The sequence below is a fragment of the Eurytemora carolleeae genome, unplaced genomic scaffold, assembly GCF_000591075.1.
Source record: "Eurytemora carolleeae unplaced genomic scaffold, Eaff_2.0 scaffold264, whole genome shotgun sequence".
Lineage (NCBI taxonomy): Eukaryota > Metazoa > Arthropoda > Copepoda > Calanoida > Temoridae > Eurytemora > Eurytemora carolleeae.
In genome coordinates this window covers 135,588-207,345 of record NW_019396670.1, presented here as the reverse complement: position 1 = coordinate 207,345, position 71,758 = coordinate 135,588, and the positions used below count along the sequence as shown (strand labels likewise).

At 33.8% G+C, this 71,758-nt stretch overlaps 3 protein-coding genes and 1 pseudogene across 3 annotated transcripts; 3 read left to right on the top strand and 1 right to left on the bottom strand.

Moving 5' to 3' along the window:
• Positions 1–13,942: 13,942 nt before the first annotated feature.
• Positions 13,943–15,169, top strand: LOC111707181 (protein odd-skipped-related 2 pseudogene; annotated as a pseudogene).
• Positions 15,170–28,701: 13,532 nt separating this feature from the next.
• On the top strand, positions 28,702–29,539 carry LOC111707182 (protein sister of odd and bowel). The gene has a single exon (XM_023480234.1). It carries the CDS (start codon positions 28,726–28,728, stop codon positions 29,455–29,457), a length of 732 nt encoding a protein of 243 aa, XP_023336002.1. The 5' UTR covers positions 28,702–28,725; the 3' UTR covers positions 29,458–29,539.
• A 15,918-nt stretch (positions 29,540–45,457) lies between these two features.
• On the top strand, positions 45,458–46,309 carry LOC111707183 (protein odd-skipped). Its single transcript, XM_023480235.1, has one exon. The coding sequence runs from the start codon at positions 45,539–45,541 to the stop codon at positions 46,247–46,249; it is 711 nt and encodes a 236-aa protein (XP_023336003.1). The 5' UTR covers positions 45,458–45,538; the 3' UTR covers positions 46,250–46,309.
• Positions 46,310–51,385: 5,076 nt separating this feature from the next.
• Positions 51,386–51,730, bottom strand: LOC111707171 (stress protein DDR48-like). The gene has a single exon (XM_023480224.1). The coding sequence runs from the start codon at positions 51,728–51,730 to the stop codon at positions 51,386–51,388; it is 345 nt and encodes a 114-aa protein (XP_023335992.1).
• Positions 51,731–71,758: the final 20,028 nt, after the last annotated feature.

Below are 71,758 nucleotides of genomic sequence, written 5' to 3'. Positions count from 1 at the left end.
CCCCCCCCCCTCCCCCTGACATCCTTTCCCTATGAACCAAGTACTAAAAGGTTTATTGGTTTAATCTTGCAGTTGAACCAACATTAACTAGGTTTATATCCATACAATTCATGTTCTTATTTGTACCTATTCTTATACTAACCAACATTCATATATTGAGATCAGATCAAGGACGAATTTACAACCTGGATTGGAGTATGTGTTAACTTGAGGGATGGGGGGGGGGAGGAAGGGGGTAATGTAAGAGAGGGCTAAGAGATAACAGGTAACAAACTGAAGATGAAAGGTAACTAAATAACGAACAGAATGTATTCACCAAGAGGTGACGTTGATAGGTAACTGGTGACAAATGACGATGAACGTTAAATTGGAGCTGCTAAAATATAACATTAAACATGTAAGATGTAACGAGAAAAAAGTATGAAACATATTAGTTAACAGAAAATAAGAATTAATTTGTTACATAAAACAGGAAATTGGTAGAAATTATAAAATGATGAAAACTTTTTAAAAAAATATTTTTGATGGCTAAATTGAGCTGAATTGAGCTAAATTGAAAATACTGAAAATATATTCACTTGTTGATCATCTTCTTTTTAGTCGACTATTCGATAATACTCCACTTCTTCTCATTTTTTCTCAACTCCATGAAACGTTGGTTTTTTGGAGAGGGCAGTAGGAATAGGGTTAACCCTCGATATTCACGATATTAACGATATTCTGATATAATCCCTGCTGCTTGACTAAAGGAAGCGTAAAGTCTAAAATCAGATAAAAATGTGTAAAATTCCCGCACAGTGGGGGAAACCAGGATAAAGGGACCGCACAGGAGGTTGATACACAACCTTAGGACACTTCAACAACAATAATATCAGGAAATAGATAGATAGACAGATAGATAGATAGATAGATAGATAGATAGATAGATAGATAGATAGATAGATAGATAAATAGATAGATAGATAGATAGATAGATGGATGGATAGATAGATAGATAGATAGATAGATAGATAGATAGATAGATAGATAGTTAGATAGTTGTAAGATTACATGCTTAACTTATGCCTCAAATCATTTTTACTGGACATGAAAGATCACGAAACCTCTAACATACAATTTTCTGCTTTTATCATTTGTTTTAGACTTTTGTTCTCAATGTGTTCTCCTTATATTCCAATCAATACGAAATCATCGTTTTATTCATTCATCATGGTTAATTTCTTCGGCTAAGTTTTGAGTTAAATTTGACCTGTGATTTTTATCCGTTTAATCAAACTAAACTTGAGTGTATGAGTGTACGACGTAGGTCTGTGTATTACCAAAAGAAACCAAGCTATAATGGATAAGCTCTCGACCTTCGTGAATTAAACCAATCCAAGTAAGTTTGTTTTTAAAATAGAATTCTAAATTAAGACGATATTAAAGCTAAAAATAGAGATTTTTTTCAACACACTGGAAGATTGAAAAAAAAACAAATTTCTAATGAATGACTGTTTTTAAAGTAGTAAATGGTTAGAAAGCAAGTGAACAAGTGATGAAGTGAACAAGTGAACAAGTGAACAAGTGAACAAGTGAACAAGTGAACAAGTGAACAAGTGAACAAGTGAACAAGTGAACAAGTGAACACGTTAACAAGTAAAGAAGTGAACAGTTGAACAAGTGAACAAGTGAACGAGTGAACAAGCGAACAAGTGAACAAGCAAACAAGTGAACAAGTGAACAAGTTAGCAAGTTAACAAGTGAACAAGTGAACAAGTTAACAAGTGAACAAGTGAACAAGTGAACAAGTGAACAAGTGAACAAGTGAACAAGTGAACAAGTGAACAAGTGAACAATTGAACAAGTGAACAAGTGAACAAATGAACAAGTGAACAAGTTAACAAGTGAACAAGTGAACAAGTGAGCAAGTTAGCCAGTGAGCCAGTAAGCCAGGGAATGAGTGAACAAGTGAGCAAGTGAGCTAGTGAGGAAATGAGCCGGGGAGTGAGTGAACAAGTGAGCTACCTGTATTAAAACAATAGAAGAATGTGTAGTCTAGGTAGATTGAGAGTATATAATATAATATTTCAACTATAGAGAAACAATATACAGGGTCAATTCTTATATTCAAAGAGGGTTGAGCGGATAATGAAGGTTCCGCAATTTTTGTAAAAACGATTTTGTTCTCAAACGTGACATTTTATATTGGGTGACCTATCATAAACACGTTGTTTTTTTTGAGTATACTTCTCTCCTCTTTATATTTCTATATACTCCAAGATTGCACTATATATCTCGTGATAGCTAAAGAACGGTTAGAATTTGGCACGCTTGAACCTAGATCCTAGGTCTTTCTAGTTCTCACGGTATACCCAGATATATACGGGTCAAGGGAGCAAATCAGATCCATATTGGTCAAACAGGGGGAGTATCTGTGGAAGGGGGGGGGGAGGGGTTGATCTCATCTTTTTCTAATAAACTGATAACAGATAAAAATGTTGTTAATTTTTTGATTTTGAAAGATATTTCAAACATTTAAAAAAAATGATATTTTGAACTTATCATGCTTGCAACATATTCATTATTTATTAGGTTTTCAATTGAAAGGAACTGAGTTTTGGCCACAAATTCTGATTTTAAAGAGCTATATCTTTGCAATCTGGTGGTGTAAACCTTTGATATTTCAAACTATCATAATTTGATCTAAAATGATTGATAGTTCGAAATATCTAAGGTCTCCGACATCAAAATGCAAAGATATAGGGATAAGAAAATCAGAGTTTGTGACAAAAACTCAATTCATTTACCCAACTGCCCATCAGTTGGCTTTAAAAAATCTCGCTAAAGTAAAAGTTTCATAAAGAAAGAGGATGATTTTTAGAATTAATTTTGCTATGATAAAAAACACAATGTTTTGGATTGTATTTTAGCCGGACTCATTTCCCTTGAAAACTGAATCTGAGTGGTATAAGTGTACGCCATTAATGTGTTTTAATCTGTACCTTCTAAATCTCAGCAAAAACCAAATCTTTTGAGATCATAAACTGCCATAACACAGTTGCCTAATTTGAAATATATTACTCGAAAAATCATCATTAAAATTTATTTATTCGTTTTTTCCCGTCATCTCCGTTTTTCCATTGAAAAGTGTAGGATGACGGTTAAGCTATAAATACCAATGATAAAAGAAGAAGAAGTGCCGCCGACCTTTTTATATAAATATATTCAAAGGTTTTTAACAAGGTATAAAGTAGAAGAAGGTTGGAATGTATATGGAACACACATTTATACAATATTCAATATTACGAGAGATGTAGTGTAGTCACGTATATGTTGATCATATTAGGTGTTTACTCTAGACATTTTCTCAATCTGAAGTTTCCAGTTCCAACCCTACTATTAACAACAAGAATACTTACCAAGAGTTTCAACACTAGCATTTTCCAAAAAGAACTTTCTCACGAATAATTTTTTTGAAGTGCATTTTCTAAGAAAACATCTACCAAAAGTAAGTATCTAAGTATTTCAAAAGTAATTAAGTATCTAAGTTTAAATACTTTTTACCAAATAGGACTGTCTCCAAGTACCCCCCCCCTAACCCTCTTAGCATATTTGCCATGGAACTTGTATTTTCCTTTTATCCCGCATCATGCATCAACTATCATAATTCAATCTCTTTCAAACTAAACTAAAGCGAAGGTATCTGCAAGAAAATTTTAATTTATAGATGAAATAAGAAAGTATTATTTGAAATAAAATACAGAGATTTCAACAATAAACAATAAATGTTCCGATTATTACGAATGTATATTTAAATTTCCAAATTTGTTACCAATAAATCATATTTCAATATTTAACAATGCATTAAACCTAAGTCAGTGAGTCACCAAATGAATTGTTTCATATGAAAATATCAGATCTATTAGATAAGATATTAGATGAAGAACGCAAATAATTTCATTTATTCCTGAAATTACTCGTGTCCTTTTTCAACACAATAATTAAGACAATATTTCCAAAAAAGTTATATTTCTTAACTTTTACAGAATATTTTTTCATCAATCTTTCTCAATATCAAATTATTTTGTGACCCCCCCTCCCTTGGCCTTCCTCCGGTGATAATTGTTTCAAAATATTTATTACATGACTGATGCCATCAATAAAACAATATAAAACGAAATAAAACAATTAAATTTACTAATAAACAGCCTTCAATCAACCTGCTACTGCACTCATGCAAGTAAGAATATAATAAAACATACAAAATAGTGTGAATACGTATATACTATATATATACAGTAATAACCAAAATAAAGCGGCAAAAAATTGTCTTAGTTTAATTTTTAATTTTAAACATCTCTAAGAGATTTTGCATTTTTAAAATCTGAAATGTACAATGAATGAGATGAATAAGATAAATAAGATGAATAAAATGAATAAGATGAATGAGATGAATAAGCTAAGATAAATAAGATAAATATAATGAATAAAATTAATAAGATGAATAAAATGAATAAGGAAATTAAATGAATAAGATAAATTAGCTCAGAAAATAAGATGAATAAAATAAATTAAATGAATTATATGAAAACGATGGAAAAGATTTAAAAGATAAATAAGATGAATAAGATGAATAAAATAAATAAGATGAATAAGATAAATAAGATGAATAAGATGAATAAGATGAATAAGATGAATAAGATGAATAAGATGAATAAGATGAATAAGATGATGATGAATAAGATGAATAAGATGAATAAGATGAATGAGATGAATAAGATGAATAAGATGAATAAGATGAATAAGATGAATAAGATGAATAAGATGAATAAGATGAATAAGATGAATAAGATGAATAAGATGAATATGATGAATATGATGAATAAGATGAATAAGATGAATAAGATGAATGAGATGAATAAGATGAATGAGATGAATAAGATAAATAAGTTGAATAAGATGAATAAGATGAATATGATGAATAAGATGAATAAGATGAATCACCAGTGTATCAGATTAGGAATGTTTATAAGGTGCAGTATGGTGTACGGACCCTGCCTACCTATCGACTAATGAATCTCTTAAAAAGGGATTGTTTAGCTTTTAGGCATGAAGTCACATGTAAAACTTGCACGTAAGATTGAAATATCATTTTTTTACTTTTTAATCATAACTCTTTATATGGAATAGGTATTGAGAAGAACAAAAATGTTATGCAGGAGTTGAGTCCTTGAAACAATCTCAAATTTTCTAATCCTCAAATCTTTGCAACTTGATTGTATAAGCCTTTGATATTTCAAACTTATATTATTCAGACTAACAGAATTTTTAGTTTAAAATATCTAAGGCCTACGACATTGGGTTGCAAAGATTTAATGATTACAAAGTCAGGGTTTGTGGCAAAGATTCAATTCCTTTCGACACAGTTTAATAGTTTTGAAAACATTTTGATGGCTGTATTATTCAAAGAAATACAGCCAAGCACATTCTTCAAAACTTTCAAGCCGATGTTGACATTAGTCTGTGGGCTCGTTGTTCACAATAATCATGGATTACAAGATAGGTTTTAAAGGTAAGTACAGAGAAGGAAAGTAAGTTTGTCTAATGTTATCCTGGTTAGATTTTAGGAGGAACAATGTCCAATGTCCATGCATAAATGGGGGGGGGACAAATGCCGTTTTAACCTTAACCTACATATTTTATTGATAAACGTAAATTGCGTATGCATTCTGCCACCCCTAGATCCTCGTGGTTAATGCGTATATAACGCTCCCCCACTGTTTAAACGGTGTGGGGAAGCTAGGAGTGGCAACTATGCATAAATGCAGTATGCATATATATAAATATACATATACATACACCCTTATATATATTTCAGTTTTTAACTTCACATTAAAAAAGAATTATACGAAACATAATGTTTCACGTCTATCATGACGATCCTCTGTAGTTAAAATTCTTTGAACAACCGTAGAAACCGTTTAAACATAGAAAAATGTGCAACGGGAATTCCGAAGATTAATGTACATGTACTGGTACATAAACTAAACAAATACAAACAAATAGAGTATTGGAGGTTTTAACATTTCAAGCGCACATTTTTACCAATGCAGTTGGTCCTTTCACCACAGTTTCAGTAGAAGTAAATAATTCCATTTACTGATAGCGCCGATTGAAGGATTCATAACTCTGAATGGATAATGAGATAGATAGAAAGATAGATGTTACCGCCATACTATTTCTATTGGTTCAGAATAGACAACAAACACATGACTGAACCCTGATTGGACTCGGCATACTTACTAAACTTGTATAATATTAAACACAAGATACAAAAAGAATTGTATTACAGCGGTAGCTAAAAATGGAATACAAGATTAGAAAAAAATTGAGAAAATATTTGCTGTTTTTGACTTTGTTTAGTTCTTGCTAGAGTTAAAATATTTGGAAATTTTAAATTTTTAAAGTCACAATTGATTTTTGGTTTTAATGAAGATATAATCTTCAGTTTAAAATTATGGTATTAGAAACAAAACCATGATCAACAATTTAAAAATGTCCCTGAGGGTCCAAATGGGTTAATTAAATTGATCCAATCATTTCTGTCAAAATAAGCGTCACCTGTTAAGTTTGAAAAAAGGAATTTTTGTGGAGTATAGAAGGTTTGTCCATACATAGAACTGTAAAATATAATATTACTAGATGGTAATCTTATAAAGCGAGTAATCCCTTTGCTGCAGGTTTCATGTTTAACCTGATAAAAATGTGTAACTTGCTTGGACTGCAATAGTACAGTCATAAATGTGCAAATAAAGAAAAGTAAATACTAGAATCGCACTGCAAAGTTTTACATGTATATGCAAACACTGAGAGAGTAGCTTCTGAACTCATTTTTATTGCAAGGTTACAAGAACACCGCAGGATTAGTCTGTTAATGCTCACAAGAAACCGACAATTTTTATTTTGATAGTTTCTAGTATTGCATTAGTCATCAAGAATGTGGTTTAAATATGATAAGTTTGGCTCAGAGATGTTTTTTATGCACACATGCCAGAACATGGCATGTACGTACATGTCAGGGTTTTTAATTCTTGTACATTTTACACACTTGCACACGTAGAAAGTACATAGAAGCGTTGTAAAGTATTGATATAAGTATATATATATATTTCACCATGGTGGTATGTAAACACGTGTCAAAGTATGATGTAAGCTCTGTATATGATGGATGACTGTTGAAACTAAGATCAAGGCCTGTATTGTTAAATTCTTAAACTCATAGTTCAACCTGAGATAAAATCTGGAACAGATTAGGAACTAGAAACTAGGCAGTTAGGCTCGTGGCATCCAGGCAGGCAAGTATATTCCAACCAGGCACTATTGTAGTCAAAATGCAATGTGGCCCTTAGCAGTTTTAGGTACAAAGCAGTTCAGCGCTGGATATATATTTATATAGTTAGTCTCTAGACATTTAGACACAAAGCAGTTCAGCGCTGGATATACATTTATATAGTTAGTCTCTAGACATTTAGGTACAAAGCAGTTCAGCGCTGGATATATATTCATATAGTATAGTCTCTAGACATTTAGGTACAAAGCAGTTCAGCGCTGGATATATATTTATATAGTTAGTCTCTAGACATTTGACACAAAGCGATGAGCATAGAGTTATTAAACACCATGTAGACTGTAGAGTTAAGCAAGAAGTTTTTAGGTACCTTATAGTTGTTAGGAACCGTGTATATAAGCACGGTGTTCGTATAGTTCGACATGAAGAGTTAGTAGGCACCGTGCACAGACAAACCACACTATAAGGCACTGTGTAGATTAGGCACGAGATGGTTAGGGGCAAAGCAATAGGTCATAAGGCACCTGAAGTATCTCCAGAAAAAAGGTTTTCAGTTTTCGCAAAAAAACTCCATCTATGTTATGTATTAGTTAGTTATTTGTACATTGTGCATTGTATAAAGCACCTTTACTCTCGGAATCAATTTTGTAATTTGTAAGCACAATACAAACATCCATTCAATGGAATGAAGCAAAAAATAGAGGTTTTTAAATTCTTAGGATTCCTTCGATACATTGAATAAAGGTTAAACTTTGTAACAGATATTCAAATATTTAAAGGTTCAGAGATCAAACTTCATGGAGAGAGAGACTTAAATATAGGTTTATAGGGTGGGGCGGGGGGACAATGATATGTGTGTCAAAGAATTGATTCATCGATAGATAGGTAGATAGATAGATAGATAGATAGATAGATAGATAGATAGATAGATAGATAGATAGATAGATAGATAGATAGATAGATAGATAGATAGATAGATAGATAGATAGATAGATAGATAGATAGATAGATAGATAGATAGATAGATAGATAGATAGATAGATAGATAGATAGATAGATAGATAGATANCATATATCAATAGATATATAGTACATACCATATATCAATAGATATAACTGGATAGTCAGGATAGAAAGGAAAACAGGAAGGAAAGGATTTATGGAAGAGATCTAGGAAAGGATAGATAGATGTTAAGTTGGATAGATAGGAAGAGATCTAGGAAAGGATAGATAGATGTTAAGTTGGATAAATAGGAAAAGGGCTAGGAAAAGATAGATAGATGTTAAGTTTGATAAATAGGAAGAGAGCTAGGAAAGGATAGATAGATGTTAAGTGGGATAGATAGGAAGAGATCTAGGAAAGGATAGATAGATGTTAAGTTGGATAAATAGGAAGAGAGCTAGGAAAAGATAGATAGATGTTAAGTGGGATAGATAGGAAGAAAGCTATGAAAGGATAGATAGATGTTAAGTTGGATAGATAGGAAGAGAGCTAGGAAAGAATAGATAGATGTTAAGTCGAATAGGTGGGAAGAGAGCTAGGAAAAGATAGATAGATGTTAAGTTGAAAAGATAGACAGTAAGATAAGAAATTGAGGAATTTATTGAATAAAACACCAGGATGAATATTTGTCTGAATCAGGTGTGAAAAATCAGGCATTGAATACAATCCAAACCATTAGATATGCATTTATCTAGGTCCAGGTTAATACTTGTAGATCAATCCAGGCTAGATAAATCTTTTAAGATCAATTTTTGAATCAATCCATGTTGGATAAATCTTTCAAGATTAGTTCTTGAATTCATCCATGCTAGATAAATCTGTTAAGATCAATTCGTGAATCAATCCATGCTGGATAAATCTTTCAAGATCAATTCGTGGATCAATCCATGCTAGATAAGTCTGTTAAGATCAATTCGTGAATCAATCCATGCTGGATAAATCTTTCAAGATCAATTCGTGGATCAATCCATGCTAGATAAATCTGTTAAGATCAATTCATGAATCAATCCATGCTGGATAAATCTTTCAAAATCAATTCGTCGATCAATCCATGCTAGATAAATCTTTATAGATCAATTTGTGGATCAATCCATGCTAGATAAATCATTTTAGATCAATTCGTGAATAAATCCATGCTAGATAAATCATTTAAGATCAATTCGTGGATCAATTTATGCCAGATAAATCTTTCAAGATCAATTCTTTGATCAGTCCTTGCTAGATCTAGTAGATCCTCTTAATGATTGATTCTCGTAAATCAATACAAGTTAAAAATATTTCACTCCAGTAGACCGTAGTAGATTATTCCGAATAGAACAATTCAATTATCTATAAATTAATCAATTTGTTTTCTTTACGTTTATAAGCAGGATTTATCTCTAAAGATCAATTTTAACCTTTCTAGAAAAATTATGTTGGATCCACTTAAGCTTTTAGGCTATTTATCTTCACATTCTTGTCTAAATCCATTATTTTTCAATTCTTAAAGTGACCCCTCAACGCAAAGATGACAATGTCTGATTCACATTGAAACCTTAAACTAATTAATAATGTGGAAGATATTGTCGTTTTTCTCAGTGTTTAATTCTGATAATTCTTAATTCTTGGCAATGATTGATTCTCAACGGTACCCTTGAAACCTTAACGTGATTTATAGTGTGTTAGATATTGTCGTTTTTCTAGGTTTAATAGTGTTTAATTCTAGTAATTCCTATATGTTTTCCTGCAGTAGAAATGCGCAAGTCACAGTTGCAGAGAACCCACACTAGAAAATAATCAGTTTTCAAGATTATAAACACTAATGTCTAATTGAGACTTGATCAGAAAAAGGTTAAAAAGGTACCGTTGTGAATCAGACATTGCCATCTTTGCACGAACGGGTCACTTGAAAATACCCTGACAGAGACCATTCAATCAATTCTATTAGTAGTATTTCTTATTCGTAGTGTCAGAGAAGACAAGGAATTCATGATTTAAAACTTGAAATTCCATTCGGAAAATTTAGGTTGAATAAATTCTTGATTGTAAGTTTAACATATATTTTGTCACTATTTGTGATGTTAATATCTGCCCAGTTGTATATATTATACATGAGGCAGGGTATATTACTGCCTGGATCTACTGCCTGAATGTAGGGACCAGGGCCTGTATCAATATACTTGGATTTATTCATAATGTTTATACGCTGTTTATAGTGATAAACTGACAGATAATCAGTCACTACTAGGCACACAGACAAGTAAACAAATAGACAAATAGACAAGTAGACTACTAGACAACTAGACACACATACACCTAACACATGCATCTAAAAAAGTATATATGTAGACAAATAGAAAAGTAGACAAATATACAAATAGACAACTAGACAAGTAGACAACTAGAAAAGAAAACAACTAGACAACTAGACAAACTTACAAATAAACAAGTATATAAGTAAACAACTAGACAAGTAGACAACTATACAAGCAGAAAACTAGACAAGTAGACAATTAGACAAGTAGACAACTAGACAAGTAGACAACTAGACAAGTAGAAAACTATACAAGCAGACAACTAGACAATTAGACAATTAGACAATTAGACAACTAGACAAGTAGACAACTAGGCAAGTAGACAACTATACAAGTATACAACTAGACAAATAAACAACTAAACAAGTAAACAACTAGACAAGTAGACAACTAGAAAAGTAAACAACTAGACACGTAGACAACTAGACATATAAACACACAGAAAAGAAACCAAGAATATAAGTCAAACACCTAGACAAGTGGACAGCTAGACATATAGACACACAGACAACTAAACAAGTAGACAACTAGATATGTAGATTGTGGACACATAGTCAAGTAAACAAGTAGACGAGTAGACATCTCTAGATATGTAGACACACTGAAAAGTGGGCAACTAGACTTGTAGAAACAAAGTCGACTAGACATGTAGACAAACATACAAGTAAACAAGTAAAAAAATATACAAGTAAACAAGTTAACATGTTAAACAAGTAAACAAGTAAACAAGTAAATAAGTAAACAAGGAAACAGGTAAACAAATTGACAAGTAAGCAAGTCGATAAGAAGACAAGTAGACAAGTAGACAAGTAGACAAGGCGACAAGTAGACAAGTAGACAAGTAGACAAGTAGACAGGTAGACAAGTAGACAAGTGGACAAGTAGAGAAGTAGAGAAGTAGACAAGTAGACACGTAGACACGTAGACAAGTAGACAAGTGAACAAGTAGACAAGTAGACAAGTAGACAAGTGGACAAGTAGACAATTAGACAAGTAGACAAGTAGACAAGTAGACAAGTAGACAAGTAGACAAGTAGACAAGTAGACAAGTAAACAAGTAGAAAAGTAGACAAGTAGACGAGTAGATACCTAGACAAGCTATGTTTCAGTAAGTATATAAGTTGACATGAAAAATTGAACACCAAAAAAGACAGTCGCTTGAAATTACGCACACAATCCCTTGAAACCCCTAAATTGTCTCCAAATACATGAACTGAACACTGAACAGACACAACCAGTATTGTCCTGTCATAAATTAAAATTGATTTACTTAAAGTGAATCCATAAGAGAGACCCCCTGTAAACCCTGAACCCCTGGACTCTAGGAGTGCCTTGAGATTCTTCGAGATGCTCCCCCTCCTTCTCCCCCCATCCTTCCCTGTCAACAACACCCTCTTCTCCTCCACATTCTGCTTTATCTTGATGGTATTCCCTTCAAACATGGAGACACACATCATTCAAAATGTGTATCTATCTTTCACTTTATCTCCAATCCTTGGTTTAATTATCTATCTATCATCTATCTGTTTGGTCTGGTATTCTCTCTTCTCTTCATCTAACCGCAGAATTCTTCTCAGATCAGAGAATTTAAACATTCTTTCATTCCTCTAGACTCTAGACTCTTCATACATGCAACTTCAAGATTCAGCAGGATTAGACCAGTGGTAAAGGGATTGTTTTTAGTTTATTAACTATAGATTATGTTTAGTTTGGTGTTCAGATCATAACTTTTATGTCCAAATAGTTCATTGTCTAAGACTAGACTGTATTTTACAGTTAAAAGAAGATCCTGAGATTGAACTTGTTGCCGCAGGATACAACTAGGATGGAATTATGATTAAAGGGATTGTGTTCATTGTCTTAGCATGGTTCCAATGGATTTTATCTGAGTTCGGCTCGAGTTCGGTGTCCATGGGATTGTCTCTGAGTTCGGTGTCCAAAGGAATGTCTCTATTCGAGTTTGGTGTCCAAAGTATTGTCTCTATTCGAATTCGGTGTCCAAAGAATTGTCTCTGATCGATTTCGGTGTCCAAAGGATTGTCTCTGATCGAGTTCGGTGTCCAAAGATATTAACTCCATTTTCAATTTCTGAACGTTGTTCGAAAGCTAATGTTTTATAGTTACTTTATAATGCTGACTAATAATACTGAATGATTCGTAATAATTGTAAAGCTTATCTATGCTAATTCATTAATTATGTGTGAGGAATTAATAGGATGATGACGCATTTTTTCCTGTTTTTGCGTAGACTCTTCTGCTTAATGATCTGCAACGCGGCAGGAGATTATTATTAATGCCTTTTCAATCTTTGTATTAGACAAAAGAAAACACTAATAATGAACCATCAGGCCCTGCATCTCAAGCCTGCTATCAGAAATGTTAATTTTAGAATTCATTTTACGAAATCAGATCTAAATTATATTATTATTTTATATAGTTTATATTATTTTATATATTTAAAACTTCTACTGAGGTAAGTTAAGGAATCCTTTATTTAAAGGGAAAATAGACGTAAGTTCAAATGGCTCACAATTTAAGGGACATTCAAGGGACATGCACGACCTTAATTTAAAGTGTTTACTCCTTATAATTTTTCCATTGTAACTGATACAAGAAATGCAGAAATGCACAAGAAAGTTTTTAAGAGAAGTCACACATAAAAATAAACAGTTAAAAAAATGGATATCTTATTTTCACTCAATCAGACAAAGCTTTTAAGGGTCCCGTTGTAAATCAGATATATTACGTTTACAGTCCCTTTAATCATTTATTAAACTTTAACAAAATCAAATCTAAATTAGATTCTTAGAATTACTTGTTTTAAATCTACTTAATTAAACATTTTTTTGAGAAATTATCGGTTTTATGAGTTAAAAGGTTTAATTCTGAAACATTTGAAATTAATATTTTGCATAAAATAATACATATATTGGTTAAATATGGATATACACTGTAAACATATAATGTTACTGGAACCTGGCAAGCTGTTTAACATTCCATACAACACAACAGGTGGAATACATTCGGCGCTAAACCCAGCTACGTAGAATCTTATTCTCCACGTAGAGTTGAGAACTGGGACGCGTAGATACTAGAACCAGGGGTCGGCTTCTTTACAAACTCATGATGTGAGAGGAGCGCATCCAGGGAATCCAGGGCTACCTGCTCTACACAACCAGGAGAAGGAGGAAGGAGAAGCTACTAAACCCTGCTCTAAACTACTTCCAACCCTACTGAAAGGATGGGAGGAGGCGGATTAAAGTTCTGTCGACCAATGAGAGACGAGAGTGCGATGAGAGCGGGGGTTCAGTGGCGGGTGTACAGTGGCAGAGTAGAAGTTTAGCGGATTTCCTTCAGTAGATGATCTGCTTGAAGTGATGGCCGGTACAAGCTCCCTCACTCCTCCACCTTCACCTTGTAGTTACAGAAACATGGATAAATCTCCATTCTTCCCTTCTCTTTTATTTCCTCATCTACATTATCCTGCTCTTCTAGCTCATCAGGCCAGGATACTCCAGGGGGATAGATCAGCATTCACCCCTGTATCCAGTTCCCCCCCTTCCCCTCCCTCTTCACCTCTGGAGGAAGACGACAAGTCCAGACTAAGAGGTTTGATTGCACAACAGAATGGAAATTATAATAACACCCCAACCTCGTCATCCTTCTCCTCCTTCCTCCCCCAGTTGAACCACAGTATGTTGATGAGGCACTGGATGTCGACCAACTCCCAGGTTCCAACCTATCCTTCCTACGATCCTCGTCTCTTCCGTGGACCAGGGAGATCTGCAAGACCCAAGAAAAGGTTTATCTGTAAGTTCTGTAACCGTGAATTTACTAAATCCTACAATCTTCTGATCCATGAGAGAACTCACACTGATGAAAGACCATATCCTTGTGATATTTGTGGTAAAGCGTTCAGAAGACAAGATCATCTGAGAGATCACAGATACATTCACTCTAAAGAGAAACCGTTCAAATGCTCGGAATGCGGGAAAGGATTTTGTCAATCTCGTACTCTGGCTGTACACAAGATACTTCACATGGAGGAGAGTCCTCAAAGATGTCCGATATGTCAAAGATGCTTTAATCAGAGATCAAATCTTAAAACCCATCTTTTAACCCATACAGACATTAAACCTAAACAATTATTAGAGATTGCAGAACGTCTGGAGGCCGGAGGCTGTCGGCCAACCTGTGGTCGGGAGAATGTAAACAAAGAACAGGTTCTTGACGTTGTTGATGAAGATCTGAAGGTTGACATCAAGCTGACTCCTCTTTCTAAACTTACAGAAAAAATTTCTCTATTGGGAAAACCCCACGATTTAAATAATTCAACCACCAAAACAGTAAAAACCAAAATAGAGAAATCTTTTGGATTTTCGATAGAAGAACTTATGAGGAAATAAATCTATACCCTAATTGTACAATGTACAAACCATTTTGTACAATTCTGTGAATTCTGGAGTGCCATTAAACTAAAATATATTCTAGTAGTCATTTCCCATATAATATATATATGTTTACAAATCATTTTATTCTTTATAAATGTTTAAATAAATATTAAATTTTAAGTTTTATCTTTCTCTTGGAAATGTCAGGCAGTGTATGTTTGTAGTTGAAAGTTTGAAATATTTACACGGCTCGGAAGTTCTGAGTCAACTATTGATACCGGGCCGACATTAAAGTGTTACCAGGAGCATTGATCTATGTTTTTACCCAGAAATCATTCTTATTGCAGTCCATGAGTATTACGATCTCATGCAAAGTGCTTGTTTCAATAACTTAAGATTTAAATGAGTATTTGAAAAAAACTCTATCAGATTTTTGGTTTTGTTATAATGGTCATATATGGTCATATGGTCATATAAAAAGATTGATTAAATGCGAGAGTTGGGGTTGGGGGAAAGGGGAAATAAAATAACCCTTTCTGTAATATTAATATTATGGCAAAACTAAAAACTAAATTACTCAAATATATGCTGTATAGTTTTGTATATCCCACCCCACCTATTTTTATTGCGCCTTTCTTCATTATTTGTGTGCCAGAACTATTAGCTCGGATGATAGATAGATCTGCTATTGTAACTTCTTACAATTATCTGGTTAATGACGGGGATGGTTGCGTAGCCAAGTATTATTTATGAATTGTGTATTTCAAGATGAAATTTTAATCACGAAACCTCTGAGTGGGCCAAATACTTTAATGGATGAATAAGATATCCTTATTTTTGTAGTTTAAACATGACTTTTTCAAGTTCGGATTCTCACGCTGCAGAAAGACTGAAGAAAATACTGGAATAACTTTTTAGAAAAACGATACTATCTTCCTCCCTGGTACTCAGATATAGAATAAAACGATACTATCTTCCTCCCTGGTACTCAGATATAGAATAAAACGGCTCCGTTATGAATCAAACATGCCACTCTTTAATTGAAGGGCCCCTCTACAGTTCCTTTAAAGAACCACACAGGAGTAAACTCACATTTAAGAAACTGCAAAACATTTTAATCAAACCTTATAGTAGTGTTCGCAACAACAAAAAGGGTACACATGGTAAACAATATCTAGAATAAAAATTGATTATCATATCCAATACGTTTTCGTTCAAAGACCTTGATATATCTTATCCTTTAAAGACCTCTAAAAGTATATACTAAAAATAAAACATGTCCAGTGCTATAAAATTTTGAAAATGCAATCATATCTTCAATTCTGAAATAAAAATCGCGAATGCACAAAGACCAATAAAAAGGAAAGAAAACAAGATAAACACTAATAATGCAATAAATAAAAGTGCTCAACATAAGATTTTCTGTACTGTTTCAGTAAATTAAAACGACTAAGATGTAGAAAGTAGAACCACCCATGCAGTCCGTATTAGGCATTTCCTAATTTGACCTTTCTTGCCTTCAGGCAATTTAAAGCAGTTCTTCCGTTGCATAGAATACTTGAAATACTTGAAAATAGAACAGGGCAGCCTACTATTGGCTTATAGCGGACGGATGTATATAATGCTTTAATATCAAGACAAGCTACCGGTCTTTACGTTTATACATAAAACCTTCTATCTATCTATCTACATATATATGTTTGCATTCGGCTACATATTACACCATGATTACATTCACTGTACTATATACATGTACATCATTTACTTTATTATCTGTACATAGCCTTCAACATCCATGATTGTATTCACTGTAGACTCTACATGTAAATCATTTACTTTATAATCTGTACATAATCTTCAACCACGATGATTGTATTCACTGTACACGCTACATGTACATCATTTACTTTAAAATCTGTACAGAACCTTCAACAGATGATTGTATTCACTGTTCACTCTACATGTACATCATTTACTTAACAATCTGTACATAACCTTCAACAACCATGATTGTATTCACCGTACACTCTACATGTACATCATTTACTTTATAATCTGTACATAACCTTCAACAACGATGATTGTATTCACTGTACACTCTACATGTACATCATTTACTTTACAATATGTGCATGACCTTCAACAACAGCTTGTAGTATATAACGTCGAACAATACGTTGTACATACAATACCTTTATCAAAACATTTACACCACCTTGAACAACATCTTTAGTGCACAACCTTGTATACAACATGGCGATTTTTGAATTTTTAAACCAATTTACATCGGAATAAGAAATTTTTCTAAAATCCCAAGATCCGTATCTTAGTTCTCACAATCATTAAATATAGAGTTTCAATTTTCTCTTACATTAATATATTAGTTTAAACATAGTTATATCAGTCAAATCTTTTTTTATTTTCGTAAATATTATATTTTATTACATATCTTGTAATATTACTTTTATCTTTTCATGACATTCTTAGAATACGTTTCAGCGTCGGTTGATTTCTTGAATGATCATGACATTCGTTTTTTTACTTTATCAAACTAATTGTTAACTTAATAATATGCAACTGCGTTTTATCTTGGTGGGGGCAGTCACTTGGGCAGCTATCATATAAGTATAAAAGTATTTAATTGAATACTTAAATCATATTTATTGCACATACAATATGTGGGAGAAGTTACACAATTCGCAGGTTTTCGGCTTAGTTACAATGTAAATCTCATAGTATTTAAGGGACTGGAACTGTAATTTAAAGTAACTCTCTATTAATTGATGAATATGTCCGATTTACATACGGTACCATTGAAACCTTGATCTGACCAAAAATGTGGAAGATATTTTCATTTTTCTGACTCGAAAGATAATTCATTTCTACATCATTTCTTTCAGCAATAAATAAAGTCCCTTTTGCAGGGAAACCACAACAGGAATAAACTGTTTAATTAAACAAAAACATAAATATATAATTTATACTTAATCAGAAAAATCTTTCAAGGGGTTTCTTTTACAATTTTATTTTCTCACAGTTTAATCTTTTATTCTATTTTCTCCTTATTTTCAAAATCCATCTTTATGCATGTTCGACTTTTCAGTTCCCCCCAGCACTCCCTTCCTCCCCTTCTTGTGGAATGTTGTTGGTTTGTTTAAATATATAGTTGTTAACCATTAATTTCAAAACCTCTATAAAATGTCGTCTTATACTGGAATCTCCTGTCGGAGACAGCCAAANATCTATCTATCTATCTATCTATCTATCTATCTATCTATCTATCTATCTATCTATCTATCTATCTATCTATCTATCTATCTATCTATCTATCTATCTATCTATCTATCTATCTATCTATCTATCTATCTATCTATCTATCTATCTATCTATCTATCTATCTATCTATCTATCTATCTATCTATCTATCTATCTATCTATCTATATATTTTGCCTTCCTTTCTTGTTGGTTTGAATAATGGATTCTTGATGAATCTATATACTACTGCCCCCTGAATCTGTATACTTCTGCCCCCTGAATCTGTATACTACTGCTCCCTGAATCTGTATACTACTGCTCCCTGAATCTGTATACTACTGCCCCCTGAATCTGTATACTACTGCTCCCTGAATCTGTATACTACTGCTCCCTGAATCTGTATACTACTGCCCCCTGAATCTGTATACTAATACTGCCTCCTGAATCTGTATACTACAGCCCTCTGAAACCTAAACCTGGGTTCTGTGAAAGGAATGTTCATTACAATGTTATGGGGTTCAACATTGAAATTTCCTTTTTCGTTTTTTTACCTTTTCATTGAACTAATTCATAATATGTCTTAAAGAATTAAAAGTAGCATCAATGTACAATGTACATAATAAATAATTTCAAGTTTTTGACATTTAGTGACATGATGAATAGTAATTTTCTGTGCTTTCTTTACCTTTTAATTTTCAGGATCGAGTGAAAATATTTTCTCAAGTAGCAAGAGATTAATTGAGTTTGAGAGCATGGAAGAGGAAAACTAGTAAGGAATTATGGAAAAGGCAAGATGAAAAGAATATAGGAGCAAAATGGAGTGATTAGAAACAAATAGGAAATCCGAAGAAAAGGGAGAAAAAATAAGGAGAACAAGGGAACAAAAAAAGCAGGAGAACAAGGGAACAAAATGGAATATAAAATCAGAACAAGGGAGCATACAAGCAGAAAAAGGGAACAGAAAAGCAGGAGAGCAATTGAGCAAAGTGGGGAAACAAATGTGAAGAAATAAGGAGAAAAGGGAAGAATAGAGGCAAAGGGGTTGTGAGTAGGAGGGAAGGAAAAGAGGAAAAGGGGGAGAAAATATGCAAAGGGGCTGCAGAGTATGAGAAAGAAAAAAGTGGAGAAGGGGAGGAAAGGTGCAAAGGGGTTGTGAGTAGGAGAGACGAAGAAAAGAGGAGACGGGGGAGGAAAGGTTTAAAAGAGTTGTGAGTAGGAGAGAAAAGGAACAGAGGAGAATGGGGATGAAAGGTGCAAAGGGGTCACAAACCGTCTGACTAAAACTTGATGCTGCAAAATATTTCTGAAGTTTTTTATAAATATTTACAATTGATCTTGTTACATCAGATCTTATTACACACCAGTCTGGGCAGACAGACGAGAATTATTAAAATTCTTAAATACAGACAAAATTAAGATCAATTTATTAAAATATATTAGATTGTTAAGAATGGGTTGTGAAATGATAAATTTTAATATACAGACCCGAATATCTAAACCAATTTCTGCAATTAAGTCTAAATAGATGCTGTATAGTCGTCATTAATAATTTATTTTAATTAAGCTTTACAATATTTTTTAATCTTCTCTGAAGTTTTTAACTTTAATAATTTATTTTAATTAAGCTTTACAATATTTTCAAATCGTCTCGAAGTTTTTAACTTTAATAATTTATTTTAATTCTTATTTTAAAACCCAAAGGAAGGCAAGATGGGACTAGAAGGGACTAGACTGAACGGAATGGAACGGATAAAAAAATTGTTAAATTAAACTGTTGCTGAGAAGCTGAATGAGCTGATAGGACTACAGTAGAAATAATATCTAGTTTGGCTAGGTGGGCTCAACCTCCTCAACCAAACCATTTCAAGTATTTATTGGTTAAGATTGGAGAGATATTCAGATATTCAGCTATTCAGGTGGATAGAGGATACTCACTACCCATTGACAGATTGGAGTGAGAAGATAGAAAACTATATATATAGATGTATATGAAGATAGATGGATAGTTTGGGTAGGTATATGACCTATTTGTGACCAAAGTGTCTGCTTGAAAGACAAGTATACCACCCTTGTAAATCTAAACTGTAGGTGGTCCCAGTTTAAACTCATCTACAGGGTGTCTTAGAATAGTTTGAACCACATAAACATAGATTTGGCGGCCTAAAAATAGTTGATTGCAGAAAATATGACAAGCATATTTGCCATGGACTCTATAAACATATTGGCCATTAGGTTTAAAGATATGATATAACTCAGGCAGGGGTCAACATTGTCACTTGACACCCTATATATATATATACATAGGTAGCTAGTCAGCAGTTAGTCTGCTCTTAGAACACGACTGGGTTCAATACCAATCCAAATACTAAGATGGTTTATGAAACATCTCATGATCTATCTTGAACATGAAGGGTATGAAGGGGATGAAGGGGATGAATGGGATGAAGGGGATGAAGGGGATGAAGGGAATGAAGTGATGAAGGGATAAAGGTATGGATGAAGGGGATAAACGATATGAAGGAGAATGTAGGAGATGAAGGAGATGAAGGAAATTAAGGAGATAAAGGAGATGAAGAAGATGAAGGAGATGAAGGATATAAAGGAGATGAAGGAGATGAAGAAGATGAGGGAACGAAGGAGATGAATGAGATTAAGGAGATGAAAGAGATGAAGAAGATGAAGGAGATGAAGGAGATGAAGGAGATGAAGGAGACATGAAGGAGATGAAGGAGATGAAGGAGATGAAGGAGATGAAGGAGATGAAGGAGATGAAGGAGATGTAGGAGATGAAAGGGATAAAGGAGGTGAAGGAGATGAGGGAGATGAAAGATATGTAGGTGATGAAAGAGATGAAGGAGATGAAAGAGATGTAAAAGATGAAGGGGGTTGAAGGAGATGAGGGAGATGAAGGATATGAGGGAGATGAAGGAGATGAAGGAGATGAAGGAGATGAAGGAGATAAAGGAGATGAAGTAGATAAACGAGATGTAGGAGATGAAGGGGGATGAAGTAGATGAAATGATAAAGGGATGAAGGGGTGGATGAATGGGATGAAGGAGATGAAGGAAATAAAAGGGATGAAGAGGATAAAGGGATAATGGAGAAAATATAAAGATAAAAGAAAGATGAAGAGGATTAAAGTAAATGCATGAGTGTGTGGGCGGATCAAATCTTGGGATAATTGCAAGTGCAAAATTCTGCAGTGTATAGCGCCATAGCGGTGTCTGTGAGCTTTGCACTTTTAAGGTTAGAAATCTAGAGTTCTTTGCAGATACTGTTTTATTCTTGATAGATGAATAGACGGCCTAGATTCTAGTTAATGGATTAAATATATGATTTATTGTATTTCGTATTAATCTGTAGGCATCAATTTATTCAGTATTAAGCAAAGGAAAAAACGAAACCAGAGGTCACAGGTGGGAACTTTATTTGTGGAGTAAAGTTAATCTTTCACGTTGGATCTCGATATCCAACACCCTTTTAAATTTGAGAATCAATAATTGATCTATCAATTAAACTTATCCTTAGAGAATGCCCACCACAGTACATTGAAGAGGTATTAAGTTAATCCACAATTCTGAAAAGATGGAAATCAATGCTTGATCCGAGATTTACAACAAAAGTTCAGACAGAAATATATGTAAAAGAGTTATTTTTTAGAAAAATGATATGATATAAAAACTTAATGTTATAGCTATTAAAAACTTAAACTCTATGCTGTACAGTGAATGGATTAAGATATGGATTAACAGAGACAGATTTGTTTTGTCCCTTCTTCAGTTCTCAGGTAACTGAAAAGAAAGCAACATGTAGATTAGGAGACGAACAAGTACAATAAGAAGAATATTTGAGCGTGGGAACATTTAATTAAGATGTTATTTTCCCCCTCCCCCCCCCCCTTTGGTGGCAGATATCAGGGGACAGGGTGTGTGTAAGGAAGGTGCCGGCGCCTAGAGCATCCTGGAGGCGCCTACCTTAACCCATAAGCGCCGTTTGACATAAATTAACCCTAGTCGGCTTGCACAAGGACTGACAATCAATTGCCACGGGTGTCGGACGGAGAGAAGGTATATAAGATTGGGCGGACAGAGAAAAGGCAATGTTGAGTGTGATATACATCGGAAAGGCATATAAGGTAGGGCGGAAAGATAGAACTAAGCTATATAAGCTAGGGTGGACAGAGAAAATATATATCAAGTGGGGTGGACAGGCAGAATGTATATAAAGATGGGCGGCCAGAGCCAAGCTATAAAAGGTGGGGCGGACAGGGCCAAGCTTTATAATGTGGGCGGACAGAGCCAATCTATATAAGGTGGGGTGGATTAAGCCATGCTATGCAAGGTAAGGCGAAGAGAGCCAAGCTATATAACTTGGGGATGGCATATACAAGCTATATAATGTGGGGCGGAGAGAGCCAAGCTTTATAATGTGGGCGGACAGAGCCAATCTATATAAGGTGGGGTGGATTGACCCATGCTATACAAGGTGAGGCGGAGAGAGCCAAGCTTTATAACTTGGGGATGACAGATACAAGCTATATAAGGTGGGGCGGACAGAGCCAAGCTATATAAAGTGGGGCGGACAGAGCCAAGCTATATAAGTTGGGGCGGACAATCTATATAAGCCAATCTATATAAGGTGGTGAAGATATAGAGAAGATATGCATATAATTCGGGGCGGATAGAGGAAGGTTTATAAGGTAGGATGGACAGAAAGAAGCCATATCAGACAGGGCGGACAGAGGGAAGGTATATAACGTGGGGCAGATAGAGAGAAGGGATAAAAGTTTAGGTGGACAGAGGGAAGGTATATAACGTAGGGCAGATAGAGAGAAGGGATAAAAGTTGAGGCGGACAGAGGGAAGGTATATAACGTGGGGAAGATAGAGAGCAGGGACAAAAGTTGATATGGACAGAGGGAAGGTATATACCGTGGGAAAGATAGAGAGAAGGGATAAATGTTGAGGCAGACAGAGTGGAGGTTTATAATATGGGGCGGATAGAGAGAAGGGATAAAAGTTGAGGCGGACAGAGGGAAGGTATATAACGTTGGGCAGATAGAGAGAAGGGATAAAAGTTGAGGCGGAAAGAGTGGAGGTTTATAATGTGGGGCGGATAGAGAGAAGGGATAAAAGTTGAGGCGGACAGAGTGGAGGTTTATAATGTGGGGCGGATAGAGAGAAGGTATATAACGTTGGGCAGATAGAGAGAAGGGATAAAAGTTGAGGCGGAAAGAGTGGAGGTTTATAATGTGGGGCGGATAGAGAGAAGGGATAAAAGTTGAGGCGGACAGAGTGGAGGTTTATAATGTGGGGCGGATAGAGAGAAGGGATAAAAGTGGAGGCGGACAGAGTGGAGGTTTATAATATGGGCGGATAGAGAGAAAGGATAAAATTTGAGGTGGACAGAGTGGAGGTTTATAATGTGGGGCGGATATAGAGAAGGGATAAAAGTTGAGGCGGACAGAGTGTAGGTTTATAATGTGGACTGGATGATCTGTGGTGTGGAGTGTGGAGGAAAAGACGAGGGTTTAATTATGGGGAGAAGGCTTGAATTAAGTTATAGCTTTAAAAATCCTTGCAGTGTATTATTATTAAGGATTAAGAAGTTAATAGTTGAATATTAAATGAATAAATTGGAACGTATAAAACCCAGAGTTTACAACCATAAGGAGGATATATAGCTAGATATTAAAATATATGCCACATGTGAGGTTATAATATATGTGCAGGGGGAGGAGTAGGGGGGGGGGTTAGTAGCAAATTAGATGTTACTGTGTTCACAGTTCAATGTTTTCTATTCATATTTGATTGTTTTTGTTCGTATCGTAAATATTTTGTGTAACTTGAAGGACATTTCTTGGAGAGACGTGAAATGTATTTATCCAACTGTGTGATTAACTTTAAATGTTGTGTGAAAACCACACACAACGATTCCCCCCGTAATCTACACACAACGACCCCCTCCCTCCCACACACCCGCACCCTGGTCTAGTTCTCACACAAGTTCTCAACATATTTAACTGTCCCTCTGTAATCAAACCGTGAAATGAAACCCTTAGAAAATTTTACTTCTGTGCAACCAAATAGTATACATAAAACTCCTTCTTACACCGCACCGCCTACCCCCCCCCCCCCCCCGCCCCTTCTTCTCATATTACATCTCCATCCATCTCCATTTGCCTCCATTATCCAGAAGAAATCATCACTACTTCATTTCTAAATATCTTCTCTTTTCTCCATTTGAAAAAAAAATCCCATTTATCATTTTTCATATTATCATTTAAAACTTAATTTTCTTTCTTTTTCCTCCTTCTAGGAAACATGAACTTACCTATTTTTTCTTAATATGTAATCCCTCTTTTGATATTTTTATTGCCTTCTTTATACGACCTAGACCTTCCATTTACATTAAAAACTATTAATATACCAGATGAGATTTGATTTAATTAACAGTGAGAAATACAGCTGAACTAGAAATGGAGGTTTAAATTCTTCTCTAGTGCCCAATCTGAGCAAAGTAGATCAACTATCTTTTCGTATAACGTAGTTCAACTACTTCTTACTTTTCATTGCTTCTATAGGTAGATTTCCTCATTTTCCTTCCCCTTCTTCCTGTTCTTGTGTGCTGTAATTATGTTTACACTGTTTGCGTATGTCTGTGTACACAGTAACCCTGACAAATTTATATAGGGGGATTGTCAAACAACTATTTATTACGATTGTACACAATACTAGATAGGATACGTTTTATATCAAATACATTCAAACAATATAAATATGTGCAGATATAAATAGATAGATATTGGAACATCATATTTACAATATAAATACATTGGTTGACCTTCCTTTGGTTTATACATGAAATAATTATTTAAATAAATAGCTAATTGTAATGATGCAATGCACAAATTAATTTTTATTATGAATTATGAAACTACAGAACTAAACTAAGTTAAATACCAAAAACAAATATTTATAAAATCGATTAAANTAAATACCTCGCACAATATGTACGTATATCCATCCAATATCCATATTAAATACCTCGCACAATATGTATATATTTCCATCCAATGTCCATATTTCCCATACTGTAAAATTTCCCTCAATTTCCCCCAAAACGACGTTAAAATCACTTTTTAATTATCTTATAATGGGTCTTCGGTAATTATGAAGTTAATGATTGCACGCCTGAATACAACCTAGGCATTCTAATAGGTGGAACCTAGCTTGTATAATATTCATCATTTATGCTTCAAATATTTGAACTCATCCAGAATACAATGTTTCTAAGTTTCAACTTTTAAGTGTCAAAATGTCTTGGCCTTTGATTTCATTTCACCTACTCACAAATTCTTTTTTTATCCCTAGACATTGAGAAGTAATTTATGTGATAGAGTTTTCAACTTTTTGATTACTTTGCACTTTTCTTTTCTTAAGATCTAAATATTTATTCATGGTTTTATAAACTCAAATATTCCTCACAAAACATCTTATAGCTATTTACTTCAATTAAGTTGTAGCTTGGTAGACATAGGATATTTTGGAATGTGAGTGTAGAATTTGACAACTATCAATGGAGATATCCTTTTCAGGAAGCAAGTAACAAGTTCAGCAGTTTTGCCGGTTGTTTTATGGGAATCACGAGACAGCTTCTATCCTGGTAAATATAATAAATATTAGATTGTTCAAACTATGATGGCGGATGGGATGGGAAGGAGGGGGGTTCAGAATCTCGGTATAGGGTCTAGTTCATTTCAAAACAACCAGCTAGGTCGTTAAAAAGCAACAAAGATGAATTCAATACGGTTTCTTAAAAAAATCTTTTTATGAAATTAGTCCAATACGATTCTTTCCGATTTAAATGTTCGTAAATCTTCACCGAAAGGTGAAAACCCTGTTTTTTCAGGTCAATAATACTTCTCAAAGCAGATTAAATGTAATGTTTCTCACTTTAGTTTCCATCTGATTAAAGTCATTATATCTCTTTTTTTAAATAAAATGATGCTGCGACCTATCGTCTTCATTCATCTTAACCAACTTTTTATGTATGTGATATCAACTGGTACGAGGTGAGATTAAAAATGCAGGTTTTCAATACAACTACTTCACGTTTTAGTTTTGCAACGCTACAGGATACTTTTTTATGTTTATAAATTAAAGTTTAATCGGCTCAATATCGATACTTCTTTCTCAAGCTCCCGATAACCCACCCCCCCTCCCCCCNCCACATATACGCAATTAAGGCTGCACGCCCCCTGCATTCCTCAACTTTGGTCTCTCTGCAGAAATATTAAAAAAGATAAATATTGCAAATCAGAGATTCTAAATTTTCTTGTTAAAAAAATCGTTTTTTTTGCTCACAATCAAAAAAGTTAATTGACAAATTGACGTCTTTTTTTAGATGTTGCAGGATGGTTTGACCTAAGGTGGGTCGGGATGGTTGAGGATGGTTGAAGAATATGGTTTATCTGGGTATACACTCTATACAGATTCCCACGCTCAAGCTTAACACGAGCCAGCTACATACGCAAACTTTAAGCATTTACGCAATCCATAAACATTTACGCAAACACTAAATATTTGCTAAAAATCTAACAAAGTTCCAAAGTCTAAACATTGAAGCAAAATTGACTTTCGCATTGTGCAAAATCGTTAAGAAAAAAAACACCTGCACATTTATAAATGCAAACCGAAAATATAGAGCGATAATCGATTAATGAGTGATTCCATTGATTAATAGATAAATAGATAGAAAGCCGAGCGATGCGGTTAGGATGGGTAAGGGGGCCGAGTGGCCGCTTGGGAAATTGCACATTTGGGAGGTTGCCACTTTACTTACTCAAATTATAATATATTTTTCTTTAAAAAAAGTTCAAAACATCTCAAGTCGGTTTTACTAAATATTAAGATAAATACAAAAAAGTGTATAGCCATGTTGCAACACATTTGCAAAAATATTAAAAACTTTAAAATCTAACGGTGTTAACTGTATAAGCATAAATTTTTACAGGATGGTTCAATAATATACGTCTCATCTGAACCAACAAGTTTGTTATTACATCATAAGATTACATGTTTGTATACATTTAAATATAAGCCGGGATACTTTAATTTTATCCCAGGAAAGTATAGTTAACATATATATATTTATACCGAGCTCAAATTTAACGGGTTGATTTTAAACCCCGGGATTCCAAGCCGGCCGCCGGTGATTTGGGGGCAAAGGAATTTTTATATCCGTCATATCCTCATATTTATATCATAATGCTAGCTGTAAAATTACATGGTGAACTATGATTGAAATTCATATATCTTGATACATAGCTAGATAGATAGATATTTGGATGGATAATAGATAGATAGATAGATAGATAGAGATATAGACATAAAAATAGATAGGTAGATAGATAGAAAGATAGATATATAGATAGATAAATAGATAGATAGATAGATAGATAGATAGATAGATAGATAGATAGGTAGATAGATAGATAGATAGATAGAGATAGATAGATAGATAGATAGATAGATAGATAGATAGATAGATAGATAGATAGATAGATAGATAGATAGATAGATAGATAGATAGATAGATAGAGATAGATAGGTAGATAGATAGAAAGCCAAGCGCTGCGGTTAGGATGGGCTAGGGGGCCGAGTGCATGGTTGCTTGGGAAATTGCACATTTGGGAAGTTGCCACTAGCTTGGTAAAATACCCTTGGGAAGTTGCCACTAGCTTGGTAAAATACCCTTGGGAAGTTGAAGCTTGGGAAAGTACCAAAAAATGATAAATAGATGGAACAAAACCAAGTTTTTTTGTAACATAATTTACTGTACAGCAAAATAGAACATATTACTATTTTTGTGAATGAGTTTTAAAAATCTTACTTGAACCCCGAAATGTAAAAAGAAAAAGAAAAAATGAAAAATAGAATATATTAGACAGGTCCATGAGTGAAATAGATTTGAATTGCCTTGTAAACATTGTACAATGCATATATAGATATAAGTATATTTTTACATCTAATTGCACAGTTATTTTGGTGCACTTACTAAAAATATTTTCTGAAAACGTTCATTCTTGATTCTTTATCTTAACTTTCTATTGTTAGTTGACAAACAGTTGGATATCATGACCCCCCTCCTCCCTCCTCCCTCTAGCTTTGTTATTTCGGACCCCCTGTGTCCCCTTCCCCTTATAGCAAAAAACGGTTTCCAACAAATATTTAATCCAGATTCCTGGCTCCGCTACAAAATCCGCGTAGAGTTTTCTCTACTCTGATTGGTCGGAAGTATCTAAGTGCGGTCTGATTGGTCGAACGTTTTTCTACTCATCTCTGATTGGCCGAAACAAGGGAAGAATGTTGGGGCCACTCGCATGCATCAGATGTAGCCTTTAGATCTAAATCAGTTGCTTTTCTGCGTTCAACTAGAGCAGTCGTGAATAGGATGGATCTTACGCCACCACATAGTCCGATAGAGTTTATCAATCAAACCTACATGAAATCCAAATTCAGTATGTACAACCAACCTGATATGTACAGTTTATCCCCACCCTCACCTCCCATGGACCTGAGGGTGTCCAACACAACCCCTGTCCTACCGTACCTCTCCCCGGCCCTGCTCTTCAGGCATTGGTTGGACACTCCCCAGAACTTGAACAGTTTGTATCCTAGAACATCCAGACCCAAGAAAAGGTTTATCTGTAAGTTCTGTAACCGTGAATTTACTAAATCCTACAATCTCATGATCCATGAGAGAACTCACACCGACGAACGACCATTTCCCTGTGATATGTGCGGAAAGGCATTCCGACGACAAGATCATTTGAGAGATCACAAATATATTCACACCAAGAACAAACCGTTTCAGTGTTCAGATTGTGGTAAGGGGTTTAGTCAAGCCCGTAGCTTCTATGCGCATAAAATCATCAATTCTGCTAATATTGTTCTATCCTGTCCAATCTGTAACACACATTTTGATCAGAAGTCGACAGTTAAACCCCACATATTATCACATACAGACGTGAAGCCGAGACAACTAGCAGAGATTGCAGACAGACTTTGTGGGTCACGAGCACTAGCCTGCAGGGTTGAGAAGGAAAATGTCGCAAACAATCTAGAAAAATCCACGAAGAAAGAATTGACGCCGTTTAGTATCCTAGACATTCTTGCGTCATAAATGAGCGTCAAATTACAATATTTATCTTCTGCTGTGATATTTAATGTATTCTATCTTATCTTTAAATAAATATTTAATTCAATTAGTTTTTCTTATGTTTGAAGTCTCGTGTTCAAAGGGGAAAGAAGATAGAGCTAGGAGATAAAACTGAAAGAAAACATAATTCTATTGTAAACTCATTAAACTTTAGATTCAGGAATAAGAACTTTGTATACAAAGCACAAAGGAAAAGGTTATAGTTAAATTGGTGTTGGTATGACCGTATGACTGGATGAATGGATTTAGGAAAACTGCTAGATTAAAAAAATGTTAGATTTGTAATACTTAAGAATAAAAGAAAACTAGGAAAAAGGAAAATTATGACGAATTCGAATTTTTTTTGTTTCGTTTTCAAGGATGCATAGACTTTTCACAGGAATATAGCTTTACTTAGTATCAGAAAGATAAAACAACGGGATATTTTATAGCGAGAGAGAGATAAAGACTAATAGTCTAATGTAACAAAAAGACGGATTAGGGATTGGGTACTATGTAAATACATTGGGGTTGGAGTAAATAGAAGGATTGGTTTGGAAATTATAAGAAGGATTGGTTTGGCAGTTAAATAACTATATGGATTGGTTTGGAAGAAAAGAGAAGGATTGGTTTGCTAGTAAAGTGACTATAAGGATTGATTTGCCAGTAAAATAACTGTAAGGATTGGTTTGCCAGTAAAGTATCTAAAAGGATTGGTTTGCCAGTAAAGTAACTATAAGGATTGGTTTGGAAGAAAAGAGAAAAATTGGTTTCCTGAGCTAAGAGTTTAAGTAAAGTAAAGACTAGGACTGGTTTGGGAGTAAAGGGTAGGATTGTTTTTGGAATAAAGAAGGATTAGTTTCGGAGCAAAGAGAAGGTTTAGGATGAAAGTAAACACTAAGGTTGGTTTTAAATCAAAGAGAAGGATTGGGATTGGTTACGAAGCAAAGAGAAGGATTGGGATTGGTTTCGAAGTAAAGAGAAGGATTGGGTTGGAAGTAAAGAACAGACTAGGACTGGTTTGGAAGTAAAGAGAAGGATCGATTTAGGAATAAAGAAGGATTGGTTTCGGAGCAAAGAGAAGGATTGGGTTGGAAGTAGTAAAGACTAGGACTGGTTTAAGTAAAGAGAAGGATTGATTTGAAAATAAACAAGTATTGTTTTCGGAGCAAAGAGAATTATGGGGTTGAAAGTAAAGATAAGGACTAGGACTGGTTTAGGAGTAGATATTAAAGTTGATTTGGAATAAAAAAAGTAGGATTGGGTTGGGAGTAAATACTAAGGTTGATTTGGAATTAAAGAAAAAGATTGGGTTGGAAGTAAATAATAAGGTTAGTTTGGAATTAAAAAGAAGGATAGGGTTGGGAGTAAAGTAAAGACTAGGACTGGTTTGGAAGTAAAGAAATGGATTGATTAGAAATAACCAAGGATTGGTTTCGGAGCAAAGAGAAGGATTAGGTTGAAAGCTAAAAAAGGTTTTGCTTAAGAGAAGAGAGTAAGATTGGGTTGAAAGTAAATACTACTAGTGTTAGTTTGGAATTGGTTTGGGAGTAAAGAAACGGATTGGTTTAGGAGTAAATACTAAAGTTGGTTTGCAAGCAAAGAAAGGATTTGGTTGGTTTTAAGAAAATGCAATGGTTAATTTAGTAGAAAAGAGAAGGATTGTTTTAAGAGTAAAGAAAAGAATTGGTTTGGTTAAGACCAAGAGTAAGGTTCCTGAATCCTGATGCGCCCAGAGCAACACAGATTCCGACCTTTGACTTGTAAAGAATTCTCCAACCGTTTCCCGAGACTATGGTACAGAAGGATAGATGGATAGATGGATAGATAGATAAAAGAATAGATAGAAAGACTGAGATGTAAGGTGTAACCAAACAAAGATATTCTGCAGATAATTGAACTTGAGACATACATGTTTAATTGAAACAAAATAAAGACTCACGTTTAAATACTTGGTTTGGTTTGGAGACAGCATGCTAAACAAGATAGTAAAATTTATGCAACAATACTAGTACGACTTTGTAACCTCTTAGTTCCTCCAGTTTTAATTTGACCAACCAGTTGAGTTGAAGCTGAACATCTTTGATATTTCAAATACAACGAGACTTAGAGTTTGAGGGAAAAGCTCAGTTTCATTTTACTATCTTCGTAATTTTAAAGATATAATTGTGGAAATGTAGAAAACCAAGAATACTCTTCAAACGAAATGTAAATAAATGGGGTCTGTCCTTGGGGGGGGCAGGGGGGGGGTCCAAAAATCGTATACTAGGAATATACCAATAAATGAATATAATCGAACCCAGGGATTAACAAACCGAGATCATTTGCCATCATTAAACTAAGTCTATTTATTCTATAATACAAAATATATAAAGATATTACAGTAAGAAGTAAGTAAGTAAGTAATTATTTATTCATGAAATATAACAAAAACAAACAAAATTAAGTGTTACAGGAGAAAATATTCAAAAACCTCCAAAAATAATAATTATATATTATTATTATCATTTTTATCTTCAATCAGTTTCATTTATTTATTATTTATTACTAATTCATCACATAAATTCCATCTAAATATATTAGTATTTCAATATGATTTAATAGATATTAAACATGGAAGAAGACGACTTAGGTAACAAAGGAAATTAGTTTTTGCCACAAAATCAAATATTATGATGCCTAGATTTTTGCATCCTGATGGTGTACACCTGTGATATTTCAAAACTTAGACTATTTGATATAACAGAATTCCTAGTTTGAAATATCTAAAGTCTATAACATTAGGTTGCTCAGCAATAGGGAGTACAAAATTCGAGTTTGTGGCAAAGACTCCATTTCTTTTTAAAGGACTGGACCGATTTATTTCTTGACGGACGGCCGGATGGACTGTGAAAGATTTGCTCCATATGCACAAAAAGTTCTTGTTTCATGGATTCGATTAATATGACGGAATAAGAAAAGTTTAAGAACTGGCAAACATCCAACTTCTGTCCAACACTACTCAGAGAAATCTAGACAAGCGCATAAACTTGCCCAGTTTAGTTTTTAGGCCGGTTGGATTAGTCTAGTTGATCACTTGTTGTAAAGAAATCTCTATGGTTCCCTGGATAGTTCTATTGTTATCTATGAATCCTCTCTATGGTTTACCTTGATAGTTCTATTGTTATCTATGAATCCTCCCTATGGTTTACCTTGATAGTTCTATTGTTATCTATGAATCCTATCTATGGTTATCTTGATACCTCTATTGTTATCTCGATGCATGGTTTCTGTAAAATTACTGTTTTTGATCTTTGCTCCCGGATTCGCCAAATCTTGCATATATGCTGTTTAATGTTTAATGAACCCGGATCCTGTAAATTCTACAACTTAAACTATTTGTAAACAATACACCCCCCCCCCCTTACATCTTGATCTTTGTTTCTTTTATTCTTCTTCCTTCTTCATCTTCTTCATCCTCTTCTTTTCTGTTAGTTTTCTCGCTCTGCAATGCCCGATTGACGATGGTACCCTTAAAAGCTTTGCCTGATCAAGTATAAAATTTGAGAACAATGTCTATAATTTTGAAAACTGATTATTTTCTGTTGTGGTTTCTCTTCAAAAGTGACTTACGCATTTCTACTTACAGGAAAACATATAGGAATTACCAGAACTAAACACTTTTAAACCTAGAAAAACGACAATATCTAACACACTAATAATCACATAAAGGTTTCAAGGGTACTGTTGAGTATCAATCATTGCCATCTTTACATGGAGAGTCCATTAAAATTAAGCTCACAGTCAATTTAACATCTTTTACCCTTTTTCGCATTTGCGACATGACTATACTTTACTCTAAACTGCAATTAGCTCGAACCTAATACAGAGAAGTATACAAGTCAGTTTTTATATTTTAATCTTTGTAAAATATAAACTGTATAATCTTCCTCTACCCTCTCTATACCAGGAGTAAGTGAAGAAAATTCGGTTAGTAAAGGATTTAACCTCTAAACCCTGGTAAAACATGACCCAATAATGCTTCCAGATTGTGTTAAGATGCAAACCTGGAGTGTTTATTAAACCTAGACCTCCCAGACCGGGAAGGGGGGTATAGGAGTAGTACTGTAAACCTGAAGTTTTTATTAAACCTAGACCTCCCAGACAGGGAGGGAGGTATAGGAGTAGTACTGTAAACCTGAAGTTGTAAACCTCAGGAGTAAAGTAGTTCAGATATATACCTTGTAAACTTTATATTGGTCCTTTCAAGCCTACCAGGGGCAACAGAATTGATTCAATAAAAGGGGGGAGAGGGGTTTGGGAGGTTTGAGGTCGGCCGGAAGGGTGAATTTTTGATGAATACAAAAAACTGGAATCAAAAGAAATTCTTTAAAAAATCAAAATTTGTTTTTTACCCTCTTGATATATTTGCCCCTTGTGAGCAATAGATCTAAAACGTTGAGTAATTCACCGAGGCATCTAAATACCAATTGGTCATTGGTTTAAAACCAGTTTTACTCTGGTTTTTCTGCCTCCTAAACAGATTCAACAGATTAGACGTATATTCAAACAGACCTGGAGACTTGAAACTGCATGGAGACGAAGTGGTTGGATCCCAACATAGGTTTCTAAGAGAATAAGACCTATTTAGGACTTTGAAGCTTAAAGATTAAACATAGATGCAGGAACTATATTTCATAATTAAAAGGTTGTACTTGTCTGCAAACTACATCAAAGTGTCATTTTTGGTTTATTTAACTTCGAAGATTTAAAATGTACTTCTAAAAGATTGCTTTTTTTCTGATTTATTTCTCTGAACTTACTTAAAGCCAACTCCCGTAAATTGGTTTATTCATCCATAAACTGATACCCGTTTTGTCATTTGCCTAATCCCAGTTCCTGACTTCTTAGTTCTACTACCCTCCCCCCCATTATATTTCTCTTGTAAGTCCTAGCCGCACTGTCGAACCAGCTTGTCTTTGACGCGGTGCTCGGCCCCTTGTCTGTTCTGACCGCGTCGCTTGGCCCAAAATTTATTGTCAATCCAGCCTAACCTATGGTATCATAGGTATACATTATTTAATTTTGGAAGGCCTTTTTTTGTTATCAAGAAGTAAAAAGAAAAAATATTGATTATGAATGTGTAAGTAGCTTATTAAAGAAACTGTAAGCTTAATTTCAAGTACCCTTAAAAGGTTTGTCTGATCAAGTGCACATACTAAATAGATATCAACGTTTATAATTTTGAAAACTAATTATTTTCAATTGGGGTTTCTCACAAAAGTGACTTGCGTATTTAAAGCAGGGAATCATATAGAAATTTTCAGAACTAAGCACTTTTCAGGCTAGTGGGTTCCTTGATATTACGCTTACAGTCCCTTTTAAGTTCCATGTCCTACTGTCTAGTGCCTACCTATATCTGTGGGGTGGGTCTAGAACCTCATAAATTCCTTTTTTCTCACTAATTTGTCCTTCAGGGTTATACTTTATACTTTATAGTATACGCAGGAACATTTTTCTCTTTATGGGTTTACAGTGCTCTACACTGTCCAGTTAAACTGGGGATTAAACCCCAGCTAGGCTTATCCAACAAACACTTTTTTCGATTAGAAAATTTTTACTAATTTGATTAGATTTCGTTTTGAGAAATATTACATTTCTTAAATTTTTAATTCGTCGAAAATTATTTTCTGTAAAACCCTAATCTTAACTTCACTCTAAAATGAATAGGTAGTCCTATAAAAGGACCTCCCGAATTTTATCATTTTTGTTAAAATGCACAAAAGTTTTTTATTGCGACAATGATGTGCAATTACACTCACCTTACAAAACAAAAGATTAGAACTAGAACTCCATGTTGCCAACCTTGAAATATTTAGAAACACTGTCTATCCATACCTTAGAATTCATATTTGATTAGTCTGCATCTGATACTGATGAAATAAAAAAAAGTTATATAAAAGTAAACAGGTGTGCAGGATAAGTACCTGTAAGGAACTGATTGAGGCGAGTAATCAGTTACTGTAAAAACGTAATGCTTAAAATTACCTAATTTACCATTTTTTTGGGTGGCCCCAAATTTAAGTGGAAGCAGAACACTAATTATAAAAGTACAATATGAATTAATATAGATTTTTCTAATAATTATGAAGAATGAAGTCTGCAAAATTGAAATTTATGAAACCAAATCTTCTGTCTTTGCACATTTACAGAAAACAAGAAAAGGAACTGAGTTCTTAACTTCTTGCCACAAATTATGATATTCAAATCCATATATCTTTGTATCCTGATGGTGTAAACCTTTGATGTTTCAAACTTTTTCATCTTACTAAATTCATAGTTTGAAAAAGTAAAGTTCACCGACATCGGATTTCTAAGATGTAGTGATTAGAAAATCAGAGTTTGTTGCAAGAACTCAGTTCCTTTGACAATTTTCTGGGTCAGGTTAGATTTGGACAATGTCAGGGCCTAGCTTAGCTAACAAATTATCTAAATCATAGACTACAAATTAGGAAGATGCTGCAAAGTGCAATCAAGATCATTTCTGGAAACAACATTTTCTAGATGATAAAAAAACGGACTAAATGTAAAAAAATACATAGACATTAGATATTTATATGTCGAGACTCGAGAACTTTGAAAGGTCAAAATAATCATCTCATAAATTTGTCCATCTCCACCTATTCTGTTTTTCTGGCATATTTTTAGTCCATGACCCTTCGTAGAAAAGGTAGGTACGGGGGGGATAGTTGGGTATATACTTAATGTTAGCTCTGCGTAACGCGTCAGCAGCTCAGTAACCGTTTTTCTCACACCAACCTCAGGTTTATAATGTACCATCATCAGTTTCAGGGTTTATATACTTTCCCTCCGTTCCATATTTTTAAGTACTCCAATCCTTTCATTTTATTTTAAAGATTTATTTAGTCTTTCAAATTGCGCATTTCACATTCTGCAATTTGCTAATCCAATTTCCGGCATTTTCTCAGTTTTGCCAAGTTCCCGGCCCATTTCCAGTCCTCACATCTTTGGACACATTTTCCATCGCCTTCATTTTCTTTTTGGGTATTTCAAACACTTCTTTTTGCACAATTCTTTTACTTTTTCTTTCACCCAGAGTCTTTCAATTCTTTTCCATTCTTTACCATCCTTTTCCATCCTTTTCCATCCTTTTCCATCCTTTTCCATCCTTTCCTTTTCCATCCCTTTCCATCCTTTTCCATCCTTTTCCATCCTTGTCCATCCTTTTTCATCCTTTTCAATCCTTTTCCATCATTTTCTATCCACTTCCATCCTTTTCCATCCTTTTCCATCATTTTCCATCCTTTTCCATCCATTTCCATCCTTTTCCATCCTTTACCATCCTTTTCCATCCTTTTGCATCCTTTCCATCTAGTTCACTGTGATCTTGCCAGTGTACAACTGTTGCATAAAACGTGCTGGGTCGACTCTACACTGGATAGTACTACTGAATGCATATACACTATACAGTATGTGTTGTACAGGCACGGATCATGCAACTTTTAGACTTGGGTGTTTTCCATTCTTTTCCATTAACATTTATTTGATGTTAGGTGCTTTCTTAAAGAATTTTTCTCATATGAAAACTTCCCAAATGTGCAATTTTCCAAATGGCAACTTCCCAAGTCTGTCCTAGCTTTAGCGCTCGGCCCTCAGCCTGTTCTAGCCGCAGAGCTCGGCCCCTTAGCCCATCATAGCCGCAGAGCTTGGCACCCCATTGCAGCCTGCAGCGCATTAGAGAGCCTAACCTAACTTTTAGGAAGTTGCTGATTGGGAAATTAAACATTTGGTAAGTTCCCACTTGGGACAATGCCTTTGGAAAAGTGCCTAACACCATTTTTATACCTTTTCATTTTACTTTATTTCCAATCACGATACTTATCGTGCAATGTCAACTAAATACTTTTTTCAAAATGCATAATTTTTAGTATTTCTACACGATAAAAAATGTTTTGAAACCTTGAAACCAAAAAATGTCTAGCTAATTAACCTAAAGGTAAAAAAACTGCAGGTTTTGATAAAATGTTTGGATAATCATACACCTATAAATGTATAGTTATTTAACCCCCCGAGGTAGCATCAGTAACATCTATAAACTGTCTTGAATTCCTTTTCTTCAAGTTAATATTTATATAATTGCAACCTCAGATCAATATATCCAAACATTATGGATCAGAGAACCAATAAAAAAAATTCTCTTACATTATCCTTAATTGCAATTTTGTATTTTTGCTAAGTGACCTTAAAAAATATCATTTCTTTAATTTAATTATAGATTTTGTATTTTTTCCGTAGTCTCCCTGAAACTACTAGTTTTCTTGGGTTCAGAACACAACATTATGATTTCTTGCATTCCATCCTAAACGATACCACGCCATAGTTCAAATCTGGGCGGGGTAGGGGAAAGGGTCAGGGGGGGTGCTTAACATTAGAGAAGAAAATATGAAAAGTTGGATCCTAAAATTGGATTCTAAATTGCGTAAGGGGGGTACAAAGTATGGTACATCGTACAGTTTTCTAAAGTTCAAAGATGCCGTCGACGATCATGGCAGGGTCAAAAATGATTGAAAGATTGATGCATAGAAAGTTACTATTCCAGAAGCAAAAAATATAAAGAAGACAATTAATAGTAAAAGACTCAATTATTCAGAAAGAAAATTTAAAATAAACATTTAAAATACTTAATAATTGATAAGGACATTTTAGGATTCTTAAAGGGACTGACAACGTAATTTCAAGGGACCCACCAATGAAAGAAGGCATGTCCGATTCACAACGGTTCTTTTTTCATCTTAGTAAAAATTACGAAGATATCCTTGAATTTCTACCGAAAAATTGATTATTTTGGTTTCTCTTTGAAAGTGAAAGGGATTTATGAAGCAGCGACACTTTTTAACAATTTTCCAACTAAAGATATCTTACTCAAATATGATCTTATAAAGGTTTAAAAGATACTGGTGTGATTCAAGCATGCAATTCTTAAATTGGGCTCACTTGTGTCGCTTGTGTCACTTGTGTCACTTGTGTCACTTGTGTCGCTTGTGTCACTTGTGTCACTTGTGAAAACGTCGATAACCCCTTTAAGAATAAAGAAGAATAACAGCTGTATTTTAGAACTGAATATTAATTTCATCGAAGAAACTAATTTAAAAAGATAATTATTAGAGCTGATATCGTGGTCGTTGGGGAAGGGGGGGCTGACAGGAATGGTAATGAGATGGGGTGGGGGCGCAATGTGGGGGGGGGTAGACCTGTAATTGTTTCATTACAAGGGGTATGACTGGTCAGTGGTAAACTATGCCGAGGAATGGTATTCTGAATATTCCTTGGTTTAATACACCACAATTACACAACAGTATCTTACACTGTAATTACACACAACACATGCTTATACTACAAGAATTTATAATCAATCATTTAGCAAATATTTTAGTTCTGCTAGAATTTATGATTTTCCATAGATAAACTTGTGAAATAGAACAACCACTTCCCATAACTTAAATGTGGAGAAAATTATTGTGTGCGTAAAAATAAGATAAAAAATTTGTACGCATTGTTTCTGATTAAAGTATTTTTAAATTTCACAAATATTCAAGAATTTACTAAATATCCGGGGTAAAAGGGACTTTCAGCGTAATTTCAAGTGACCCTTCATGTAATAATGGTAATGCCCAGTTCAGAACAGTACAATTGCAACCATTATCTGATATTGGGAAAGTAATTGTCATTTTTCTAAAGGAAGTGTTTAATTCTGACAATTCCCATATTATACCGAATTCTGACTATTTGATTTTAAGGGTACCGTTGTAAATCGGGCATTGACATCTTAGCATGGAGGGTCACTTGAATTAACGCTCACAGTCCCCTTATAGAAAACATTTTTTTATCGTGGATAGTCTAGGTTAATTTTGTTTTGGTAGAATAGAAGAATGAGTTCTGAGAACGTAAAAACGTCATGTTAATAGAATGATAGAACACTTTCTTTTTAATTATTGAATCATAGAATTCTAGGGAAATGTTTACAATAAACATTATGTTTAGGTTGCAATTTTCTTAAAACTATAAACAAAGGATTTGCAGGGATATTTATTTTATCAAATTTCTCCCTCACAGGGGAGGAGACATGGTTTTGGTAGATTTTGGGGGGAAATGAAATATTGGACAAAATCTGATAGGTTTCTTCCGTTCTTTTGGACTTATTACCCAAAAGAAATATTTGTTTTACTAACTCTTTTTCCGCGCTATAACATAACTAATGTACAAAAAGTGCTTAAAAAATATAATTTTTTAAAGTAGAATATAAGTGAGGGGGAGGGGGGGGGGAGATTTCTAAATAAAAAAATCTTGTATGATATATATATATATATTAATATCTTTTTTTTTACTTGTAGTTTTTTATTTGTAATTTTTTAGACAGATTTTATAATGTTGCTATAGTGATGAAAGGGTGTTTGTGATTAATAAGTGTTTCTGAATATTTGTGATAAATAAATGTTTGAATATTTGTGATTAATAAGTGTTGTGAATACTTGTGATTATTGAGTGTTTGTGAATATTTGAGATTAATGAGTGTTTGTGTATGTTTGTTCGAGTGTTTGTGATTGGTAAGCACAAAATTTGTTTGATGAGTGATTATTTGTTTTTCTGTTTGATCTAGTAGGCCAGTCAAAGGAAACGAAAGGAAGCTGGGAAAAAAGTAATTATACTAAAAAAAGTTGATTTGTAAAAAATTAATTCGATAAATTTGAGTAAATTTAGGTTTTATTTTTAAGGAGATTTTTGTTATACATTTTGAAGTTCTCCTATTTATCATGGCTGCCGATAGATTGATCAAATATTTGTATTTTTCTTTTCAACAATTTTATATCTATTTTACTCAAGTCAAAGCTTTAATCTATTTTTTTAAGTTCTTATCTTTCTTTGAAGAACCTTTATATGTCAGAAGATTAATGATTAAGTAAGAAGGAAAGCCAGTACTAAAGTACTAAAGGAAAATATAGAAATAATCAACTTTTTATTTTTTTCTCTCGTTTTTTTCTGAAGTCAATCTTTAAGTCATTCCGAGATGTTTGTTATCGATGAAAGATCTGGTTTAGGCTGGGAATAAATACAAAACTATGTTTAGGTTTAAGAGTTGGTAAATGTGTGTGAAAATATATATTTTCAATGAAAAATCGTTTATTTAAAACAGATCCTTCTAAGATAGATTATGGCGGGGAAAGAAAGCCTAGAAAGCTTTTAATGAATTCAGTATGGAACATTATATCTAGGTTCTCATGGACCTAACCAACCTTTTCTCAAAGGGTATTTTTATACCTATAATTATATATTTAATCAGTGCAATATATTTGTTCCCTTAAAATTTAAATGTTTTATAAAAAGATTTAAAAATATTTTTGGGATAAAAATATAAAATTGGAATAAAATTTTTTTAAAGTAATATTTTCCCTGATTTAATAAAATATAAGGGTTGGGTGGAAATAAGCCCGGTAGCGGGGGAATAATTTTATTTAATTTTCTATAATTACCCGGTATTAATGGCAGCTATAGTGGGTTAAGCATCAAGGCAACATATAAAGTATCGACAGCTGTGTTATTATATTGGCTTGAGAAATAGTAGGGAGGAGGGAGAAGAAAGAAGAGGAGGAACAGTGGTGGTCTAATAATATTGGTAAAATTTGTAAAAAAAAGTTTTTTAACAGTTACAAAATAAAAAATCTATAAATCAAGCCCGAATTAAATTTTAAATATTTTCTTGAAAGAAAGATGAAAAAAACAATAAGATTGAAACAAACAGACTAACTATCTGAAGATAAAAAACAGACCAGGAAACTAAAAAAAAACTGAGCAGGAAAATGAAAAAACAGAGCAGGAAACTAAAAAACAGAGCAGGAAACTAAAAACAGAGCATGAAAATACAAGACAGAGCAGGAAAATTAAAAACAGAGCAGGAAAATAAAAAAAACAGAGCAGGAAACTAAAAAAACAGAGCAGGAAACTAAAAAAACAGAGCAGGAAAATAAAAAACAGAGCAGGAAAATAAAAAAAACAGAGCAGGAAAATAAAAAAAACAGAGCAGGAAAATAAAAAGCAGAGCAGGAAAATAAAAAAACAGAGCAGGAAAATAAAATAAAGAGCAGGAAAATGAATAAACAGAGCAGGAAAATCAAACAGATCAGGAAAATAAAAAACAGAGCAGGAAAATAAAAAACAGGTCAGGAAAATAAAAAAACAAAGCAGGAAAATAAAAACAGGACAGGAAAATAAAAAAAGAGAGGAGGCAAATCACAAACAGAGCAGGCAAATCACAAACAGAGCAGGCAAATCAAAAACAGAGCAGGCAAATCAAAAACAAAACAGAAGAAAAGAAAAAGTAAAAAATAAAAAAAGAGCAGGCAAATAAAAAAAAGGAAAATGCAAAAAAAGACCAACAGACAAACGGAAAAACCAAGAACAAGACAAATCAATACACATGCTAACATCTTACCGACACGTTGCTAACTAAGTAGAAGATGAAAAACATTCTAGAAACTGAAAAATTAAGGAACAAACAATAAAAAGAAAAGAGACCAGCAAGAACAAATTCCAAACTTCAAGAAAAATATGATAACATTTTTTTTAATTAGAAAGCAAAATTTGAAAATCCCGATTACAGTTTCAAGCAAGGTTAGTTGTAGAAATCAAATTATCACATATGGCCTGGGGTCAAGATAACTTTATATTGTGATGTATTAAATCCCATATTACTTGATTCACCCTGTACTGTAGCGAATAATACTATCTAGGTTGATTTGTTTAATGAATGTATATTGTACAGGGTATTTGTCAAGCAATATAAACAGTCATCATAGCAAACAGATTTACAGGAACTAGATAGATGAATAGAAAGATAGATTTAATGGAAGATAGTTAAATATGTAGATATATTTACAGGAACTTGATAAATAGATGGAAAGATTTACTGGAAGATAGTTAGATAGGTAGATAGATTTACAGGAACTCGATAGATATATGGATAGAGTTACATGGAACTAGAGTAGAATTTGATAGATATGTAGATAGATGAATATATAGATTTACAGAAACTTGATAGACAGATAGATAAATTTACAGGTTTTGTAGGAATTTGCTAGATAGATAGATATATATAGATTTACAGGTAAATAGATAGATAGATAGATAGAAGAATATATAGATTTACAGGTAAATAGATAGATAGATAGATAGAAGAATATATAGATTTACAGGAACTTGACAGTCAGATAGATAAGTTTACAGGAATTAGTTAGATAGATAAAGGAACTAGATAGATAGCTAGATAGATATTAAGTTGGGTTGGGTTTATATATAACAGTCAGTAGGGGAGACAGATTAGGTTGGGTTGGGTTTATATATAACAGTAGAGGGGACAGATTCGGTTGGGTTGGATTTATATATAACAGTAGAGGGGACAGATTAGGTTGGGTTGGGTTTATATATAACAGTAGAGGGGACAGATTCGGTTGGGTTGGATTTATATATAACAGTAGAGGGGACAGATTCGGTTAGGTTGGGTTTATATATATAACAGTAGAGGGGACAGATTAGGTTGGGTTGGGTTTATATATATCAGTAGAGGGGACAGATTCGGTTGGGTTGGGTTTTTATATAACAGTAGAGGGGTTAGATTAGGTTAGGTTGGGTTTATATATAACAGTATAACAGTAGAGGGGACAGATTAGGTTGGGTTGGGTTTATATATATCAGTAGAGGGGACAGATTCGGTTGGGTTGGGTTTTTATATAACAGTAGAGGGGTTAGATTAGGTTAGGTTGGGTTTATATATAACAGTGGAGGAGGCAAATTAGGTTAGGTTGGGTTTAAATATATAACAGTAGAGGGGACAGATTCGGTTGGGTTGGGTTTAAATATAAAGCAGTAGAGGGGACAGATTAGGTTGGGTTGGGTTTATATATAAAACAGTAGAGGGGACAGATTAGGTTGGTTTGGGTTTATATATATAACAGTAGAGGGGACAGATTAGGTTGGTTTGGGTTTATATATATAACAGTAGAGGAGACAGATTAGGTTAGGTTGGGTTTATATATATATAACAGTAGAGGGGAGAGATTAGGTTGGGTTGGGTTTATAAATTACAGTAGAGGGGACAGATGGGTTGGGTTTATATATATAACAGTAGAGGGGACAGATTAGGTTGGGTTGGGTTTATATATAACAGTAGAGGGGACAGATTAGGTTGGGTTGGGTTTATATATAACAGTAGAGGGGACAGATTAGGTTGGGTTGGGTTTATATATTACAATAGAGGGGACAGATTAGGTTGGGTTGGGTTTATATATATAACAGTAGAGGGGACAGATTAGGTTGGGTTGGGTTTAAGTTTAGGTTTAAAAGTAGTCAAGACAGTTTACACAAGGGGTATCATTACACTCTTTACTGAAGAGTTAAACATATACTCTTCTTTATAGGCAGGTAGATGGATAGATGAATAGATGGATAGATGGAAGGATGGATAGATAGATGGATAGATAGATAGATGGATAGATGAATAGATGGATATATGGATAGATGAATAGATGGATAGATGGAAGGATGGATAGATGGATGGATAGATAGATAGATAGATAGATAGATGAAAGGATGGATAGATGGATAGATGGATAGATAGATTAATGAATATTGAAGGTACGCGAACTTAAAGACGTTTGAGCTGGGATTAAAAAAACCTTTTCAAACATTGATCAGTCATTCAAAATCAATTCAACTCAATGCTCCTTCTTTCATAAAGAGTTCTGAGGAAAACAGTTTAAAAGTCAATAAAGAATTTATAGACGCTTAAATTTCCTCTTTTAAGTTTTTCTTTTGAAATACTTCAATCCTATAAGATAAGATAAAATATTTTTTTTCATATCAACTTATTTTTAATTAAAAGAACTGAGTTTTCGCCACAAACTCTGGTTTTTTAATCCCTCTATCTTTGCAGCTTGATGTCGTAGACCTTTGATATTTTAAACTATAAAATAGTTGTGATATCAAAGGTTTGCACCATCAGATTAAAAAGAATAGGGTTGAGAAAAATTTAGGTTGTGGCAAGAGTTCCTTTATAATATTATTCTATTGACATTTTAAAATATTAAAATAATAAAAGAAATGTTGATTAAGTCTATTTAGGTTGTGGCAAGAGTTCCTTTATAATATTATTCTATTGAGATTTTAAAATATTAAAATAATAAAAGATATGTTGATCAAGTCTATTGATTTCTATAACACGTGCATCATCAATAAATACTACGCACTTAACTGCAGTTTTTGGTCTTACCAAAGAATTTTTCAACTTTTTTTAAAGAATTCTTGGAAGGTTTAATGTAAAATATCTCTCAGTTTTTTTTTGAGAATTCTTGTTAAGTTTTCTGATGGATCTACGGCTATTTTTTATTCATAACTAGCTTGGGAAGCCAGCTTAAATCTACTACTTTATAAATATAGATAAATACTTTTCATGTATAATTTAAAAAAAACATTCTTAGTTGGTTTGATGGAACTAAGATAAGTCGATTTTTGTTGTAGCATTTTCCTTTATTGTTTTATTGTTGCGTTTACAGTAGTGGTTTAAGATAAACAACTAAAATCGTCTGTGAAAATGCGTAAAGTTCAAAATGTTGTTATTTTCAATTTGAAACCGTGAAATACATGAGATAATGACAGGTTTAATGTTTTCAAAGAGATGATAACCTTTGAGCTGTTTTCCTTTGAAAAGAAGAAATAAAAGAACTGTTGTGTAGGAAAGTGTGTGATGTTAAATAAAATGAAAATGTGATATAATTTCTAAATCAAATAGGTCGCGGAAAAAGAGTTAAAGATGTAATCAAGGCCGGGACAAGAAACTAATTTTGATCTGACCGAACTTGTGTTCCCACATTCTGACTGCTGCGCTGTGATTGGCTGTTTATATTGGTGCTCTGCTCTCATTGGTCGGATGAGCGGAGAGTTGTGACTAGGGAGGTTTACTGGTCAATCCTATCCTTCAGTAGTTTCAGTAGACCTTTGGTCAGCAAACAGATCAGTCATGTACATTCAAGCTCCAATATACTCTCTACCCCCCTCCCCTCCACACTCCCCCTCCTCTCCTCCTACCTCCCCCTCCGGCTTCTCCCCCTACTCCTTCAGCTCTCCCTATTCCCCCACCTCCCTGTCCTCCTACCTCCTGTTGAACTCCATGATGAACACCAGCACTAAGATGACCGGAAAACCTAAGAAAAGGTTTATCTGTAAGTTCTGTAACCGTGAGTTTACTAAATCCTACAATCTTCTGATCCATGAGAGAACTCACACTGATGAAAGACCGTATCCTTGTGATGTTTGTGGTAAAGCGTTCAGAAGACAAGATCATCTGAGAGATCACATGTATACACATACTAAAGAGAAACCACACAGCTGCCATGATTGTGGAAAAGGATTCAGCCAAGCTAGAAGTTTATATATTCATAACATTACAGAGAGAAAAATGAATATTATTTCATGTCCAATCTGTAATTTATCATTTAATCAAAGATCAAACTTGAGAAATCATCTTCAAACCCACACTGAACTAAAACCTAAAGAACTAGCTCTTATTGCTCTGAGATTGAAGAATGATGGATCTGTGTGTATGACGCGGTCTACAATTAGTATCCAAGTATACCCAGATACTAAACCAATTAAACAAGAACTCATAGAGACAGATTATAAAGTTTCAAGATTTACAAGATTTGGTATTGATGATATTCTTGCAAAATAAATTATCAAATGATACATAATTTTCTACTCTTTCTGTGATAGTATTGTATAGATAAATAAATTGTTATAAAAATATGTTGTTTTTTATTTATAGTTAATGAGGCCTACTTAAACTAAAATAGTTATGAATCATAGAAAGTGTAAATTTAAACAAAAAAGGCTGACAAAAATAATTGAAGTTAACAAGAATAAATAGCCTAAAAAGATTTGGAAAAAATTTTCAACTTCTTGGTTGTTATCATTCTGAAGATATGACAGGTTTGGGTTGAAATAGAAATTGACAAGTAATTCGTCACTTCTATTCAACCCTTTTATTCAGTATCTATTCAACCTTACTTTAACTTACAGAAGTGTTTTGTGATTCTTTATTTTTAACTTTATTGGTTACCTAGTTAATGGGTTCTCTAGTTCTTGTTTTTAAAGTTCTCTAGGTTACACCTTCTTTAATTATCAAAGTTCAAGTTCTCCCAAGTTTTAAACTTTTCTGATTTTCCAGATCTCTAGCTTTCTCCAGTGATCTAGTTTTCTAGCTCTTTAGTTCTCCTGTTCTTTAGTTCTTTAGTTCTCCTGTTCTCAAGCTCTTAAGTTCTCTAGTTCTCTAGTTCTTTGGTTATCTTGTTCTCTATTTCTCTAGTTATCTAGTTCTCTAGTTCTCCGGTTCTCCAGTTCTCCAGTTCTCTAGTTCTCTAATTCTCTTGTTTTCTAGTTCTCCAGTTCTCTAGTTTTTAGTTCTCTAGTTATCTAGTTCTCCATTTCTCTAGTTCTCTAGTTCTCTAGTTCTCTAATTCTCCAGTTATCTAGTTATCTAGTTATCTTGTTCTCTAGTTCTCTAGTTCTCTATTTCTTTAGTTCTCTAGTTCTCTAGTTCTCTATTTCTCTAGTTCTCTATTTCTCTAGTTCTCTAGTTCTCTAGTTCAATAGTTATCTAGTTATTTAATTCTCTAGTTCTCCAGTTCTCCAGTTCTCTAGTTCTCTAGTTTTCTAGTTCTCTAGTTCTCTGGTTATCTAGTTCTCTTGTTCTGTAAATCTCAATTTTTCATCTATCTAGCCCGCCCATTCTCCTGCTTTCTAGTTCTTCAGTTCTTCAGTTCTTTATTCTCTGATCCTGGTTGTCTATTAAGTCCCTTTGTCCGTGTTCTGTGGTTGGGGCAGACTTCTATTGTACAATAGTGTAGAGGACCTAGATATTGTCGGAACCTGAACCTAAACCTTGTCGGAACGTCTCTCTATTCTAAGAAAGTATTCTGTGAATATCTGTGTCGGTGTGGTCCTTCCCTAGTTTATTGTCATCTAAATACTTGATACTGATTATACTTCCTTTATATAATTCCTTTAACTTCAACCCTCGCCTGAAGGCTATGAAAATAACTTTTAATTTTAGCATTCAATCTTAAAGACGTGGATAGAAATATTGTGTATTTTTATGCATGAATTTTACCATAGTAATCTTGGTAGTAATAAATATTTCAGGAATCTACTAAAGTGCCAGTTGAAAAAGGACTAGATATCTGTTTAACGATCATCAAGATTTCTGAAACAAGGACTAGTAATTATTAAGAATTTAGATCTAATTCAACTTTCTTGAACAAGGACTATATGCTATCCAGATTTCTAGTACAAGGACTAGATTCTTTGATATTTCTAGTACAAGGACTAGATTCAATCCATATTTCTAGTACAAGGACTAGATGCTTTCCATATTTCTAGTACAAGGACTAGATTCTATCCATATTTCTAGTACATGGACTAGATAATATCCATATTTCTAATACAAGGACTAGATAATATCCATATTTCAAGTACGAGGACTAGATAATATCCATATTTCTAGTACGAGGACTAGATAATATCCATATTTCTAATACGAGGACTAGATAATATCCATATTTCTAGTACGAGGAGTAGCTATTATCCGGATTTCTTAAACAAATATACAAAGGAATTGAGTCTTTGCCACAAACTCTGATTTTCTAATCCCAATATCTTTGGAACCCAATGTCGTAAACCTTTGATATTTCAAACTTCTATTGTTTGATCTAACAAAAGTCATAGTTTGAAATGTCAAAGGTTTACGACGTTGTAATCCAAAGATACAGGGATTAGAAAATCAGAGTTTGTGGCAAAGACTCAATTTCTTTCTTTAATAATTATCCAGGTTTCTAAAACAACCGTACAAATCTAAGGAGCAAGGACTAGATATTATCTAGACTTAACTTTAATCTTGAAAATTGTTTATCCGTCAGCAAAGTTTCAGACCCCTGCAGTTTTTCATCAAATAGTCAAATTTTTGGTTTGGGTCAGTTACCCCCTGCCTGGCACACTCCAGGGGGGTGGGGCTACTTGTCCTTACATAGGGGGGTTGAGGCCCCCTGTAGGGGAGTGTATAGAAGGGGGAGGGGGAATAAAGCACACCGCCTGATGAGATTGTAGTTTCTGTATCAGTGGATCAAGATGGATTGGATAGAAACCATGCTGAGAATCATCACCAAGCATCAAGCCAACCTGAATTCAGGCAGTAGGCTTAAATCAGGCAGTATACACTAAATTAAACCAGATTACAAGCTTATCTCAAAGTTTTAGTTTTCATTCAATTACACAAATTACAAGAAAAATCATCGATGAAAGCTTTTTTGGAATGGCGACGAAATTATAAATTATCTAATTTCAGCTAAAGATGTCAAATTAAATATCGAATAACAATAAAGAATTAAAAATTATCAATTCAATAGTATCTAATGATGATGACAGCCAAGCGTTGAACAAATATCGATTACATTTCTGTGTTCGAAATTCGATTAAGCTTTTGATCGATCGCATTTCGGCGAAAGCCTAGTTTAAACATCTAAAATTGCTCATCCCAACCCAATCTGACTTGTAATTACTTAACTTGAAGAAAATAGGTGAGTTACAAGCTAAACTAACGCGAACAATATATATACTGGGTGTCCCAAAAAAAGCTATTTAAGGTACTGTGGCTCTCATTATGGTTCAATTTGTAAAATTTTGGACATTTTCGAAGTCTAGGAATTCATGACAAATGAAATCCTGCAGACAGACGAATAGATGAACAGGCAAAAATATAGACAAAGAAATAGACAGACACAGACAAAAATATGGACAGACAAAGAAATGGACACACAAAAAGATATACAGGAAAATAGATAGAAAGGCAAATACATAAACAGACAAGTATATAAATAGACAAATAGATAGACAGACAAATTTATAGACCGACAAATTTATAGACAGACAAATATATAGACAGAAAAATAGATAGACAGACTAAAAGATAGACAGGCAAAAAGATAGGTAAACAAAAAGATAAACAGACAAATAAATAGAAAGACAAATAGATAGACAGAAAAGTAGATAGACAGGCAAATAGATAAACAGACAAATATATGACTGACAAATAGATAAACAGACAAACAGATAGACGGACAAATAGATAAACAAAAATAGATAGACAGATAAATAGATCACTCTCTGCTAAAATTAACTGTTCATTTGGTCAGTGCACTGCAGATCCCTGCAGTACGCGACGAATTCTTCGTTTATGGTCAAATAAACAGAGAAAAAGATAGACAGCTAGGCCTAGCATGGCCTGAGAATAGATAGAGAGCTAGGCCTAGCATGGGCTGAGAATAGATAGACAGCTAAGCATAGCATGGCCTGAGAATAGATAGACAGCTAGGCCTAGCATGGGCTGAGAATAGATAGATAGCTAGGCCTAGCATGGCCTGAGAAATGATTGTTTTCATCTATGCCTAGAGTTTATAAAGCATCATTGCGTGTGAGATAAACTTCTTGAGATTTGATTATAACCTTCCTCTCTTCTCCTAACCCTTCCCATCCCTCCCACTCCATACCTACCCTCTTATACCCAGAGCTTATCAAATAAATAATATCAGAAAACTTTATAAATCATAACATACTTTCCTTTCACACAGTAAAAAGATAAGATTTTGTATTTAAAAAAGTTAAATTGTTTTTTTTGTTGTGTTCCATAGTTTTGTTGGGATATTACACACGGCAGTTAACCCTGAGGCAACCGAGCTGCCCAACCCCAGCCTCAGGGGGGTTAAATACATTCCAGGAGCTAGTTCTGAGGATTGGTAGACCTCAGGGTTAAACAATCAAATAGATAGATAGATAGATACATATAATAACTTCAAAAAAACTATTTGGAAAATTTGTTAAGAAGCTGTTTTGTTGGAACTTTCCCTGATTTCACGCAGTTTCCCATGTTGAGACGAAATAAAGTAATAAAATAGTGTAACTAAATCTATTTTGGCCAATTTGGACAATGATCTAAGTAAGATATAATCTAGGTATATAAATCTTGCACTTTTGAATGTTGATATCTTTCATATCTTAAATGCTAAATATACATTCGTTTCGTTTAATTTATGGACATGAATAATTTTGCATTTAATCACAGAAATCGTTTGGGTCGTTATCGTGAAGACACAAAACTGCTGTTTTTGAAATTGTTTTCTCTATGAATTTGCGATTTCTCGAACATTTTTAAGAACTTAGACCACAGACTAAGTTTTACAACTTTTAAAGAAATACTCCAATTTTAAACATTTATGAATTCAGTCTTTTTCGTGTCCAAAGGATCCTTAAATATCCCTGAATACAGATGTTGGCTGATTGGTCGTGTAGAGTACTTGTACACAATAGAACATGCTGTGGAGATATCGTATATTTTAGCTGAAAATCGATCTCTATAACTCTCTTATCTCTGACTTAGACGTTATTTTTGTGTTTAACAATTAAATTTTTTGCAACCTTGAATCTCATGAATCTCATGTAGAAGTGGAAAGTAAAGCGGGATTTTACATTACATTCTAGATAATTGAAATACTAGAAACGTATATGTAGTGTACGGTATACACCGAATACATTAAATCTGTGTGTGTGGGAACTAAAACCGTGAGGAGTTTAAGAATTCTTGGTTTAAATTGAAATTTTCTCCCGGGATTTATGAAGTAATTCTAAGGGTTTACCCGACTAACTAGCTTCTTTTAACCTACACATTATTATTTATTAACTGCGTCATGCGTACCCTTCTACTTATCCATCCTAGATAAACTGTACTCATCCGTACTTGATAAACTGTACTCATCCGTACTTAATAACTGTACACATCCGTACTTGATAAACTGTACTCATCCGTACTTGATAAACTGTACTCATCCGTACTTAATAACTTTACACATCCGTACTTGATAAACTGTACACATCCGTACTTGATAACTGTACGCATCCGTACTTGATAACTGTACGCATCCGTACTTGATAAACTGTACTCATTCATACTTGATAAACTATACTCATCCGTACTTGATAAACTGTACTCATCCGTACTTGATAAACTGTACTCATCCGTACTTGATAAACTGTACGCATCCGTACTTGATAAACTGTACTCATCCATATTTGATAAACTGTACTCATCTGAATCAAGAATCACCATTTCAGTGTTCATGTGAATCCGTGCTTTCTGCTAATATAATATACCTATAGTCTACTGTACCCATTCATACTTAACTGTACGTAACCTACTCTACCGTACTCAATCTTACGCCACGTTTGTGCCAATCTGTATCCTATGTATTTGGGCTAAACCTTTTTAAAATAAAAAAAAGCCGCTTAACCTATTAGTGAACAACCATGTAATCTGTAATTGACAATGTGATCTGTGATTGCTATTCTTATCAGTGATCAACTATTCTATCTGTGATCAACCATATGATCTGTAATCAACTATGCTATCTGTGATTAGTAATGTTATTTGTGATCAACCATATTTTCTGTGATCAACCATATTATCTGTGATCAACCATATTATCTGTGATCAATCATATTATCTGTGATCAACCATATTATCTGTGATCAACCATATTATCTGTGATCAACCATATTATCTGTGAACAACCATATTATCTGTCATCAACCATATTATCTGTGATCAACCATATTATCTGTGATCAACCATATTATCTGTGATCAACCACACTATCTGTGATCAACCATATTATCTGTGATCAACCATATTATCTATTATGAACCATATATCTGTGATTAACCATATTATCTGTGATCAACCATATATCTGTGATTAACCTTACCCATTTGTAATGATTTGTTCTTATCTGTGACCAACAACGCTCGTTTGTGATTGAAAGTGCCTATCTGTGATAATCTGTGCTAATCTTTGATCAACTGATCCCATCTGCAATCAACCATAACCCATTTGTTATCAACCATTGTCCGTCTCTGCTCAACCTAGCTATGTTCCTTAACAATCGGTGCTTAACCTGAACCATCAGTAATCGACCTAATCTATCTGTGATTAACGTTCACCTATTTGTGATCAACCTTAACATTCAGTAATTAACATAGTCTATCTGTAATTAACCTTAACCCATTTTTGATCAACCTTAACCTTTAGTAATCGACCTAGTCTATCTGTGATTAATCTTCTTCACCCATTTATGATCAACCTTAACCTTCAGTAATCGACCTAGTCTATCTGCGATTAAACTTAACCCATTTGTGATCAACCTAAACCATCAATATTCAAGCATAGTACATCGGCGATCAACCTGAACCTACTTGTGATCAACCTTAACCATCAGTAATCAACCTCGCCAATCATGATCAACCTTAACCACCTGTTCTCAACCTTTAATCAACTATGATCAACCTTAACCTGTGATCAACCTTAACCCATTTGTGATCAACCTTAACCCATTTGTGATCAACCTTAACCCATTTGTGATCAACCTTAACCCATCTGTGAAACCCATTTTTGGTCAACCTTAACCCATTTGTGATCAACCTTAACCCATCTGTGATCAACCTTATTAACCTATTTGTGTCAACCTTAACCCATTTGTGATCAACCTTAACCCATCTGTGATCAACCTTAACCAATCTGTGATCAACCTTAACCCAATTGTGATCAACCTTAACTCATTTGTGATCAACCTTAACCCAATTGTGATCAACCTAAATCCATTTGTGATCAGCCTTAACCCGTTTGTGATCAACCTTAACCCATTTGTGATCAACCAGAACCCATCTGTGATCAACCTTAACCCATTTGTGATCAACCTTAACCGATCTGTAATCAGCCTTAACCCATCTGTGATCAATCTTAACCCAAGTGTGATCAACCTTAACCTATCTGTGATCAACCTTAACCCATCTGTAATTAGCCTTAACCCATCTGTGATCAGCCTTAACCCATATGTGATCAACCTTAATCCATCTGTGAGCAACCTTAACCCATCTGTGATCAACCTTAACCCATCTGTGATCAACTTTAACCCATTTGTGATCAACCTTAACCCATCTGTGATCAGCCTTAACCCATCTGTGATCAACCTTAACCCATCTGTGATCAACCTTAACCCATTTGTGATCTACCTTAACCCATCTGTGATCAACCTTAACCCATTGTGATCAACCTTAACCTATTTGTGATCAACCTTAATCCATCTGTGATCAACCTTAACCCATCTGTGATCAACCTTAACCCATCTGTGATCAACCTTAACCCATCTGTGATCAACCTGAACCATATGTGATCACCGCTGTCCATTTTTGCAGATCCTTACTATCTCTGCAGAACCTTCCTAATAAGATCAACCTTCCTATCTCTGCAGAACCTTTCTATCTATGATCAACCTTCCTATCTTTGCAGAACCTTCCTAATCTGTGATCAACCTTTTGTCTTTTCTCAACCGTTCCCATCCGTACTCATGCGTGCATCATTTTTATTTTATCATGCATAAACGGTAAATATGCACCTAATAATATGTTTAAAAATAATATATTTGCCCTTCAAGGAAATTGTTTCTAAAATTTATTAATGATCCATCTTTCATGGTATTTCCTCTTTCTAAGGGCATATTTTGGTGAATGGTGGAGATGGGGTGGAAAAGAGGAGATGGTTCTTTGATGTAAAAAGGTTTCAGCTGATTAGGGGAAAGGAGAGCAGCTTAAAAAGGAAAAATGAATCTTCAACCGCAAGAACTGTTGAAGGTTTGCTAAGATAAGAAGGTTAAAGTAGGGTTATAGGTTATTTTTAGCTCTGGTTGCTGTCTACTGGTGTTAAAGTATTTATGGAAAAACTATGATGGTTAAATTTGACGAGTTCTAGTTTATTCAGGGGAGTTCAAGTTTTTTTTAAGAACCCTAAAGATCTAACAGGGTGGTTTAATTCGGCCAAATAAGTTTTTTTTAAACTTTGTACTTTGACATTTTTTGTAGAAGCATCCCTTAAAATTTTTATTTTAACCTCAGGGTGACCTTAGGAAACATGTAATATTACAGACAAGACAGACAAGACAGACAAGACAGACAAGACAGACAAGACAGACAAGACAGACAAGACAGACAAGACAGGAATTTAGATTATAAGGTAGATTACTAGGTGCAGTAGCTACTAGACCAACTGTATAAAAAGGGATGAACCAAAACCAACCCTGTATTTAAGGTTTCGAAACTTAATGCAAAGGTTGTATTGGTCTAAGCCTACAGTGTAGATATCAACCCACATATTACGATATTTTACCGACAATTACACTTAACTATCATTGAACACCATGCTTTGATTTAGATCAAGATAGATAGATAGATTAATGAGCTAAAGGAGGATCAAAAATAACTGAAAAGTGCCAGGCTATGTAGGTAGATAGGCAGTATACAAGTTTGTAGGTAGGTAGCTTGGTAGGTTTGTACGTAGGTATGTAGATGGGCATGCAGGTATAAGTAGATAAGCGGGTAGCTATTTAGTAATGCAGGTGGGTATACAAGTTTATAAGTAGTTAAGCAGGTATGAGATTTTATAAGTACTTTAATAAGTAGGTAAGTAGTTAGGAGGATATACAAGTAGAAATGTAGGTCAGAAGGAAGGTAGGTCAAGGTAGATAGGTATACAACTGAATAGATTAGAAGGTAGGAAAGTAGGAAGGTTGAAGGGAGGTTTTACCAGCAGAAAATTAGATATAAAGGCCTAGAGAGGTAGGTGGGTAGGTAAATGGGAGGTTATGCAAATAGATAACAAGGAAGGTAGGAAAGAAGATTGGAAGGTAGGTAAGAAGGTAGGTAGGAAGGAAGTAGGTAGGTGGTAAGGTATAAAAGTGAAAAAATAGATAGAAAGGTATGTAGAAAGGTATACAAGTAGATATATATAGGTAGGAGGTAGGTAGGTAGGTAGATAGAAGGGCAGAAAGGTACTGGGAAGGAGGAATGGTCAATGAAAAAAACATTAAATGGAAGGAAAGTCTCTCCAGGTAGGTAGCTTAGAAAGATTGCTGAGTATCTACTGATTATATACTAGAGAAGATGAAGAAAGAAATATAAATACACATCTTGGTTCAATCCTTCCAACGGTTACTCCCACAATTACACACAATGCACACAAACACACAATATACACACACATACACCTACCTGACCAAGCAGACATTAGGATCTGCTTAAAGGTGGTATGCAGATTGTATTTATTTATATATAGAATGTATATGTTCTATGTGTTTCTAGTCCCTTTGACTTTTTACACATACTTTTAAGACCGGGTTGACTTTGAAATGTTTAATTATTACAAGCCCACTTTTTTGTAGTATAAGACATGTACATTTACAACTTTAAAGAACCAGAGATGGGAACTTTTGAATGGGATATCCTTAATCCTGATCGGATAATTAATCTGGAGATTAAAAATGAGTGGACAACAAGCAATATTTAATCTGCAGATTAAGAAAAAGAGTGGATTAAGCCTTAATCCCGATATCCACCATTCTAAAGTTTTCAGCTCTGGAGACGTATGTATATTTTAATTTCAAGTGACTTTCATTCTCCATTTTAAAGTAGATTATATAAAACTGTGGTTTCGCTTTAAACTTGAAAAATGAAAGACAGTGTCCAAACTAAAAACTTTTCGAACTAAAAAACGACAATATCTTCCACGATGTCGTTCAGATACAGGTTTAAAAGTAACTGTTTTGAACCAGACACCTCTTCTTTATATGAAGGGTTACTTAAAAGTATTAGATTGCATGAACACTGAACAGTGCACATATTGATTCATTGTGTCTTTGAATATTGTACCGTTCCGGACCCAACCCGGCCAAGGTTGGTTACTTAGGTTAGATACTTGTATGCGCTGCTATGTACGGAACATGTCGTCTTCGTAGCAATGAACACTTAAAATCCTCATATGACCTAACTGCTTATTTTCGAAAGCTGAAGTGACAACGTTGTTGGTTATAGAGTGGAAGGATTTTCAAAGCTGGTCAACTGTAAAAGCGGAGAAAATCCTTACCCCCTCTCACCAACAGCATTGTCAGTTTACTCAGTTATCACTTCAGGTTCCTCCAATAAGCAGTTACGTCATAATGTACAGTCATATTATGACTGTCCATTGATATGAAGACGACATTTTCCGTATATTTGAGTGCATCCATAGTATCTAACCTCAGTAAACAACCTTGACCCAACCAAACCATAAAGTAACAGCTGTGCAAAGGTTGCAAATCCTAGATTAGATTATACAAGTTTACTGAGTTTACAGTTTACAGTTTACAGTTTACATCACCAATATAAACCATTATCTTCTCAAACTCACTGTGTGTCCCATCTACATCAGGATAATAGTGCTGTTAGCTGGAAAACGCGTACCCGGTTCACTCAACACATAGTATCCGGTTTTACAGCAATCCAACCTGCAACAAATCAGTTTAAAAGTATAAATAAATTCCGCTCAGGTATTAAACAAAAAGGCCAATAAAGAGAAATAGGAGCGTCAAAAATTAGTTAGTTACCGACACCTGCAAGGTCTGTACTGCACTGTACTGTACTGTACTGTACTGTACTGTACTGTACTGGACTGTACTGTACTGTACTGTACTTTACTGTACTGTACTGTACTGTACTGTACTGTACTGTACTGTACTGTACTGTACTGTACTGTACTGTACTGTACTGTACTGTACTGTACTGTACTGTACTGTACTGTACTGTACTGTACTGTACTGTACTGTACTGTACTGTACTGTACTGTACTGTACTGTACTGTACTGTACTGTACTGCACTGTACTGTACTGTACTGTACTGCACTGTACTGTACTGTACTGTACACTGTTGTCAGTTCTGTACTGAACTGTGAGTAAATAACTGGTATACAATACATAAATGTTCTCCGTTCAGAAAAAAAAATCAACAAAACTGTATTTTTCCATAGCGTTTTTTACCTACCCTTTTTAAGTTTCTGAAAAGGAATTTAGTTCACTTCTTTTAGTTTAAGGCATTTAAGGCGGGGCCGGGGTTAAAGGGGGGTAGCCTCAAATATTTCTTAAGAATTTTCTTTTCATCATATTTTATAAGCATTGGTTTCGTCTAGAAAAGAGGTGAAATAGTTGATCTCAACACATTTTAAAATTTTAACCTTTTTTAAGTTAAAAATTTTTTAGATCTTTGTAAAAAAATTTTTTACATATAGTCTACATTCAAAAGTTAAGGCAATTTTTACTTTTTAAATATTATTGAATAATAACAATGTAGAGAATAATGATTCCATCGTTTAATATTACATGATGGTGTGTGCCATAGTTCATGATAAACTCAATAATTAAGAATATAACCTGACCCAGTGGTCAGAACAGTGCAGAACAGCAGGGGCTAGAGGGGGGCACAGCGGGGGGCAGGGGGGTAAAACCCCTTCCCACATATATTAGATATATCTTTAATATATATTGGATATATGTAATACTTATCGTAGGATTAATATCATTATTCTTTTAGATTATACCACTAGGAATTTCACGGCTTAAAGTGATATAGATGGATAGAGAGATAAATAGATAGATGGATAGAGAGATCAATATATAGATGGATATAGAGATAAATAGATAGATGGAGAGAGAGATAAATAGATAGATGGATAGATGGATAGAGATCTGAATAAATAGATGGATAGAGAGATGAATAGATAGATGGAGATAGAGAGATGAGTAGACAGATACATAGAAAGATGAATAGATAGATGGAGAGAGAGATAAATAGATAGATGGGTAGAGAGATAAATTTATAGATGGATAGAGAGATAAATAGATAGGTGGACAGAGAGATAAATAGATAGATGAATAGAGAGATAAATATATATATATATGGATAGAGAGATAAATAGATAGATGGATAGAGAGATAAATATGTAGATAAATATGTAGATAAATAGACAGATGGATAGAGAGATGAATAAATAGATGGATAGAGAGATGAATACATAGATGGAGATAGAGAGATGAATAGACAGATGAATAGAAAGATAAATAGATAGCTGGATATATAGATGAATAGACAGATGGATAGAGAAATGAATAGATAGAAGGTGATAGAGAGATGAATAGATATATGGATAGATAGATGAATAGATAGATGGATAAAGAGAAGAATAGGTAGATGGATACAGAGCTGAATAGATAGATGGAAATAGAGATATGAATACCAGGAAACTATTTTTTTTGCTATTTATTTGCAATTGAAACATACAAAACCAACGTAATAACATTCTTGAGGATCTCCCGAGTTCCCCAATTTAAATTTGAGGAAAATCGGTGAAGGGGTTCATGAGTAATGATCGGACAAACAAACAGACAGACAAACTGAAATTGCAACTTTATATATATAGAAGATATAATAAACAATGTAGAAGGATGAATTGAGAGGGAGTAAGATAACAAATAGATTGATGCATGATGAATTATAAATAAAATTATAAATAGATTGATGCATGATGAATTATAAGTAAGGCTGGTAATAAAAATATAATAAAATGAATAGATATATCATATATCATATATGTATGAAAATATAATAAAATGAATAGATATATCATATATCATATATGTATGAAAATATAATAAAATGAATAGATATATCATATATAATATATGTATAAAAATATAATAAAATGAATAGATATATCATATATCATATATGTATAAAAATATAACAAGTGAATATAAAAGTATATATAATATGATATAATATATAATATTAGAATCGTGCTTATCTGCATCTTGTGATGGTTTGATGTAAAACGATTTAATTTTAGATAATTCACGGCACTAGAGTATTCTTCAAGCGGTCTCACACTTCCAAGCATATAGTGCATAAGACGCTACTTTCATGAGTCTGGGAAGAAATTATCATCATATATCGGAGTACTATCGCAGACCACACAGCTGGCCTGTCATCGGAGACCCAAGGATTTAATGCAAGGAAAGTTATTTCAGAGGCGTACTGGGCGGTAATGTAAACACAAGACGGATGTCGAAGCCTGACATGGAATCCATCTTTCACATAAATAATCAATGAAATATTCTGGTCATAGGAAACTATTATGTGAATTATCAAAATGATCAAAATTCAATGCTTTTAACCTCCTCGGAAACTAAACGAACACTGAAGCATCTATTCTTGTTTACAAATTCACCCAGAGAGAACTGGTTTCAATATGTACGCAGAGTATATGCAACTGCAATTAACTTTCCTTGCATTACATTCTTGCGGAGACCCATAGATTTTCATTGGAGATTTTTCAATGAATTCTTTGGAAAACACTCAATATCATCAGAGACCTCTTCACTTTCATCAAATACTCCCAGATTTGTTTCTAGAAACCTACCTGGTTAGTTCCAGACTCCAACATTTTCATCAGAGAACCTTTGATTTTCATCTGAGGCCCCAATAGTTTCATCTGAATCCCCAGGCGGATTTTCAGAGAAAATTTGGGGGTCTCTGATGAAAATCTCAGAGTCTCTGATAAGATATTGAGGTTCCCATAAGATACTAAGGTCTCCGATAAGATATTGAGGTCTTCGATAAGATATTGAGGTCTCTGATAAGATATTGGGGTCTCCGATAAGATATTGAGGTCTCCAATAAGATATTGGGGTCTCCGATAAGATATTGAGGTCTCCGATAAGATATTGAGGTCTCCCATAAGATGTTGGGGTCTCTGATAAGATATTGGGTATCCGATAAGATATTGAGGTCTCCGATAAGATATTGAGTTCTCCGATAAGATATTGAGGTCTCCGATAAGATATTGAGGTCTCCGATAAGATATTGAGGCCTCCGATAAGATATTGAGGTCTCCGATAAGATATTGAGGTCTCTGATAAGATATTGAGGTTTCCCATAAGATATTGAGGTCTCCGATAAGATATTGAGGTTTCCTATAAGATATTGAGGTCTCTGATAAGATATTGAGGTCTCCGATAAGATATTGAGGTCTCAGATAAGATATTGAGGTCTCTGATAAGATATTGAGGTCTCCGATAATATATTGAGGTCTCCGATAAGATATTGAGGTCTCTGATAAGATATTGAGGTTTCCCATAAGATATTAAGGTCTTCGATAAGATATTGAGGTCTCAAGGGAAAATCTAGGAGGCCTCCAATGAAACGGGGGGTCCTTTTTAAAAACTTGTAAGTCTTCAATATTATATAGAGGTCTCCACTGAAAATCTTGGGGTCTCCGATTAAAACATTTTACAGGCATTTGAAACTACATTGGTATTATTATGTAAAGATTTCAAGTTTTAGCTTCTGGTATAATTTGTATAATTGTAAAAGACAGAATGACAGGGAAAAGAAAAAACAAGAACTTTTTGTTAAAGAGAAACTTTACAATTTTCCTAATTTTCTGTCATACTGAATTTGAAATTATGTCACAGGACCTTTAATATGCTAAATTCTACAAGTCCCCTCTAGGAAACAAAGAGAGATAGATAGAAATATATTGTGAGAAGGATGAGAAGGTGTGTGTAATCTGAAAGGCAATTTTGGAATGATTTAGAATTATTTTTGTAAAACGCAAACACTGATGACATCAACAGTAGCATGAGAGAGAAGATCATAGAAGTAATCTTATTGTTTTCGGGCTTGTTCAAATTATCTTATTTTTGAATGTAATATAAAAAAGTTGTTTTTATTAAGTAAAATTACATCAATGGAGGTGACTACAGTCTAAAACTAAAGAACGAAAAGTTTCAGCTTAAATGCCGCTTGTGACTTAAATCAAACCTTAACTTTTAGTGAAATAAAGGTTTTCAGTTTATAAAAATATCACCCAGTTTGTTAAATAAAGGTTTTCAGTTTATGAAAATATCTCTCAGTTTGTTAGATAATGGTTTTCAATTTATGAAAATATCTCCAAGTTTGTTAAATAATGGTTTTCAGTTTATGAAAATATCTCTCAGTTTGTTAGATAATGGTTTTCAGTTTATGAAAATATCTCCAAGTTTGTTAAATAAAGGTTTTCAGTTTATGAAAATATCTCCCAGTTTGTTAAATAAAGGTAGGATGAATGTAGGCGGGCATGGTAGATGAGAGGGATATATTGAACTATATGAGGATATATAAAATATATATTGTTTAGATCTAATCTAAATCTGTAGTTTTAAACATCTACAATTATCCCACCTGTATTCTCCTTGTATACAATTATTGAATAGAGCAAAAACACAAGTTCTCACAAATAAAACCCGAACCCACCAGTCTTAGGGTAGTTTTAAACTTCTCAGGTAGTTTTGTTTAAATCCTCCAGATGTATTTTATCGTACCTATACCCCCTCCCCTTCCCTCCTTTTATTGAATATATGAATATTATCTTCCAAATTCATAAACCTACCAACAGGTCAACAATTACCCCCCATCCCCCCCCTATCACCTCTATTCAGAACCCCGCTGCTCTATGTTTTATTGTCTGATATTGGAAGAACCCTACTAGAGCCTACTCGAACCCTACCAGAACCTACTAGAACCTACTACTGTGTAATGATCAAAACGTGGTAGACTCACAACACCTTTAGCAGAGATGACTCAATACTTCAAACCTTTTTATATACTTATATTCCCAGCATCTACACCCATTAATCCCAGAGATCACGAATTTTAATGTTTGCATGGATAGCTTAATGTTTTCTTCTTGGATACAAAACAAAACTCTATCTATCTATCTATCTATCTATCTTTCTATCTATCTATCTATCTTTCTATCTATCTATCTATCTATCTTTATATCTATCTATCTATCTATCTATCTATCTATCTATCTATCTATCTATCTATCTATCTATCTATCTATCTATCTATCTATCTATGTAAATATCTATTTATTTATTTATCTATCTATCTATCCAAGTTAAGAATGTTGTATATGCATTGCTCGGGGCTGATTGTAGAAATACCTAATAACATTATTGAACAATGAACAATATGTTTAAACATTTACATCATTTAATTCAATTCATTCCACTCTAACAAATCTCAACCCATTTCTTCTCTAATAATTTGAATAATTTGCTTTACAGTATGGAGACATCATATCATCCTTTCCTTTTATGGAAATGGAAGAATTTACTACTGATTCAGAAGTATAATTCTGAAGTATTTATACCTTATGGAAGGATTTTTTTTCAAAATTTTGAAGGGTTTACTCCTTTTGGCAGGAATTCCTTCTTTTTGAAGGATTTCCTTTGGAAAGATTTACTACTTATGGAAGGATTTTCTTCTTATGCAATTGGAAGGATTTCCCTCTTATGCAATTGGAAGGATTTCCCTCTTATGCAATTGGAAGGATTTCCTTCTTGTGGAAGGATTTTCTTCTTATGGAAAGATTTTCTCATTATGGAAGGATTTTCTCCTAATGGAAGGATATACTCATTATTGCAGGAGCTCTCCTTATAAAAGGATTTGCTCCTCATGGAAGGATTTACTCTACATTAAAAGATATCGCCTTACGGAAGTATAATTTACTTTTTATGGGAAGATTTACTTCTCACGGAAAGATATTCTCCTCATGAAAGAATTTCTTCCTTAAGGAAATATATACTTTCTAAAAATAATTTCGAATTTTTGAAGAGAAACTATATATTGAATAAACTCCAGAGAAACTAAAAATTGAATAAACTCCAGAGAAACTATAAAATGAGCAAACTCCAGAGAAACTATAAAACAAAGAAATAAACTCCAGAGAAACTATAAAATGAGTAAACTCCAGAGAAACTATAAAACAAAGAAATAAACTCCAGAGAAACTATAAGATGAGTAAACTCCAGAGAAACTATAAAATGAGTAAACTCCAGAGAAACTATAAAATGAGTAAACTCCAGAGAAACTATAAATTGAATAAACTCCAGAGAAACTATAAGATGAGTAAACTCCAGAGAAACTATAAAATGAATAAACTCCAGAGAAACTATAAAATGAGTAAACTCCAGAGAAACTATAAAATGAGTAAACTCCAGAGAAACTATAAATTGAGTAAACTCCAGAGAAACTATAAATTGAAAATATTGAAGGGCTGGGAACAGGGAAGGTTTAATAATTACAGTTTACAGTTTTGCTCCCTAAACCTTGAACATAAATCTTTTAAATCAGGGATGGTTTAGGTTTAGCTCTTTTATTTATCTAAGTCTTCAACTGTAACTTTTTTTCTTATAATTTTTCAATATTTTTTACTTTACATTTTTGTAAGATATATATTTGAGGCTAAAATCTAACTTCTACTACTATTTCTTGAGCTACCTTATTAGATACATAATTGAAACATGGTTGGTCCATTTATATATATATTACACGTTCATAAATATCCAACATTGCTCCTTGTTCTTTACCAGGAATAAGAAGGAACGGACCAGAAGGGGGGGGGGGGGGGGGTAGTAGATGAGAGAGAGAGATGTAAACTACATAGGGATGAGAGCCAAGATAAAAGAGTTAAAAGAGTATGTATGTTGGTAATGCTGTAATGCTTAATCTTCATCCTAATTCTATCCAAAGGATAAATACGACCTGTACGGTACAGTACAGTACTGTGCAGGATATGTTTATAAAGAGTGAAAACCACCAATATAAGAATTGTAGTATATATCCAGCATAGTTCAGTACAGTGCAAAACAGTACTGTACAGGGTATGTTTATTAAGAGTGAAACCCCAAATACAAGAATTGCTGTATGTAGTATATCCAGCATATTTCAGTACAGTGCAGTACAACACTGTACAGGGTATGTTTATGAAGAGTGAAAACCCCCAATATAAGAATTGTTATATTTTGTATATCCAGCATATTTCAGTACAGTGCAGTACAGTACGGAACTGTACAGGGTATGTTTATGAAGAGTGAAAACCCCCGATATAAGAATTGTTATATGTAGTATATCCAGCATATTTCAGTACAGTGCAGCACAGTACAATACTGTACAGGGTATGTTTATTAAGAGTGAAACCCTCAAATATAAGATTTGGTGTATGTAGTATATCCAGCATAATTCAGTACAGTGCAGTACAACACTGTACAGGGTATGTTTATTAAAAGTGAAAACCCCAAATACAAGAATTGTTGTATGTAGTATATCCGGCATATTTCAGTACAGTGCAGTACAACAGTGTACAGGGTATGTTTATTAAAAGTGAAAACCCCAAATACAAGAATTGTTGTATGTAGTATAAACAACATATTTCAGTTCAACATTACTAATGTTTAAACTTATAGTTAACATTTGAAACCACACAAAGGACCTTACGGAACAATAACGTGTGTTGAAGTTTGATAAACTAAAGTAAACTGCAATAAACAAATATCGTACTAAAATGCATAAAACATTCAATGTTCATTGTAAACAGACGTTCATACCAACTCTACCCTTCGTCAGTTTTTTCAAAATCCTCTGTACAATGTACATGTACAACATGTACAGCATGTACAATCTATATCAATCAAATGTACATTTCCACCTCCTGGACAAGGAGGGGTAAAGTGATGAGGGATAAAAAGGTTTTAATAAAAAGGCCCTTTTACGTATTGAAATGTTTAAGGAATTGAGTCTTTGTCACAAATCCCAATTTTCTAATACCTATATCTCTAAAACCAGATGGCGTAAACCTTTGATATTTCAAACTTTGATTATTTGATCCATCAGAATTCATAGTTTGAAATATCTAGGNGGGGGGGAATTAAGCAATTTCAAGAGAACATATTTTCCGCCCCCTATTATCCACCCTTTTCTTACATTATTATGGATTCAACTTTAGAATCATTTTTCACTCCGACAACATGAATATTTTACTGAAAACTAAAAACTGAATTAATGCAATATGTTTTTTTTTCTTGGTTGCATCCATCAACTTATGGAAGTTAAATATTCATCAACTTAAGTATTTAGGGATTCCGATATTTACCTTGCGTAAACCGATGCATTTGGAGTTTTCACTGAAAAAATGACGGTCTCTGATGAAAAAATTTATTTTCTTCTCTCATTTGCCTGTATTGGATTTTTTTCTCAGATAATTGAACATTTTCTAAGACACTTTACAAAAATAAAGACTTAAGTTGAAAGATTTTATTATTTAAAATACAATAATTCGTACAGTTTTTAAAATATGGTTTACCTAAGTTTTGCTGATCTATATTTCTCATCAGCAGTGAGCACAAGTGACCGTTTCTACTTGAACAAAAATCTTGAATGTTTTAAATTTTAAAAAGTTAATTTAAAATTCATTTTGTTTGAGTGTATACTGGTGTATATAGGAGTGCAGCAGAACTGTGAGAAAATAACCTCTAACGTTTTCATTCTTGAGAATTCCTTTCCTTGATTTATGGCCGCAATATGAAAATGCTCAAAGGTCAATCTTCTCAACTGAATTTTTCTAAAATTGACATGATTGACTTTTGGCAATAATTCATATGTTAGTCTGTATGTAGTAAAAAGGGGGGGGGTATTGGCGGGATGGATGTGAGGGGGGGGGGTAAAATAGTTTTGAAGATTAGAGCACAGAAGGGTCAAAAGAAAATAATAGAAAACAATCTTTGCAAATATTATTTAATTAATTTTAAAAAATTAGATTGAGATTGTTATTTGCAATGTAGATTGTAAAATAGAGATATACCAATTATATCCATGAATAGATAAACACATTTCTAAATATGTAAAAAAATTATAATAAAACAAGATATTAGAATTAATGTTCCCTCTGGCAGGCCCAGACAGAATGGGCTGACATTTTTTGTGGACACTCATGGGTAGCCTGGGGGCGACAAAGACTAAAAAAAATCCAATTTTTTCACGTGCAACGCTGGGCCCTTCAGCTAGAATTTAATAATAATATCTCAAAATCTTATGTTTAAATTTTTCTCAAACATCAAATCAAACCAAACCAAATAAATTTATATATTTATCCATAAATAATGCATGAAATAATGAATATTTATAATTACAGCAGTTGATTGTAGTTTATAAAAGCTGTGCACTTAACTGTATCTTGCACTTTAAAAAGAAGTTTATTATTCATGTAGATTAAATAGATTTGATGGATTGCCAACGATTCTTTATATGAATTACCTTTTTGGAAAAGGGACAAAGGTATAAAAGGTAGCTACCGTTGTGAATCTCTTATGCTGCTCTTAGGAACAATTCCTTTTATCTCGACCTGATTTGTGAATGTATTTTTTGAAAAAATGTATTTTTTGTGACCTACCAAATAGATGCATTGCAGTCAAAAAATTGCATTAAAAATTTTTTGACTTAAGATACGTAGTATATATATATATATTGCTGATACATGATATAAATTTAATGAAAGGTTTACAAAATCTCTGATATTTGTCTGAATATATTAAAGTTTACAGCACCGCACCTTAATATACAAATATTATAATAATTTCTAGTAATTATCCTGTTCAAAGATATCACAGTGTAAATATATAGTAAACTACATCTACAATATAATAATATATACATATATACATATATACTAGATACATTTTTAGGTCAAGATTTCACAATTACGCTTCAGAGCCACGGCTATATTTCCTGGTATCTCTGTTTTACCTTGATATCCCTGTTTTACCCTAGTATCCCTGTTTTACCCTAGTATTCCTATACTTCCATGGTTTTCCTGTATTACCCTAGTATCCCTGTTTTACCCTAGTATTCCTATACTACTATGGTATTCCTGTATTATCCTTCTATCCCTGCATTTCCTGGTATCCCTGTTTTGCCCTAGTATTCCTATACTATCATGACATTCCTGTATTACCCTTCCATCCCTGTATTACCTTGGTATCCCTATATTACCGTGGTATCCCTGTATTACCCTTGTATTTCCTAGTGTCCCTGTATTATCTAAGTATTCCTGTATTACCCTAGTATCCCTGTTTTGCCCTAGTATCCCTGTTTTACCCTAGTATCTCTGTTTTACCCTAGTATCCCATGTATTACCCTAGTACTCTTGTATTCCCCTAGTATCACTTTATTATCCTAGTATTCGTGTATTACCCTAGTATCCCTGTATTACTCAAGTATCCCTGTATTATCCTAGTATCCCTGTATTCCCCTAGTATCCCTGTATTACCCTAGTATCACTGTATTACCCTAGTATCCCTGTATTACCCTAGTATCCCTGTATTACCCTAGTATCCCTGTATTACCCTAGTATCCCTGTATTACCCTAGTATCCCTGTTTTACCCTATTATCCAAGTATTACCTTAGTATCCATGTAATACCCTAGTATCCCTGTATTACCCTAGTATCCCTGTATTACCCAAGTATCTCTCTAATACCCTAGTATCTTTGTATTCCCCAAGTGTACATATTTTACCCCAGTATCCCTGTTTTACCCAAGTATCCCTCTAATACCCTAGTATCCCTGTATTACCCCAGTATATCTAGAATACACTAGTATCCCTATATTACCCAAGTATCCCTCTAATACCCTACCTAGTATCCCTGTATTACCTCAGTATATCTAGAATACCCTAGTATCCCTGTATTACCCCCCGCTGGGGTAAATTATCCTTAACCATTAAACTACATATCAACCTATCTACTTATCTTTCTATCTACGAATGGCCTGAGAATTAAACATTCTTAAACATATTAATTTATTAATTGTACTTAATGCTGTGTATAGTACATAGAGAACATACATGAAACATATATATATATATGAGTTGTTGTACTCAAGTAATGTGATATTTAAGATAAATGTATCATGATGCCCTCCTAGTAAGTTAAAAATAGTTTTAAAGAAATCAGTTCTAGAAATTAAGTATCTTAAGACAAGGTGATAGAAAGATTAAGTTTCTACTGTAGAATGTGTAGAATGTAGATAGATATTTAATAGATCCTGCCTACCATATAAGCAGTATATTAGGGTAGGAACCGAACAATATGATTTTCCATAAATCATCCATATTTCTGGTACACACCCTGTACACTTCATTATTATCCTGTCTGCTAGAATATTTCTAGGTCTGGTTGAAGGAGGAAGGGGGGGGGGAAGGGGTTCAAAAAATTGAACATTTAATGTTAATTTGCGCAATTTTTAAAACTATAAAATTATGATTTATCTTTTTATAAAATAAAATTTGAATTGCGCTGAAAACCGTTCGTTTCTATATTTTATTATTATATATTATATATATTATATATCATTATATATTATATTTTATATTCTATATTTTCAAAATTGTTAAATTATTTAAGGCTTTTTGTATTTATAAAGATTTGAAACCACTCCTGCATGACGACGTCACTCCCTTTAAGAATTGTAAATACAACGAGCAAAAATATATTTTGTGGTAAAGAATTAATCTTTCATTGAGGAATAGTTTGGTGGTCTTGTTATTTGTAAACATCCCTCCTAATGACCCCCCCCATCCCCTCCTCCCCCCAAAAGTAGCCCTGGAACCTTTCTCTTACTAATTATTAAAGAAAAGATGAATAGTGAATACCTAGGAAACAATTATTAATGAATGTAAAGAATGTGATCACGTGATTTCATTATTAGGGTATTAAGGTATCTCGGAAAGAGCTGTGTGCGCGTGCGCGATGGTTCCTAGTTTGATGTCAGTGAGACTTTACTTTCGAACCCGTTTTCATTCAAACAGAGGTTGCAACTATTTTTACCAATTTTCCGAATTTATTTTAAAAAATCTGCTGTCCGACAATGACAGATCACTAAAGAGTGAGTTAGCTGTGTTTCAAGGATTAACCATTTAATCGCTTCAAACATCGATTTCAGGAGTTGTAAATTTGCTCTAATTTATAAAACGACCTCCATACATAATGGTGGTGTAAGGATGTAGATTCCTGCACTGCAGTTATGTTTAGACGAAAGGTAGATATCCCCACTGCTGTTATCAGATATAGTATTTTAGGTCGGTGGTAAAACTGGTGATAAAATCAACCTTAAAAGGAAAATTTCGACCCCACGCATTCATTCAACACTAAAATGTCATTCGAACCCGGAGCAAAGAAGTATATTTCGGTAGATTTAAATACCTTTAATCTGAGGTAAAGGTATACATCACTATACAAGAGGGTTGAAAACCTTTAAAGCTTTGATGCATTATAACAGATGAGCCGAGTATGTAATAAATAGTCGTAGTAAACCATATTCGTATCTATGCACTGTTGTTGTCGTATAGCAACAAGATTCTCAATAATGAACAGATAAACAACTGGATAACCCTCAAATCAAAACCGATAACAAAGAAAACTCTTTATTTCCTGAAAAAAATTGTATAAATCGATACAATGAATTGTTTATAATGAAAAGATTCTTACGATCTATTTTTGGATGTTAAGGGTTAAATCGTCGGACAGTCCTAAGACGTTTTTTTTAAACTTCTGAAAAGAATGACAATTAATTATTAACGAAAGTCACTAATTCTTTATGTGAAAATATTATTTGTTTAACTTTTGAAAATGGCATGGATTCACAATGCTTTAAGTTATTTTCACTCCGATGGGGAACAAAGGACCGGAGCCTAAACTTATTTGGTTTGGATTTAGTGTCTCTGAGAGGGGGTTCTAAGTTAAGGACGACTTTACATACATGTATCATAGTTAATGGTTGACAACTGTGTGCTAAGATTATCTACGTTGCTAAATTCTGAGAAGACCTATAGGTCTACGGCATTACTATATATTACGATGATCAATCTTAATCAAATATTTTAATATTTTCTAGGCATTTGATCTGCATATGCAGTTAAATCAAAATCTGCCGATGTAATTTTAAGTGACCCTCAATATTGTATATTGTTGTTTTTCTAGCTTAAAATGAGTTAAATTATAAAAATGATCTCCATAGTTTCTGTATCGTAAAATCACAAGTTACTTTCATGCAAAGAATCTATAATTGAAAATAACCATATTTTTAGTGAAAAAAACGTTGATATCTCCTTCATTCTTGATCAACAAAACATTAAAGGGTGTACTTGTTACTACATCCAACTCTATAAATGGAAAGTCCCTTGAAGTTACTTGAACTAACTATATGTATGGATGAAGAATGAATGGGTTGGTTTAAAAGATAAGAGTTAGATGGAGAGAAGAATGTATTTAACTATTGTAAAGATCCCAATGAATTTAACTCTCTTCTGCCCTAAACTGTTTTATTTGTCAACAAACCACACTTTTATTAGGAGAATTTTAAACACAAACACTATTAAGACAACAAAAAGGAAAAAGGGAGAATTAAACAAAATAAAATTTAACAAGTGAATTTTTTTGTAAATTACAAATGGACACTAATACCTAGACTCGACATGAATCCCTTTATTTGTCTGTAAAGCCTAAATAGTGAATTATGCCTAATGCAAGATAAATGAATCCATCTTATATTTATGGGATACAACAATATATTGCCAGGAGAGAGAAAGGAAAATATTTTAAAAGTACATTTAAATGTTTCCTAATTAAGATAATAATTATGCAATGATTGATTGTAGAGAAAATGGTAGATGGCGTTGAGAGGAAAATGGGGGGGGGGGGTGTTGAAAAACGGTTGAATATTTTTGTTAGGGGTTCACCTAATGAAAATTAAGAATGAAAGTAGTGAGGCATATCTAATAGTTTAATTATAGACCTCCTAACCATAGTATTCTATATCCTCCACCCCCCTTCTCACATACCTTAACCACCTGTATAACCCCCCACCTTCTTCAGTTGTATATAGGCAACCAAACCAAATCAAACTATCAATTGATTAGCATACGATTGTTTACTGGCCTATTCAAACCTTTTAAATCCAGCCCTCCTTTCAAATATGACCATGAAATGGAACTTTTAGAATCATTATTTCAAAACTATCTTTCAGGATTGTTTGAAAATATGGCGGGGCATTGTGTTTCATAGAATTGGTTTATCATTTAAATAAAATAGATTCCCTAATAGATAGATAGATGGAAATATGGAAATAATGGATTATTGGATAGATGGATGGATGGATGGAAGGATGGATGGATAGATGGATGGATTGCAGGATATGGTCTGGGAACCCGTAATTTCCATATTGTTGGACACCAGGAGTTGACAGCCAGCAATTATGTGACCTTCTGAGAGAAGAGGAGGGGGGAAGGTGTTCTATGGTCCAAAAGGCAATCAAGAAGCTTTAAGTAACCACTGGGGGGAGGGGC

What these genes read in the sequence shown, in the direction of transcription:
- LOC111707182 (XM_023480234.1), top strand. Translation starts at nt 28,726, where the DNA reads ATGGATCTTACGCCACCACATAGTCCGATAGAGTTTATCAATCAAACC.
- LOC111707183 (XM_023480235.1), top strand. Translation starts at nt 45,539, where the DNA reads ATGTACATTCAAGCTCCAATATACTCTCTACCCCCCTCCCCTCCACAC.
- LOC111707171 (XM_023480224.1), bottom strand. Translation starts at nt 51,730, where the DNA reads ATGGTGATTCTTGATTCAGATGAGTACAGTTTATCAAATATGGATGAG.